At 41.3% G+C, this 72,089-nt stretch overlaps 4 protein-coding genes across 4 annotated transcripts in view; 1 reads left to right on the top strand and 3 right to left on the bottom strand.

Annotated features, from left to right (window-relative positions):
• LOC144526487 (potassium voltage-gated channel subfamily B member 2-like) overlaps nucleotides 1–9,306 on the bottom strand; it is a 22,188-nt gene extending 12,882 nt beyond the window's left edge. The window contains exon 1 of the mRNA XM_078263996.1: nucleotides 8,704–9,306. Coding sequence (XP_078120122.1) covers nucleotides 8,704–9,306 — 603 coding nt within the window. The remainder of the gene's footprint in view (nucleotides 1–8,703) is intronic.
• A 6,928-nt stretch (nucleotides 9,307–16,234) lies between these two features.
• LOC144527073 (dnaJ homolog subfamily B member 6-like) lies at nucleotides 16,235–28,875 on the bottom strand. The gene is made up of 8 exons (XM_078264938.1): nucleotides 28,704–28,875; nucleotides 26,646–26,752; nucleotides 24,926–25,035; nucleotides 24,134–24,199; nucleotides 22,571–22,681; nucleotides 22,237–22,383; nucleotides 21,869–22,085; nucleotides 16,235–17,052 (listed from the first exon to the last, which is right to left on the bottom strand). The coding sequence occupies exons 2-8, from the start codon at nucleotides 26,708–26,710 to the stop codon at nucleotides 16,947–16,949; spliced, it is 822 nt and encodes a 273-aa protein (XP_078121064.1). The 5' UTR covers nucleotides 26,711–26,752; nucleotides 28,704–28,875; the 3' UTR covers nucleotides 16,235–16,946.
• Nucleotides 28,876–30,550: 1,675 nt separating this feature from the next.
• exoc3 (exocyst complex component 3) lies at nucleotides 30,551–43,333 on the bottom strand. The gene is made up of 16 exons (XM_078264936.1): nucleotides 43,180–43,333; nucleotides 41,945–42,150; nucleotides 41,052–41,271; nucleotides 40,393–40,565; nucleotides 39,805–40,017; nucleotides 39,126–39,304; nucleotides 38,706–38,822; nucleotides 37,691–37,808; nucleotides 37,149–37,274; nucleotides 36,886–36,986; nucleotides 36,489–36,599; nucleotides 35,017–35,158; nucleotides 34,289–34,411; nucleotides 33,056–33,217; nucleotides 32,653–32,774; nucleotides 30,551–30,947 (listed from the first exon to the last, which is right to left on the bottom strand). Exons 2-16 carry the CDS (start codon nucleotides 42,086–42,088, stop codon nucleotides 30,752–30,754), a joined length of 2,247 nt encoding a protein of 748 aa, XP_078121062.1. The 5' UTR covers nucleotides 42,089–42,150; nucleotides 43,180–43,333; the 3' UTR covers nucleotides 30,551–30,751.
• A 3,434-nt stretch (nucleotides 43,334–46,767) lies between these two features.
• gad3 (glutamate decarboxylase 3) lies at nucleotides 46,768–70,142 on the top strand. The gene is made up of 16 exons (XM_078264937.1): nucleotides 46,768–46,988; nucleotides 47,838–47,945; nucleotides 49,870–49,976; nucleotides 52,947–53,082; nucleotides 54,831–54,921; nucleotides 56,364–56,476; nucleotides 57,153–57,268; nucleotides 58,069–58,148; nucleotides 58,504–58,558; nucleotides 59,301–59,417; nucleotides 61,300–61,364; nucleotides 62,964–63,042; nucleotides 65,645–65,794; nucleotides 66,155–66,262; nucleotides 66,966–67,055; nucleotides 67,225–70,142. Exons 1-16 carry the CDS (start codon nucleotides 46,967–46,969, stop codon nucleotides 67,396–67,398), a joined length of 1,611 nt encoding a protein of 536 aa, XP_078121063.1. The 5' UTR covers nucleotides 46,768–46,966; the 3' UTR covers nucleotides 67,399–70,142.
• The last annotated feature ends 1,947 nt before the right edge of the window (nucleotides 70,143–72,089 follow it).

The following is a 72,089-nucleotide window of genomic DNA, read 5'->3' as shown; positions in this document are numbered from 1 at the left end:
CAGTTGTCATTTCAGGAATAGAGTTCGACCCGCCTCCTCCCCTTCAACCACCGGTGTTCTCACCCATGATACCCTGGGTCTTCGTCCAGCTGACCGCCCCTTTGGCACTTTCGATTTGGTCTCTTGTGCGCCTTCATCAACATCACCAGTGGCTAGACTCCATCGGGGGCTATGTCTGGGTTCCTCTGCCCCTTTTAAACATATTCGATACGATGGAGTCTAATCTCCAAAGACTTTGTACATTTCATATTTTGCTTATGTAACTTACAAATAAATCTTTTCATATTTACAATGAAGTCTCTCCTGATTCAACTGCTTATGTGCAGACGGAAATATAAGCAAACACACCGGTTATCGCGCAGATGTGCATACAAAAATACTAGCACAAAATAATAGCATAAAGCCAAAGCAGGAAGTAGGCTTCTTTTGACAAGACAGTCTCAGTAATAACTTTAATATTCCCATTCATTTGAACATACACATACATTAAGTGGTTTAGATGAACATTGTTCAAATGGTCCCCAGCCTGACTGCTGACTAACCGATGCTCTGTTATAAAGCTGTGTTTAGTCGAGTCACTCTGTTCCCAGATCTCAGTAATGAAGCTTAATCAATATCAATAACAATCGATTGAAACAATGGCTGAAACTATGAAAATATGGCCCAGCTTGTTTCAAAAAATGATCTTGAAAAGTATTTGAAAAAAATACTGTCGCTCCAGTAAAACTTAATTTTCATCTCCCATGGCAAACCTGAATTTCAGAGTGCTCAGATGCTTTTAAAAAGTGATTGTACTGCAAAATGTGATCAGAATGTAGAATCCACATTCATCAACAGTATAACATCTACAGCTGTTAAGTGTTTCATCTATACGGTTAACCATCGACCCCCCTAACCAGCAAACGTCTTTTGCTCACTTGATGCTGAAGGTATGGAAAGCATGTGACATTACACCGAGACATATACAGTATACACTATACACACACCTACATGTTCACACAGTGACACAGTGACAGGCCCTATTATTTTATGATTGCTATAGGGCTGCAACTAACGATTATTCTCACCGTCGATTCATCTATCGATTATTTTCTCGATTAATGGATTCATTTTTTTTTATAAAATGTCAGAAGATGGTGAAAAAAATCAGTGTTTTCCAAAATCCAAGATGTTGTAAAGTCATTGTATCATATTATCTATGGTTCTACCTTCTCTTTTTTTTTTTTTTTGATAGACATAGATATTAAATGCAACATATAAAGAACTATGATTATAGCCAGGTACATCATTCATGAACTTAAACATCATGACTCAACAGCATTCTGCTCAGCAACAGGCTGGTTTACATTTAGATTTTACAACACAACTCCAAAATTATCATTTCCTCTTTACTAGTGAAGTGGTTCACTGAAATATACCAAACTGATACAGTAAACTGTATACCTCATACCTATTTGGCATCCTGATCATTATTCTAAATTCATCTGTAAACAATATTAATAAATACTAAAGAGTAAAGGGTGTCAGGTTTAGCCCACGTGGAGAACAGACATAATCATTTCTTTTTTTTTTTTGGAGTTTTATCAGATGGGAAATTCTACATGAGTTGCACATAAGTTCCTATACCTTTTTTTTTTTATGTCTGGAAACTTCACAATTTGAACCTAATTTTTGAATAAATGGGTTCAATTTCTCAGCTGATCAATGTAAGACTGTGCAGTCTGGGACAGTAAGTGCACAGTTTGCACCTTTTTTGAACTGGTAAAAAAAGTAATATTGTCATTAGATAAAAATCTTATTGGACTGTGTTCTCACTGTAATTGCCCCCCCCCCCTTCCTCCCTTCTGCAGGTCAGACAGTGGAAAGGACAGACTATCCAACCTGCCAACAGTTAGTCTATTTGCAGCAGCAGCAGTCCTGGTAAAAGCCCCAAAGGAGATTAAGCCATACTCCTAAGTCATACTGTGTGTGTGTGTGTGTGTGTGTGTGTGTGTGTGTGTGTGTGTGTGTGTGTGTGTGTGTGTGTGTGTGTGTGTGTGTGTGTGTGTGTGTGTGTGTGTGTGTCCATGAACAGGTGACCATGCTACAGATACAGACACAGTCATAACTCACTGTTGGTTCCATCCAAACTCACTCAGATTTTGAATATTAGGACAAACTGTGTGAATGATATATGATGAATATATGAATGATGAATGAATATATACGTGTTTTACCTTGTTGTAGTCTATATTATTGCTTTGAACAATTGCTGCACTGAATACATTTGACTGACTTTCAATCGAAATGAAACAATCCAGTTTCTGTGTGTGTGTGTGTGTGTGTGTGTGTGTGTGTGTGTGTGTGTGTGTGTGTGTGTGTGTGTGTGTGTGTGTGTGTGTGTGTGTGTGCGTGCGTGTGTGTGTGTGTGTGTGTGTGAGCCTCACTTCAAAAGATGCAAATAGAACATGTCAAAAAAATATATTCTGATGCAAAAATAAGAAGATTACACAGATTATGTAAAGTGTATGAAACTAATCTCTATTATTGGAACATGTAATACTCATGTTATCCAATCAAATTCAAAACTATCATGGATATTTGTCCATCTGGACTCTGAACTACTGTATATGTGTGAGACCGATGGAGAGTGTGTGTTTGCTCCAGAACAACTGCTGCACCATGTTTTCCAAATGACCAGGTAATGCTTCTGTTCTTATCAGCAGTAGCACTGAGCTGTACATGTCACCAGGAAGGGGCACTCCTATTGGTTAAGAGCTGAGCAGCATCCCTGCTGCTCCAGAGTGACACACGGCTGGTGTCAGTGCACAGCGGCCTAAGCAGCTTCCCTCCTGCTGACACCACGGTTCCAACATCGTCACATGGAGCTCACATGGCCAGCGTGTTGTATTTATAGAGTGATGAACCACCTGTAAACCGGACTCTTATCGTGAAAGACAAACTGCGTGCGCATGACGTATATCATAGTTCTGGATTTGGTGCTACTGTTGGCCATGCAGTGGTTTTCTATGATTCATGGTTCAGTGCGGGAAAAAAAAAGGCCACGCACTTCCTCTCCATTCACTGATATAACCTTTACTGAAATTCTGCACAAAAAGGAAATGGAAAATCAATTTAAAAACAAATGGCAAGCTTCACGAAATGGTTCCAATAAAATTAGTTTATATCGGCGGCTTTCATTTCCAGGATTGTTTAGTGGCTGCTGGAAATTCCACCGAACGCCCCTAATTTTTCAGCCGGATGTCTGTCACTTTCTTTGTGTTGGCGTTCTAACCTCCGGTGGATTTCTGAGGACTATGGTTAACTGCTCCTCAGATCTCTGCAGGGTAAATCCAGACAGCTAGCTAGACTATCTGTCCAATCTGAGTTTTCTGTTGCACAACTAAAACAACTTTTGAACGTACACATTCCACCAAAACAAGTTCCTTCACGAGGCTATTTTGCAGAGGCACCGTGGCTCCGTGCGAAGCTTAGCACCGTCCAAGACGATTGTGATTGGTTTAAAGAAATGACAATAAACCAGAGCACGTTTTTCTCCCAATCCCGGAATGCTGTGTGGACTAGCCAGACCCTCCTCCGCAGCGCTGTGGAGGAGGGTCTGGCAATGCAAGACTACAATAAAATCAACACTATTTGTAGTAGCTAAAAACCGCCAGCGCAGCCTCTTCCTAATGTGCAATATTTAAGCATCGCGGATGGAACTAAAACTAATGCCTTTTCTGACTGAAATGATTCAAATGTAGCCACAAAGATATAATATCTCTTATGTGTCACACAGATTTCAAACTTCCATGTTTTGTGTACTTGTGTTGAATCAGCCATTAAAGCTCATATCGCACTCCTCTCCTCTCTTCTCCTTATTTTGTTGACTCAGAAACTGGAAAAAAAAAAAGTCAAATGTATTCCAGTGAACACAGTGATACTTAATGTATTCCTTCCAGTAATACAGCTTTACCATAAGTATTGTTTTCAAATTATAATGACAAATTAGTTACGGCCTAATGCTGACTAATGCTTGGATAGTTTTTTAAGGAGCTGTCTGTCTGCTGCATGTCTGTCTGTCTGTCTGCCTGCTCTGCTGCAGACAATAAAACAAGCACAGTAAGCTCACTGTGTTAAACAAACTGTCAAATGTAAGCTTGCAGTGTGTACTACTGCACAAAGCTTAGAGGAAGCAATCATTTGACAGACACTATGCAGCTTGTAGTACACAAACACATAACGCTGATCTCACTGGAAATCCACAGGCTACCTATTTATACAGAAAACATGTCATTTTTTCATCAGATTAAAAAAGAAATATGGGACCATATGGACGGAAACCTGATTTAATCTGTCCCCAAAAAATGGAAACTTAACTAAATAGATGCAGCAATCCTGGAAAGGAAATGTGTTCGTTTTGCCTTGATACGCACTAACACACACACACACACACACACACACACACACACACACACACACACACACACACACACACACACACACACATACACACACACACACACACACACACACACACACATAAAAAACACACACACACACACACACACACACACACATAAAAACACACACACACACACACACACACACACACACACACACACACACACACACACACACACACACACACACACACACACACACACACACACACACACACACACACACACACACACACACACACACACACACACACACACACACACCCACACACACACACACACACACACACTCACACGCACACATACGCGCACACACACATAAAACCACACACACACACACACACACACACACACACACACACACACACACACACACACACACACACACACACACACACACACACACACACACACACACACACACACACACACACACACACACATAAAACCACACACACACACACACACACACACACACACACACACACACACACACACACACACACACCTATGTCCAAATAACTCAGTTAAAGCTGTGAGTGGGAACAGTGCAATGTATTGTGTCATCGACTGCATCTCCAAACAACCTTTTCCTCTTCCATCAAACTATTCTTTATGAATAAATTGTGGTGCAATAAAGATCAGATTCAGAGAGATCACCTGTGTAACAGATTGCTATTGATCCATCAGACTTTCTCCTACTATGGCTCCTTGATGAAGGCAAGGCTAGTCCTGACAGCTGTCGTGAGAAAGATATTTATATATGAGTGGCGACAAGATAGTAAAAGGTTTTATTCGGTGTTTTTCAACCTATTTTTCTAGGCGAAACAAGCTGCAATGTAACGTTAATGGGCAATTGTACACCTTTAATTAACGTCCACTAAAAGTGTTTGTTTTGCCACTGACGGGGGGGGGGGGGGGGGGGGGGGGGGGGCGAACACTCAATGTTGAGCTTCAAACACTTCATTTCCTGCATTCAGGTGAATTTGTATGCAACAATGTATGGTGCAAATGTCTTTATTTCAGTAAAGGGAATTATTATTCTCCTTCTCTTGTTCAAAACTTTCATCATATTCAAAACATCACATGTTTCGGGATGCTTTTAGGAATCTTGTACATCTCGTCAACAAATCTGTCAGAGAATGAGACCGTGTTACAGTAAAGCCAGAACCGGCAACGTTTAAATCTACATAACAGACATGAAATCACAAGCTTTTTCACGCTCCTGTTGTGTTCTTTAGTCACTCAATGTAGCACAAGGTAGACACAGTTCTTGTTTTCCCTACATGTTTCCAGCCCCCTGAATGGTTTTTTGCTTTATCTACCTATTATAAATATTAGGGGGGCATATCCCCTGCCCCACCCTCCCCAAATCTACACCTATGTTGTTAACCCAACCAGCTAAATTCCAGTCATCTCCATTGTATTAGGTTGCAGGCAGATATCTCAAACCCTGGACAAATAAAACCCAAACCATCTGCATTGATAAATATTGCTAGATGAAATTTGTTTGGTCTTTTGCAATCTGGGTGAATTGATCCTTCAAACATCAACCCCCACTACCCTTCCACTAGCGAGGACCATAGGACAGTCCTATACAGTGCTAACACGCCAGAACGCAGGAGAATACGCAACAGTACAGTAATCCATCATCCCCCATCCTCCTCAGTGTCTCTGTACTTTGCAGGTGAAGAGGGATTATAGTCTTGATAGCTCCCTAATGGCCTCTGATGCAGCTACGTGGATCTGCATGAGGCTGCTAATCATCGAGACAGGCAGAGCAGGAGGAAACGGTTCAACAGAGTTCATGGGGCGTCTCAGACTCATGTCCAGGAATGACTGAGACTGAACACTACTACCTCAGAGTTTTACATTGTGGCTTCGACACATAAAAACATACACAATCCTGCTTAGTGGTGTGAAATAATTGAGTCTGTGTTGTATTGGAACTTTGGCATGCAATTAGTTCAATCCCAGTTATAAGGGGCCCTTATAGAGCTCAAGAGTGACCGCCCACTTTTTTAATGGCTCTGGTTCCGGAAGTTTCGAAAATTGCTTGTATAAAGAGTTTTAAGTCTGGAACCGAGCCAACCAGCTACGAGATGAATCGTGAGCATTAAACATTTGATTCGGCGCAAAAAAAAAATGTTTTGAAAACGGCGAAGAGGGAAAGGTACAAGACCGTTTACAGAAGCTATCATCGACTTCAATGGCAGAAGCTCGCTCTAGCCGTTGGCGGTTTCGCTGGTACGGTAAACGTGTCTATGGCAACAGCGAATTGGACCAATCAGAGACGTTGCTGTTTCGCTTAGGATTGTGGGTACTGTAGTTTTTCTCCATAATATCGTGGATAAAACATGTTTTTCTTAAAACAAGGTTGATTTCATACAGACTTCTAGCTTCTCACGGAGCAGAAACTTCCGTTTCACAACCATGTAGCTCGTGGTCAGTCTACCTCGGATTAATTAGACATTATGGCTGATAATCTAAATCCTTGTGGATAAAATCAATGGGAATTTTTACTTCTGGAATTTCACCATTAAGCTATATTATTGCTGCTGTTGTTACAGTTATGTTACAGTTACTTTCCTTCACTGCCAAAATTGTAAATGGCTCAGTTTCCCAGACAAAATCAGCCACAAATCCTTTTTATCCAATATTTTAACAACTCATGGGCGATTTTAGACCCTTTCTGTGTAAAATCTGTACAGCAGAGGCAGAGATATCCTGACATTAAGATTATGGATCAAGCTTCAAAGACATCAATATACTGTATGTATCATCAATAATGCAACACAAAAGTATCTTCTCATTAGACCCTCCCTAACTGCTAAATACCTATGTCTTTTTACACGTTCCACCAAAACAAGTTCCTTCCAGAGGCTATTTTTCAGAGGCACCGTTGCCCTGTCCGGCGCTTAGCCCCACCCACGACGGTTTTGATTGGTTTAAAGCCTAACCAATAAACCAGAGCACGTTTTTTCTCTTATCCCGGAGTGCTGTGTGGGCTAGCCAGACCCTCCTCCGCAGCGCTGTGGAGGAAGGTCTAGCAATGCGAGAATCAGTAGGCTGTCACTGCACAAGGAGCTCCTCTCAATGAACAACAAACTGACTTTGACAATGTATCACTTTATCAGAGCACAGTGAAAGTTACCTTGCACTGCAGCTGGATTCTCGTGATATTACGAGAACCGCTGGATCACATATCACACAAAAATCCATCTTGTCAGGCTTTAAGTAAAAGTGTTTGTGTCCGAAACAGCAGCGAACCGAACCATACTGGCAGCTACGGGCGTGGTTTAGGTGCAGCGGTGGAAGAAGAATTCAGTTCCTTTACTTAAGTAAAAGTACTTATTCCACACTGTAAAAAATACTCTGTTACAAGTAAAAGTCCTTCACTGAAAATGTTATTTAAGTAAAAGTATGTAAGCATCATTAGGAAAATGTACGTAAAGTATTAAAAGTACAGTTCTGTGATTAATCGTCTAATCATTTCAGCTGGACTTGTAGGCCGTTATATGGTTGGGTAGTTGAATTTATAATAAAACATCGTATTTTAAAAGCTACATGTGTTTTGTGTGCAAAAATCTTAATCTGTAAAGGAACTCGTAACTAAAGATGTCAGATTAACGTAATTGCGTAAAAAAGTACAATATTTCTCTCTGAAATGTAGCGGAGTAGAAGTAGAAAGTGACATGAAAAGAAAAGACTCAAGTAAAGTACAAGTACCTCAAATTTGTACTCAAGTACAGTACTGGAGTAAATGCACTTAGTTACGTTCCACCACTGTTTAGATGTTTGTGTGTGACGGCCACGACAAAACAACGATGGCGGCACGTGATAGACAGATGGTTCATCCAATCACCTGCCAGTTATTTTTTGAAAGTGCCCGCCCTTTTCCAAACAGTTTCCAATGACGGCTTCTCAGATGGTTCTGTGTAACAATTCATCCGGTGCATCAGTTTACAGTGAGAGTACTATGAAGCAGAAAATCAACCTAGTGTGGACCATGGGCATTTTATTATCCTTTACCAAAGGATCATAGAACCGGACTCGATTTTAGAGTGTAATTTCCCTTTACCAGCATGTGTACAGACCTTTTCACAGATGTAAACATAAACATTCTAAATGGCCCCAAGTTGATTTCCTGTTGCAATGTATGTGAATGACATCAACTGACAGGAAGTAAACAAGAGGCCAGGCTGTTGCCTAGCAATGGAATTCCATTGGGAAAGAAAGGTGTGTGTGCAGCTGTTGTTACCTTTGCAGCCAAAGATGAGCTGGGTTTCTCCAGCAGATCCCAGAGCTTCTGTCTCTTGTCGGACCAGCAGCCCAGTTCCTCCTCCTCCCCCTCGTTCTCCCTCAGCGTATCCGCCTCCCTCCGCAGCTCCTCGTTCATCTGCTCCTTCTTCTGGTGGTACCGCGCCTGGCAGCACGACTCCAGGTAGATCTCGTCGATCCCCCAGTAGTCCAGCTCCTGGCCGAACGACAGGGCGCACATCTCCTCCATCATGTGCAGCTTCCCAGTTCTGTAGAAGTTGAGGATGGAGGAGAAGGCCACCGGGTGCCGGTCGAAGAAGTACTCGTTCTCTTTGAGGCTGTAGTCGTCGCAGATCTCCAGCAGCGACTCGTGGGTGTTGCAGTCTCTTAGCCGCCCCAGACGGGTTCTGGGAAGCCTGTCCAGTGTTCTCCACAGGACTTCATGTGTGAGACCTCCGACATTGAGCCTGACTCGCCGGGAGCGGGCCTTAATGCGGATGATGTCGATGGGCTCAGGGGGGAGCATAGGCCCTGCGAGCACAGGACCTGCAGCAGACCGCGGGTTGTTGACTTTGGGTGTGCTGAAGACCACTCTGTCTGTCATGTTTGCTCTGCGTGTGCTTCTGTCTTACTGTGGGAGTGGGTTACCTCAAACAGGTTGTCGTGGCGAGAGTGTGTGTGTGTGTGTGTGTGTGTGGGAGAGTGTCTGGAGCTCGATTTGCTCAATGAGATGATGATGATGTTGGTCCACCGAGCTCACCTGGCTGTGTTCAGACCGCTAAATTCCTTGTTACATCCATGTCTGGAAAACAAGACACCATACATTACACAAGTCTGAACAGAGTAGTGTAAATTATATTACTGTATATAATTCTCCTAAATGGCATCTAGAGCCTCCTCACTGACCACAAGATGTGCAACTATCAATATAGAAATAAACAGATGGTTTCATAACATTATCCTGACTGAACGTTGAGATGTACCAGCCTGTCATCATCCATCAACCTTCCTCTGGTCTTAACTATAGTGAAAATAATTCATAATTTCTGCTTATTTTACTCAGCAATTAGGTCTAAATTCATGTAAATAAGGTTTATTGAACATGAATTCCAAAAATAAAAGTGTTAAACTACTTGTAATAAGTTGTCTAAGAAGGTGTTACACAGACTTGGGTGATCATTTATACTTTGTGCTTTATAAACAGGCAAACCAGACCAGGTGATATTTGACCTGGGCAGTACAACAGGTGCATGGTGGACGGGAAGACAATACAAGGGTTAAAGATACCGAGTTATACGATCACAGTAAAAAAAGAAACATCCCTGTGTCATCATGGCCGGATTAGCTTGCTAAGGGGCCCCGAGGAACAAATCTTGCCTAAAGCGACATTATATTTCATCCGAAAAAAACTAAATCTGTGGTTGTATGTCTTGCTCAAGGACACTTGGACATGAGAAGCTGGAGGTCTTGCGATCAAAACCTACAATCAGTATCCACCCTCTCTATCCAAAGCAATGGATAAACCTCTACAGCAGAGGTCTTCAACAGGGGGTCCGCGACCCCTAGTTGGTCCTTAGAGTCATTGCCACCAAATCTGTGTTATGTTTTCCCCAAAAAATAAAATATGTCTAAAAAAATATACATTAACATGAATCCAGCATATTATTAGCAAAGATAATTAAAAAAAAATAAAATTAAAAAAAACTCAACATTGATGATAGGGTTACTGGCCTATCATTACTAGCTATCCGCAGATACAGGTAAGCTTATGATGACAGATTAACTGTGCCTTCCACATGTAGGTTTGACATTAAAACATGATGATATATGAATATGTAAATAATTATAATTTGAATACCTTAGTATTGTAGGGCACCATGAAAAAAGTGTGTTTATAGGCTTTAGGCCACCCTACACGTTATTGTAGGCCCAGTTTATTATGCAACTCAATTTTATACAATATATGTAGTAGGGGTCTGTGCTCGTCTCTCTTTCAGGTTAGGGGTCCTTGGCCTAAAAAACATTGAAGACCCCTGCTCTACTCTACACGATTGGGTGTCAAGATCAGATAATGCAGCAGGGCCCACCTTAAGGCCCTGATCATGTCAGTCACTATTCTGCTACTACAGTAGAAAATGTGGAGAGAGAGAGAGAGAGAGAGAGAGGGAGAGGGAGAGAGAGAGAGAGAGCGGGAGAGAGAGAGAGAGAGAGAGAGAGAGAGAGAGAGAGAGAGAGAGAGAGAGAGAGAGAGAGAGAGAGGGAGGGAGGGAGGGAGGGAGGGAGGGAAGGAAGGAGGGAGGGAGGGATGGAGGGCCTAGCAGCTAACCCTTGCAGGTTAATCTGTCCATGCCCACTGGATACAGGGGCAGAGGGTGTGGGTGGCACCAGACAGGTCGAATCCACTTATCTACTAAAATGTCATGATCCATGTCATGAGTTCACAGCTTGCATGTTCAGAGAGAGGACTTGCAGCTGTTATATGGATTATGGATGCCACGTTTTTGTATTCCACTTCAGAGTCATTATTCAGACGTCTGTCTGCAATAATTGTTTCAAACGTTTCATCTAAAGTGTAGGCTAGTTGGTTGGAACACAAAATACAGTTTGAGATCTTTATATATATATATATATATATATATATATATATATACACACTGTATATATATCATTGGTTCAGTGAGTAGCAGACACACAACACCAAATGAAAATGACAAATTTGAGCAAATGGAAAATATTGGAGATGTGATGCATTGTGGTATCTAGTAGCCCCGTCAAACCCTGGAGACTCATCAACATTCAGGAAACGTTGGCATTTTTAATTAAAAAGAATCCTCTAAATCATTGAATAATGAAACTATATATCTTTGAACAGGTTTTCTTATGTAATGAATACCAATTGGAATCCACTCTGAGAGAAGGAATAGAATCTAAACTGGATTTTTATTTCATTTTTTTTTTTTTTTTTTACCTGGAAGCTTTTCCCCAGTTTAACTATAAAGGCTTAAGTTGCCATTAGAAGTCCTCTGACTGTGGGATCTTTATCTGATTGTGTAATGGAGTTCCACAAATCCCAGTGGTGGCATTAGGCTTCGTCTCCCCTGGCTCAACTGTGCCTTAGTTAATTATAGATTGCCTATCTTATCCTGGGACACTCATAGGACACGCAGCTACGTCACAACCAAGCTGCTACATCACTACTATTATAATCTTATTTAGTTCTTCCCCCTCCGAAATACATGACAATTCATTTCTGTGACATCAACATTAAGCTTAATAACTGATTACAGTTTATATCTTGGGTTTATTAAACCACTATTCACTTAATTATCATAAATGCATAGATGACATAGCTGACTGTTTTTTATCCCACTCATTTCTTCATCAAACCGGACAAAATGCAGAGACAAGTTGAATCCTTTACATACAACACAGAATAAGAGTCCATAGTGTGAGCGTCCAATTCCTTGTCAAGGGATTAAGGAGACAGGCTTAACCCGTGATTATGCACCTGGGCCCACATCAAGTTTAAAAAGTACAAGGTAGCGAGAAAGTGGATAGAAAGTAGATCTGGACCAACACAAATGACGACTAGGTCTGTTCTATTACATTTCCTATAAATAACGTTGTCAATCAACCTGCCACTGTTATTCAAATACATGTGTTATAAATACATATGAAGGGTCTGTAAAGTAAAACAATCTCCATGTGTAGCCCACCTCTGTTCAAACTGCTGCTGATATTTGTGAAAAGCCGAACTCTTGCCCCTTCCAGGAGGTCGTACCATAGCACACAGTTAGTTATCCCAGCTGCTTCGTCTGCCCTCCGGCCGCTGATTCACGAAGCCTCCCGAGAGCACCAAGACCGCTGGAGATCCACATTATGGCGAGAGGAAACAAAAATCTATTAGTACAAGAGCGGAAATGTCCCGGGAAACGATCCGTCTGTCGAGCTGAGCGCCATGAGGAAACACACAGCGGATACAGAGAGAGAGAGAGAGAAGTGCGAACCGGCTGGCCCGAAGAGCTATCGGATCTTCCCTGAGGAAGAGAGTATAAGGGGATGAGAGAGAGAGAGAGAGAGAGAGAGAGAGAGAGAGAGAGAGAGAGAGAGAGAGAGAGAGGTAATTGGATTGAGGCGTTCAGCACCAAGGACAGCTCCACTAGTTTCAGCTGAACTCCTGCTCGCTGCGCAGCACTGTTTATTAAACAAACTTTTGTTGGCTCTCGGGAGAATGTGACTGACTGACACATCTTTACTTCTGATTTCTCTCAAAAACCACATAGATATTACCACTTAGATCAAGTTTTTTTTTTTTTTCAACTTTATATGACATATAGAACGGACATGTTGCGGGCATCAACGATACTACAAGTGAAATAAGATAACTTTGCTAAGCACCTAATGTCACAGCTACTACTAATACTGTGTGTTGTTCATTCATTCACCGGACCATCCGAACCCCCCGAGGGCCGGTGGTCTTCCCGGTAGAGTTTTGGTCCCACTCCGCCCCTGTATAGAAGGGTAGCAGAGCCAAGTCGCTCACCGGTAACCTTTATCAGAATACATTGTGTCAAGAGTTAGACCTCCTGCATTTGCCCTGATGGTCATGTTTCTGAGCCTATGATAGTCACAGCTCTATAGTGCTAAAGCGCCATAGCGCGGTTGCAACTTCCGCGTCCCAATGTAGCTCCACCCAGGCTCCGCCCCTCTCCCCATGAGCCGTCGATCCAAACTCCCGGCTCCAAAAAGCCTCAGAACACGGGCTGACAAGAGACTCAGGAAGATGTCAATCTATCAATCAATCAATCTATCAATCAATCAATCAATCAATCAATCGATCAATCAATCAATCTAAACACACCCACACAGTCCTGGGAAGAGGTCTAATCTGCCAGATTACCTTGAAACACCTGTGTGGGTGTTCAGGGCCTTTAAAAACTGAGGGGTGATTGAGCTGGTACACTCACCTCCTCTCCCCACACAGGAACTGACTCGGCAGTGTGTAATTTACAATTTTAACAAAATGTAAATCTGACTCCGAAGCAATGAGGCTTTTTTTTTTTTCTTCTTATATATATTTTTTTATTTCTTGCCTACTTTAAGAGCTTCAATTCAATTCAATACAATTTTATTCATAGTATCAAATCATAACAAGAGTTATCTCAGGACACTTTCCAGATAGAGTAGGTCTAGACCACAATCTATAATTTACAAAGACCCAATAATTCCAGTAAATTCCCCCCAAGAGCAAGCATTTAGTGCGACAGTGGCGAGGAAAAACTTCCTTTTTAGGCAGAAGCCTCGACTGGTGAGGAAAACTTCCTTTTAGGGAGAAACAGGGTCGTAGCACAACATTCTGGGCCCTGTAGAAGAAGCCCAGACATCATGTTCCCTCATCAAGTTCACCAGCTCCTCTCAGAGGATCTCACATTGTCCCCAGGTCAGACGGGACGTTTCCTTTCAGCATGGCGTGTCTGTCTCGGTGTCTCCGCTCAGTCCACATTACCTTCACAGGGAGGGGGCATCCCGATCACATGGTGATGAATGAAATCTTTATTTCGAACGATTAAAATAAAAAAATAAAAAATATACATATTGTTTCTTTTTCTTTTTCATATATATACAGTATATATATATATATAGTATAAACTAAACTAAATGTCAACATATCACTCGACCCATTCGAAAAGGGATAGGTAAGCCCTAGGCTTATCAGGTCCTAGCCCCAGTCCTTCCCACAACTAAATCACATTCAAGAAGTCACAAGTCAACAAGATAAATCAAACAGACCATTTTAAATAACCCAAAAATACTACTCCAATATATGTCCTTCTTTTTCTAGCTATTAAGATAAGGAACATTTTGATTAACATCAGTGGGATTTTTTTTTTTTTTACTCTCCTTCCTCTCTCTGTACTTTTCAAAAATACATCATATTTACACTTTATTTTATCGATTCGTTCAGGCTATTCCACAAAAGCACCCCACAAATCAAAATATACATATTTTTGAGCTTTTGTCCAACTGACGCCTTTCAACCTAATGTAGGAGTGGTGGTACAGACGATATGTATTCAGACATAATCACTTATTCTGGAACACCTTAAGGGTTGTGCGAGCTCACCTCTACTACCGCACTTTAGAACTATGATTGTAAAACTATATGATAATTTCACTATTATATTGAAGTTTTGAGAAACATACACTTTTGTCTTTGGCGCTTAAGATGATTTGAAATACATCATCAGCACTGTACAGATAGATGAGTAGAAGGAGAATACATATCTTATTAATCCAAAGGAAACAGAAGAATTGTAAGTCCAGAGTTTTAACCTCCTACTATAACACACAGATTGAACAACGTGCCACTTTAAACTTGACATCTGTTATTTTAGCCTCCTGGACTGTCATCCAGGTATGTAGTGAGCTCCAGGTATGTAGTGAGCGGTGTGCCCTTTTTTTATCTGCCTGTGTCAAGTGTGATCCCATGTGGGGTACCATATGTGTATATATTAGCTCTATGTTTTTGTTGTATTTTGTTGATGTCCTGTCATGAGCACACTGAAGCAAATTCCTAGCTAAAGATAAAAATCATAGACAGTATATAATGGACCAACAGATCCCGTTGCTCTGGACGGAGACCAGTGAAGGATATTAAGACAATTTTTCCGGTGAGCGCTGAGCATAACTGCGCAGCCTCAAACAGAGAGACGACGTAAATGTGACGTGAGCAACCTGTCTGAAAGTTGGAAGTCTTCTGGTAGCTGTGCCAAGACAAATCTCAATCATTCCCAATCTTGCAGAGACGGAGAGCGTAGGTATATGTAAGGAGATAACATGGACACAGGCTAATTATTGCTAACTAAAATGATAGTTAACATTAGTAATTAAACGTAAACAGCTAATGTAAGTCCAAACTGCCTGCGAGCTTCTCCTGTACTATACGGTAATTCCTCTACTATGAGACAGTAAGTCGCGTGGTTATGACACAATCGTTAGCCTATTTTTATAAAATCGTCTACTACAGAGCCATAACGTGAGGTACAAGGTAATGGAGCCTTTTACACGTTGTTGTGTTTCTTTAGAAATAAACAATGGACAAATAAAGTCTTTAAATGCTTCATATGTAAAGTTATTCGCTGTCAAAGTGTCGTCAAAATGAATGGCAGTCAATGGAATGCTAACGGGAGGTGATCGTTTGGTAGCATCAAAATGGCGCCATAGGAGGTTCGAGCTCTGAAGCCACTGCTGGTTGAAGAGCGTTGAGAACAATTGCGGGCGACACAACGCTTTCTATTTGGCATTTGTATTGCAAATGTCACTGCAATACAAACGTCAGTAATATTGTTTTGTTACTGTACTTTTTTTGAAACAGTGACGCAAGACACATTTCTAACAAACCTGATAAAAAAAAAAAGTGAAACCTAATTGTAAGCCTTGACGGTTATTACCCACGATGATGCTCGCGATACTTAACGGTTGGATCATAAATTGTTGAACTACCTGAACAGAGGAAACCAAGCAGAGACCAGCCACATTTCTGCATCCTGAAAACAGGACGACACTCAGATTTATTGGTTTACAAAGTACACAAAATTCCTTCTATATCCATATATCATTTATAGAATGCCTTCCATTAGTTGTGCATCATAATGCAGCTTTAACATTAAGACTCGACATCAACAGGAGTACATGCATAATTAAATAAACATATTGGTATTAGAACATATAAAATTGCATAACTCATCCTACCAGCAGTGTATGTTTTTTTTTTTTTTTTCAATAAAAAAGAATTATTACTAAGAAGAGATTAGACAAGCAGTATGGAGTGCATACAGAAAAGAGAAAGAAGGGAAGGCGGGGAGGGGGGGGGGTTGGTCATATACGTACATCAGAACAATACTGTGGTCCCAAACACTGAAACAATAACACCACCCTGAGCCAAAATATAAGGACAATTCTCCAATTCAGAAATACATTAACAAAATGCATAGAAAAGTCTGCATCCAAATATCATTGAATTTGAATCATTGGTTAACAAATGAGAGTCAGCAGGGAGAGGACACAAAGGGAAATAAACGCAACCTAAGTATTTACATCCAAACAACAGTAGAGCGCTATTATCACATTGTTTTGTTGCTTTGTTTTTTTTTCTCTCGCTCTCTCTCTTCTTCTGTATCAAGCTCAAGTTTGTTGGTATGTTTGTGCTGAGGTAACACTTCTCCAGCAGAGGAAGCTGCGGCCTTTACCGGTGTTCCAGCCGCAGCAGCTGCTCCTTACCGTTAACGGTTAATGACCGCAGCTGCCCATCCTCCTCCACCTCCACCCGCTCCTGCCCGTTCTCCACGATTCTGGAGGAGGAGGAGAGAACCACGAGGAAGAGAGAGGGTGAGGAAGAGGGGACGTACACTACGACTTTGCACTAGGGCTGCACGACATGAGGAAAATATCTAAATTGTGACAATTTTTGACTGATATTGCGAAATGATTCACGATATTGGAGGGAAGGCTGTTTTTTTTGTATCATTATTCTCATTTTCCATTCGAAAATATCAGAATTAAAGAAATGTAAATGATTAGAGTGCGATTTGTGCGAGGATCTGTACCAAACAAAGATTTTTGCTCTAGTCTGTAGGAATAGGATTTGTAGGCTGGGACGTCTCTGCAGCACCACACTACTTCATTCAGAATGGTTTGACACATTTAATACAAATATTGCTCTCTCCCCCCCCAATGCAGTGCAATTTGGATATTGCACTTGTCCTTAATCGGATTTTGTTAAAATTGCGATTAATTGTGCAGCCCTACTTTAAAGCAGACACTACTTAGCCTCGCATTACCAGTCCACACAGCATTCTGGGATGGGAGAAAAACATGCTCTGGTTTATTGGCATTTCTTTAAACCAATCACAATCGTCTTGGGCGGTGCTAAGCGGCTGACGGAGCAACGGTGCCTCTCCAAAATAGCCTCAGGAAGGAACTTGTTTTGGTGGAACATGTGTACGTTCAAAAGTTGTTTTAGTCGTGCAACAGAAAACTCAGATTGGACAGATAGTCTAGCTAGCTGTCTGGATTTACCCTGCAGAGATCTGAGGAGCAGTTAACCATAGTCCTCACAAATCCACCAGAGTTTAGAACGCCAACACAAAGAAAGAGGAAGGTAACGGACATCCGGCCGAAGTGAGGGACAGCCGGCGGTACTTCGGGCGGCACCTGAACAATCCCGGAAGTGGAACGTCATCGACATAGAGTAGACTTTACTTTACTGGCACAACCCAAAAAGAAAAATGAGTTCTTAGTAAAGACACGGCAACTGTGACATTACTGGCCTCATTCAGCCATTAAAGAGATGTTTATTTAGTTAATTCAGACAAAGACCTCTGTTGAGCAAATGTCCCGTAATGGCTTTTATTCAAACATGTCAAGACAGTTACAGAAAGAGCCACAATGCTTGTGTGATATTTGTGATCTGGTCCACAGAGGGAGTGCCGTCACAGCTGGAGAACAGCTGGGCACTTTGTGCTAGTCTAACGAACCCATCCCCAAATATATTTCAACGCGGTCACATTGATGAGGAAATGATGAAAAAAATGTCACTTCTGCTATCACTCATAAACACGGACGGTGTAACAGAGGGGCTGAAGTCGACCTATGCTCAATTACAGAAAATTAGCTACAGATGTTCGTTTTAGGGATTCCATGATACTGATATTAGACAATTAGACCGTATTCAGGCCCATTTAGACCGGAGAAAAAGCTTGGGCGCAGGGTTGTGCGGTGGTGGGAGTCTCACTTAAATGGTAGATAAATAGATAGAATGATTATATAGGGTATTTCACACTGTTCCTTAAGGTCTCCTAATAGGGTATGTAACATTGGTTGGGCTAAGAATATGGGCATACACTCTTGCAGCAACACAATCCCTTTTTTTCCTTTTGGGTCTGACCTTGTCAGTGCCACGTTTCCCTTTTCTTTTTTGGCTTTCAATCATTAGACTCACATACTGTCTGTTAATGTTAACGATAGACTTCCATGGATGGTGTTGCTAAAGAACTTGCAATGAGCAGCCACCGGCCACCGAGTTGACGTCAACTATTAGCTTCGTTTGGATTCTCCTGTTTTCAGCGGCAGTTTCAAATTGTGAGATTTGCAGAGGAAAGGGGTGTCAATGGGACTTTGAGGTTCTCTGTATGCCCATTTTACCCACCGAACTGTCGTCATTCAACTATGACAAGGTAAACTCGGTTTTGCATTCTATCACCCCTTTAACCCCCAATGTAGCACAAGTAGACTTTATATTTCACAATTATTGTTTTCCGTTTTCCCAGCTTTACTCCCGTGACAGACGCGCGTCACTTTGTAACACATTCGCCTAGCTGCTAGCGTGGCACGCCTTAAAACCAAGCTAGTTAGAGAGTTCAGATAGTTGTATCACCATGTCCAGGAGACTTCAAAATCAAACGTTACGTATGAAAGACTAATTTGTTAACATTTAAATAACTTACCACTCCGAAACGTCTTGCTCCAGTCTAGGTTGTACGGCTGAGCCAAAGCCATGGGTCACTGTCTGAAGCGGGTTTGTTTTGGATCACACTAGCTCGCTTGTCAGGGCCCGTGCTACTCTGCTTCTGACTGGCTAGTAGTCCTTACCTAGGTACTGCGCTTGTGTGACTCCCGACAAAGATGGAACAGAAGTGGGATGCCTCACTCTGCAGCTTAAAATGAGGGTGAAAAGAAGAGTTGCAACAATGTGCAGTACGACAAAAAACCCGTTTTTTGAAAATTAAACCATGTCAACCTATTCTGGTACAACCTCTAAATACAATTACGAACTTGAAAATGAGCATAATATGGGCACTTTAAGGCAGCTTCATTTTATGGAGAAAGAAAGACAAGAGACGGAGGGACTGTGCTTTGTTGTTGCAGGAAAAACAGTCAGCCGTAACACAAAGTCTTGGGCACTTCAGTTGCTTGTGTTTTCTGTTTTAAAACTTCCTTGTGGCAGCGATGGAGGCAGTGATGTTTCCCCGTTTCATGTACGGGACTCTCACACCGCCTCCATGTTGAATCCGTCTCAACATTTCGCCGCAGCGGTTTTTTTGCCCCCCCCCTCCCCACAAATCAAATGGAAGACATTGCATTTTCGCCGGACCGTCTGACGACTGACTGACAGCCTTTAATTCAGACACGAGCTGTGTTGGAAGGGTTACAGATCTGACCTAGTTCAACACTACTTCTACACGATCACCACCACTGTTATAAGTAAAAACCTTGACGAGTTATTTGTTAAAGCTCCTGCAAAATCTTTAGTCTAATGTTTGATTTTCATCCGAGCTTTGATGCAAAGGCATTCAGTTGTTTTGCAGTTTATCCAGCTCAGGAGATTCTTAAAATCCCACAACCTAATGCTCTGAATGAGTGTAGAGACCAGCTGTTCTCACTCCCGTTTTAATCTGTGAAAGGCTGACAAAAAGGAGGTTTCACTCAAACTGACTTGGATGTATCACAAAATGCTTAATCATATATAAATATATTATTTAAATGAAGGAACAGAAGATGTACTGAAACTTACTGATAAAAGCTGCTTTTTATTGATTTTTTTCATCTAATACATTTGTTTCCAGCTTGGTTAGTATTTCAGCAACAATGGATGGATTTGGGGTTTTCTAACGGTCAACAGAGGGCAACTGTAAATCTCTGTCTATTAGTGCAGGTCCTGTCATCTTTTCTAAACTTGGATTTTCAATTTGTGTGGGGAAGCATAGAATAAATAAAACCATCCCATGCATACCGCTGCAATGTGTAGAGAAAGTGCAAACGTCTAAAAGCCAAAATGCACTCCATTAGTGTTAGGGCCCTATTTTAATGATCTAAGCGCACGGCGGAAAAAAAGGGTCCGTGCGCCGAGAAACTGATCTCCTCGTGCGTGAAGTGAAAGCGCGCGAGCAGATCATATAATACTATTTCACAATTTTTTTGTTTTTTATCTTCTGCACGTTTGTGTGCTGCTGCGCGTCCCCTGTGTGTGTAACAAGCATAGCTGTGCATGAGCCTAGGCGCATTTTACTAATGCGCTGTTAAAATAACAACGAAATGCTGCGTTACTGACTTTAGACCAGGTTTTTGTTGGTCAATGGCGCGATAACTTTCCGCTGCCTCGAGATAGCAATATGCCAAGAATGCACCTGAACACACCTCCCTGTAAGACCAGCACGCCCATGGGTGCAAAGATAGGTGCAGGTGCATTTGCTATTTAAACGACGTGGGTGCTGGACGGGAAACTGACAACTGCGTCGGTCTTAAACTAGCAAAGACACTTGCGTTGGGCTTAGCGCTGCACCGGGTGCATGATTGGGCCCTTAGTGTCTAAAGGCAGATACCAGTCACTGAGATAATCCAAGTTAGTCAGGATGTAGTCTGGTGCAACGGAAGTACCTGGATGTTAGGCTTTGCCCCTCCCTTTCTGCCATCTGTGTTACCGTTCTTAAAATCCCTTTGCTACGGGAAACAACCACAACCTCCGAGCAGAAAGCTACACGCAAGTTTTGAAGAAAATTTGGATTGTACAACAAGGCAGGCCTGCTTGCTTCTTTCAGTGAATGATTGTAAAGATTTACAAAGAATATGTTTCCGGCATTAACTAACAGTGACGTGCCAGCATGTTTGCCCACCGATTCTGGAGCTGGGCAGGATAAAGACACAGATGAAACAATTACTGCTGGTCACTTCTCAATCCTTAGGGAACCAGAAACAGTCACTGGCAACGATAGATGGAGAGCCATCCTGCAAATGCCAACATTTCGGGACTCTCTAACTGGGACGTTTTAGGGCCGATTAGTGGGATTGCTGTGGATGAAGTACACACGGCGATACACTGGTAAGAGGAATTTACATTTAACCATGTATCCAGCTAATTTATATATAGCTCACGTTACTGTATTGTATGAACAGTTAGCTTCATTTGGTATTGTATGTGGCTTTTGCTTTTTTCAGTTCGCAAATGTTCCACCAAAACAAGTTCCTTCCCGAGACCATTTAGCAGAGCCACGGTCGCTGCATCCGGAGTTTAGCGCCGCCCAAGACGATTGTGATTGGCAACCCAGAGCGTTTTTTTTCTTCTATCCCAGAATGTATGTGTGGTGTAGCCGGTCAGCAGTTAACATGTACCTTTTAGTGGTGATCTTCCTGCCGTTGATGATCTTGGTGGAGGTGGACACAGAGCGGAAGTTGCCCATGCCTCCTCCACCACCACCTCCTCCCCCTCCACCAAAGGAGGTGGAGGAAAAAGAGGTGAAGCCTCCACCTCCCAGACTGCCCATGGTTGTCATGTGACCCATGTGACCCATATGACCCATGGGGCTCATAGAGCCAAAAGAACCAAAGCCTGCGATAAAAAGGAGAGAGAGAGAGAGAGAGAGAGAGAGAGAGAGAGAGAGAGAGAGAGAGAGAGAGAGAGAGACTCATTTAAACTGGTGACAGTGGTTTGCAACCACCGTGTGATGTTTTGTTTATTTATTCATTGCTGCATGTCTTACCTGGGTCAAAAGGTGAGAAGCCAGCGCCAAATGGAGGAAAACCGACAAAGCCCCCGAAAAACGGGCTGCCTGTCCGGCTGCGATTTGCTCGACTTTGGTGCCGCCGGCCACTGCCGAAAAATGGATCATCACTAAATGGATCTGCACCTGAGAGAACAGGACAGAAAACAAAAGGAATGGGAGTAGAAAAGTATATTAAAACTGGTGCAGGAGATGAGAAAGATTATGATTCAGGCTGAAATTTTTCAAATCTGCATTTGGGTCAAAACTCTACTAAAGCAGTGGCAGACATAATGACGTACCAACTTCTTCACACTGAAATAGTGCGACTTACCAAAAAAGTCTGCAAACGGGTCTCTGCCTCCGAAGAATTCCCTGAAGACGTCGTCTGGGTTGCGGAATGTGAATGGTTCATGGAAATGATTTCCGTTGTGGAAATGGCCTCCTGAAAGGTCAACGAAAACTGTTAGAAACAGTGTAAACACGGTCCAAAACCAAATGACAGCACGATTCCAGCCATCTCCATCTGTTCCATTCAATATCAAACTGTGCTTCTGTTGAATTACCCAGCAGCCAACTCTGCTGCGACTGACACACAGGGCCAGATGTACGAACGCTTTTGCGGCCACTTCAGGCGTATTTGTTTCGCGTAAAAGCATGGCGAGGTTTGTACAAACAGGCCGCACTGAGGTAAAAGCGCAGACTGCCTGTCGCGGGGACTGAAAATGGCAAATTGCGCTTTTCCGTGTCATGCATATTCATTCACGGGAGGGTCAAGGGGAAAGTGGGAGTTTCCCATAAAGAGGGAGGGGAAGCGTAAAGTGCACCTAATTATGTATTCCGCGGTATGTACAAAAACCGCCCGTGCGCCTCTATTTTGCGGTGAAAATTCTCCGCCTGGCATATGCCTCCTGGTGAAATGGCAGCAGTAATCCGAGCGAGACGAAGACATAGGCCAAGGAGACGAGCTGAAAAGATTTTTGCCACAAGGCAAACACTTTTTCAGTTGAGTGAACACAAAAATCATTAAGCGTTACAGATTAAGCAGCCACGCAGTATTACAGTTACTGGAAGAAATCAAAGATGACATTGAATCTCCGACTCAGCGTTCACATTCCATTCCGGCAGTTGTTAAACGCCTCGCTACATTACAAATATTGGCATCAGGATCATTTCAAACATCATCAGTCATAGCATCAGCAGTGGGAATATCGCAGTCTGCACTCAGCCATATCATAGCACCAGTACTTAACGCTTTGCTACAGCGCAATTTACGGTGTAGTGGGCGGAGAAAGGCGCCGATTCCCCGATGACCTGCAGGTTTGGTAAATACGACGTAAGCTGAAGTATCACAGCGTGCGCGTTCTGCGGGTTGGCCATGGCGCTGATAACGCTACGTTTGCAAACGTACGTACATCTGGCCCACACTGTCTCCACTGATGGGTCATTGGAACCACACCTGATGTCTTTAGCATGCATCTCAAGCTGTATTACTAGTCACTAGAATCGTATTTAAAGGCCCACAGCTTTAAATACAAACAAACAAAATCCCCACAAACTGAGTTAGTGCCTCACAAAAAGGAAAGTTAACCATTTTACAAACGGGTTATGTCTGAATTGAGAGCCGTATTTTTTGCGCGGCAACGATCAACAAACCCTGCTGACAACCTGACAAAAAGGCAAACGTGGCTAAGCTGTGGTTTGCTTAAAATATGGGAGGAACAAGCAACAACTAGAATTACATCATAACTGGATCTTCCCAGTAAAACACCCTGCAAACTTCTCTGCTGTAGTGAAATGGATAGGAGTCATCATTTAGTGTCATACTTGATAGACGTGTTCTCTTAAGCTCAAACTAAAACCAGCTGTTCTCACACACACAGCTTGTCTTTCTTACCCCTTCCTCCGTTGCTCCCTGTCAGTCCCTCTTTGCCATAGCGATCATATGTGCTCCTCTTGTTGGCTGGAAGAGGAAAGGTACAAATCTTAGAGTAGAATCACAACAGTACCAGGACCGAGGAGGAGGAGGAGGAACTCGTCTACACCCCTCAGACCCTGTCTTGTCGGTATTCCAAATCCAAATTTATTAACAAAGCACATTTAAAAAAACAACAACAGTTGACCAAAAGTGCTGTATAATCAGAGAGAACAAATGCATAGAAAGAACACAGTGAACACAAAAACAACAAACCGTATAACAGCAAAATGACAAGAATATAGAAAGGATAGAAAACTATTCTAGTGCGTTAAAAACCTGAGAATAAGCATACGTTTTAAGACGGGATTTGAAAACAGGTGGTGTAGGGGCCAGCCTAATAACAATAATAATAATAATCATCATAATAATAGTTTTTATTTATATAGCGCCTTTCAAGGACACTTTACAGAATGACTGTGGCTAAGCTAAGGGAGGTTGTAGGCTGTGGTGAACAGCTAGTGTTTTAGGAGTTTTTTTTAAATATGTCCAGGGATGTAGCATTTCAGATATCTGTAGGGAGGGTGTTCCAGGGGGACGGGGCTGCAACACTAAAGGCTCTGTCTCTCCGAGTCTGGCGTCTCATATGAAGGGGCAACTCATTCCAGAGTTTGGGGGCTACTGCTATATGCTTCACTCCATTAACTACCATGCAGTGCTTCACTGGTTTCTGGTGTTTGTGTGCAGACTTGTACAGAGAGTTGGGACACAAACCATCTGACAGGACTTCATACGCCTCGGACAGCTCCTTGAACTTCTTCTCAGCCTCCTCCTTGTTCTCCGGGTTTTTATCAGGGTGCCACCTCAAGGCCAGCTTTCTGTAGCTACACGAGGACAGAAGGAAGAGGACGGCTGCTCAGTAACTCGACTGGAAAACATTCAAATGCTGTGGTTATTACGGGCCGAACGACTAATCGTTTTCAAAATCGAGGTTTGAAAGCATGCGATTAGCTAATCGTGGAGACCGCGATTGATCAAATGTGAATTATTTAGTTGAATGTTTGGTTTGACCTTTTTTTTTATTCCTCTCTTCATTATCAGATTTACTGTTTTTTCACAAGATAAATCCTGGAATAATGTTGGAATAATGTTACATATCACAGATTGTTTCTAGAAACGTCCTATTTTCAGTGGATCTTTCATATTTGGGGACATCATTTGAAACTGGGAAACATTTGAAGTTGGAAAAAGGTGATATATTGCAATATATCCCAGAATACTGCAATATGTTTAGAATCGCAATAATATCGTATCGTGACATAAGTATCGTGATGCCATCGTATCGTGAGGCCTCACCCCTAGCGATAACTTTGTTGAATATCGCGATAACGATATTACTTGCGATAAATAAACAGATATTAAAGTGTGCTTTCAGTATTCTTCTCAAATACAACAACGGGACGAAAGGAAATCATTTCTAACGTTCTTTTTTTTGAACAAATAGAAAATTGAATTGCATATAAAAGGCACCACTAAGAAGTGTAGTTGTCTACTGATATTTTCTTTCAACTAACACAAAAGATCTCCGAGTGTCTTTCGGGATATGTCGCAGCCTTTCGCGATGTGTATATTGCGCCAGTTGATATTGCGATGGCGATAAAAAAACAAAAAAACAATATATTGTGCAGCCCTACACTTCGCATTCACACTTCTCTGGCGTTTCAGAGCTGCTGAGCCAGAGACATTTTATACACGTTTGACCGCCCTTTTGGTTTGGAATCTGCGTGGGGTTGTGTTGCAGTCCCAACGGCCGCAAACGGAGACCTTTGGCAACGCCGACGCCAATGTTTCGCCGCCTGATTGGATCATGACGTCTCGTTCTCTGAGACTAAGCTACTAACGTTACCGTGGCAACTACCAGCAACAGGCAGAGTATACATGCGGTCTCCTGTACACCCCGTCACACGCATGCCCATTATACGAGAACGTTGATTAGATATGCGGTTTGTGCGTGTTAGTTTAAAATAGAGATTAGTTCTTCTACTGGAGCTAGAAAAACATGTGTTCACGGCGATCACTTTCGGCTCAAAACTCCAGTTAAAAAGCCAAAATGTAGCAATGTAAATGTAGCCTGAAAAGCCCATTTTTGGGGGCAGATCGGCCAGACACTTTTTTGGATAAACAGCAGGGATGAAGCGCGCCGTAGCACTTGTCTGCCGGAGGAAAAATGCTATATGGACACATGTCCTAACTGTTTAAATCAATAACTCGTTCTGACTTTATAAATGTGTGACTTCCCTTCACACGCTACAAAAAAGAGCTGCGTGTTGTTGATGAAGCTCCATAGAAAGGTAAGCAGCCTATAGTGAGTCATTCATTAGCTGGAGAGCTGCCAGCCAGGGCAACAAGATGATAGCATCGCTGTGCAGATGTCTGCTCAAGTGTTTCAGAACATCGCAGCCTAAACGTAACATTTCGAACTTAATCAACTCACGCTTTCTTTATTTCATCTGCAGACGAATCTCTCCGTACTCCTAAAACCTGGTAGTAGTCCACCATGATGAGTGGATGAAGGGAGAAACTTCAGTTAACGGGATGAACCTGAAAGAAGAAAAGGAGCTGTCAGCAAAAACGCCAACTCGACACCGATGTGACTGTCTTCACTATGAGCCACTCTGGTTAGAGTCCTGGATTTAACAGCAGAACAACATCAAACTGTGTCAAATCAGATGGGACCATATGTCGTTCACAATTTCACAGTGTGTGTGGGACCAGGGTTCGAAATTAACTTTTTTCGCCACCAGCCAAATGGCTAGTTAATGTTCAAAATTCTCTCTTTAAAAAATGACTAAAGAAATCGTAGTCGACTAAGACCAAAACCACCGATTGGTCGACTAATCAACTAAGAGGGGGCCGCCCTTGTGTAATTCATCATAACATGGAAAAAATGTTTTGTTCATATTAATAAGTGATACTGGCTTCAAACATAAAGTGCAACCAGCCCTACAATGAAATTACAAAATTGAAAACGTATGATCAGTTTTCAAGCAACAGTTTTGGCTCTTGGCCTGTATTTTTTGTTTGTTTTTTTTATAGCTGAACAGTGTCTACTAGTGCTCCCTTATCACAGGTTGCCTATGACTGTGAACTTTGTGAACAGTTCAACCAAAGACATTCTCTTCTAAGATAGATTAGTTTGAATGTGCACGCGCATGGTTGTGTGTTTAACAAAGGGTCCTTTGTAGCTACTGGTATATCACAGAGCCTTTGGTACACTGAGTCAGTCTGAACTGGTCTATAGAAGCAGAGAGAAGGAAGGAGGTTACACTCCTACGAAAATAGACAATGAGGACAATCAAGAACCAAAATAGGCATTTTGATGACTTAGCTAGTCAAAGTCCTAACATCCTTTTTATATTCTTGATGAATTCTTTGTAGATACGTGCTATTTTTATTACTAACTATTACTTTATTATTATTATAAATAATAAGGTGCATTTAATCGTTGAAGTTTAAAGTATTTTAGAGCCAATACATCCAATACTGCACATGGATAGTGATTTCAATTAGCCTACTTCGGTCTGCAATCAATAATGGAGACAATGAGGCAAGAAACTACGTGTGGAAATTACTCTGCCACAGTTGAAAACAATACAACATAAATAGCTCTGCAGTCCTAAATCATAGGAAAATTGATTTTTTTACACGATAATGTTAATCATTTGAAACATTGGCAGCAGAGTGACGCCACAATGCTACGGCTTACACCAATCACATGCATTTTCTTCTGGAAATTCTCCTCCAATTAACCTCCATTCTCTGTATTATGGATGCTCCATATTGATATTATATTGATACTAAACATATGTGTTTCTGTATTTATTGTTTGCTTATTTAATATTAATGTTTGATATGTTAATCTATGCACCAACAACCATGGCAAATTCCTTGTAAGTGATACTTACTTTGCAATAAATCATTTTCTGGTTTGGATTATTTACTAACAACTGATATAGCCATGTAACCAATAACCATGTTAGGGCTGCTGAGCATGACCCTCAATACTGATGAATAAAAACTGAACTATGTGTGTGTCCTGATTCATCACTACACGATATATCTTTCAGGTCCAAGACAGCGTTAGCTAAGACACGTAGCGTCCAGACTTAAGTGAACGACTTTAACGCCCACCGTGTAAACCTCGCGACCGTAGCGTTAATTTACATCCCGGTATTTCGGTGCAACACCGGTTCAGCTTTATGAGCGACGCTAGCTTGTTTATCTCTCTTCGACCCTGAATGCCTCCTGCAACCTGGCAAACATTAATACAAAAGAACGAGCCAGGAACGGCAGCGTTAACGGGGAAGATATAGTACGTGAGAAATCCAAATGAAGAGTATTTTTTTTCACTGAAACAAATTGTTTTGTTTATGGCGGTAGCCGCTGTTAGCTGCTCGCCTAACGTAAGCTGGTTAGAGCATTACCTTAGCTCTGCTGAGCAGTGAACACCAGTAGCCACATTAACGTCAGTTGTGCTGTCAAATACTCTTACCCAATTCAAGTCCAGCTGTCCGTGGTCCCAGCAGATATGTGGGACAGATAGACACTCTGTTATTAAGGTCGTGTCAGAAGCTAAACAGGTTTATTCATGTTCAGCAGCCTGCAGGTTCTCAGATTAGACGCAACGTCCTGTTCAAAGAATTTTCCTGACTTCATCGTCTTCTTCTTTGACGTTGAACGGCAGCTTGCATCCTTTAGTGTTGCATTACTGCCACCTGCTGGACTTAAACTCCTACACTGCACGATTGCCGATTTTTCCTTTCCCTGCGATGTTGAAATAAACTCTATTTATTTATTTTAACGTACCCATATAAACAGGAACCCAAACGAATGTGACGTCACTCCCTTATTGTATTTGAAATACATTGCCACTATTTCAAATAGTAAATCTTGACGATCACTGGACTCACCTGACACAAGATTACAGAGCACTAACGTTACAGAGTCACTACAGACTAGAACTTTGTTTGGTTTATTTGTTCAATGCATTTTTAAGCCATCAATATGGTTACATCTCAACCGTCTTATACACATTTGAAGTTCGTTTGCAAATCTCAACCTAAACTGCAGAGCCTGTATTGGGAGTGGTGGCCTAGAGGTTAAAGAAGCGCGCTTGTGATCGGGAGATCGTCGGTTAAATCTCCAGACCGACAGGATCAAATCTGGGTGGGGAAAGTAAAAGAGCAGCACTTGTCCCTCCCTCATTACCACCCCTGAGGTGCCCTTGTGGAGCTGCTCAGTGGCCAGCAGGTCAGACTGTGGTTGTACTGGGCAGCTTCCAGTTATGAATGTGCAACTGTGTGAATGTGACAGGTCCGATTTGTTCTCAATCGACTTACCTGAATAAATAAAGAGAAAAAAGTCTCTGTAATTGTACCTTTTCATCAGTCAGTAAAACGTTTATTCCCTGAACCTCTCTCACTAAATCTGCACTTTAATTTCTTATTTCTTTCTAATTTTCTTGTTTATTGAAGGTACAGCATGCGCATTACCGCCTTTCATCATTATAGTACATCTTTTATGACATCTGCATAGATAGCACATTCTTCTCCTATCTGCACATTGTTGAAATGACCACAAACTGTTTTGATGACAATTAGTCGTGTCGATTTAATGAAAATAATACAATGATTAAAATCCAGTTAAATATGTACAATATTGTGCTGCTCTGATAAACTTGATGCGTTGTTTAGAACCTACTTGTTTTCATGTATACGATTTTGAGGACTAAATTAGAAGTACAGAATTAAGCGTGGCCAGGTTAGCTCAGTAGGCAGAGCAGGCGCACACATATTAAGGTTTCGACTCCGACCTGCGGCCCTTTGCTGCATGTCATTCCCCTTCTCTCTCCCCTTTCATGTCTTCATCTGTCCTTTGGAAATAAAGGCCTAAAATGCCCCAATAAAATAATCTATACAAATAAACTATCAAAATTCTGTAAATGATTTATCTGAGCTGAACAGGAGAGAATCTAGTGATATTTTTGAACCGTCATCTCAGGTAGGAATATTAGCTAAGTCAAGTTTTTAGTTCAATTTCATTAGCTAAAGACCTTCAATCCAACATGACATAGCATTGCTTCATTATGGGTTTCTTTATTCCTTATTCATTTCCTGTGTAGTAACATACTTCCTGTTGTACTCCATTTACTTCATGGTATTTTCTCATTTGAAATCAGGAATCTATAATATAAGGGCCTGTTTAATGTTGAAATGTTTCCTCCTGGCTTTCTTGTCCTTTTGTTCACTAACTTAGTGTGTGTAACTTGTGAAAGAAGTAAGAGGAGGAGGAAAAGAAAAAAGCATCCTGTAATTCTTCTAATTAGTAGTCATACCACACTTTCTAACAACTATGATTTTATTATTTTGTTGAAGCAGACGTGATCAGGGTGACAATTAAAACAGCAAAATAAGGGGAGGGACAGAGGACACGGCAAGCTCCATTAAACAATTCCAAATAACAGTGTCTGGAAAAAGAAGTTTGCTTATGTTCTCGTGTCTGAAGGTGCTGAAGGTGGAAACAGTGTTAGGGTTACTGGCTTTATTTCAGCAGCTTTGCAGTTGCCATGGAGGTCATGGTCGTCATGGTCATGGTGGGCACGGTGATGTCTTTGAAGATGGGCTGTGTGACACCAGAGTAGGACACTTTGTTCTCGCTGAGAGTCCCTATGATCATCTGGCGCATTTCCCTGCTGGCATCGCCACGCACGGCCAGTAACGCCTGGATGTGTTCCTCCCTACGGAGAGCAGGAGGGACCAAAAACCTTAGTGTTAATGTTTAAAGGGACACTTCACCCCAAAATTCTAAATACATATTTAACCTCTTACTTGTAGAACTATTTATCAATCTAGAGAGTAAGGCCCGACCGATATATCGGCCCTCCGATATATCGGTCGGGCCGATATCAGACATTTTCCAAACTATCGGTATCTGCATTTATAATGGCCGATAAATGAATGTTTAAAAAACTAAAATATAAACGGACGAAACCCCCTTCAACCATGTTGTGAGTGTTGGCGTTGCATAGTTTGTCCACCAGAGGGCGCTCTACAACGTCCCTGTTGGCAACACTCGTGTTTAACCCTTTAAGTTTCATATCTTAAGTTTATTTTGATACTGCATTATCATATTATTTTAGTGAGGACTCATAAATATCTACAAATAACTAATGTTAGGGAAATCTGTTTGTTTTGTTACGTGTTTCTGTATTTAAAAAAAAAAAAAAATATATATCTATCTATCTATCTATCTATCGATCGGCCGATATATTGGAATATCGGATTTTTAAATCCCCAAATATTTGTATCGATATCGGCCTTAAAAATCCTTTATCGGTCGGGCTCTACTAGATAGTGTTGGAGATATCAGCCGTGGAGATGTCTGCCTATAATGGAACTAGATGGCACTCAGCTTTTTTTTTTTGGTTCATTTGAAAAATTCAACAGCAATGTCTCTTTTCTAGAAATCATGACCCGGGTTACTCAAGATAATCCACAAACCTGGTTGTGAGTTGAAACGATTTGATTTCTACGGAACTACAACCACCAACCGCATCATCGTGCAGAAGTCAGCCACTTCCTAGTCAGCAGCTCATTCAGGTGATGCTGGTCAATGCAGTGTCAAAATCAAAGCGATGAAACGCATTGGAGCATTTTGTAAATCACTTGAACTTCCTTAATTTGTTTTTTTCTTCTTTTCTTTTTTCTGTCAATTAAAATGAAAAGCAAAGGGCACTTGATCTGTCGGAAGTCCATTTAAGACTCAGTTACCTAGCGATGTGATGTCATATTTTATTTATGTGTCATCCCACACCTAGTACTTATATGCTAACATACTATCTTTGAAAAAACAGCAGCAGTGCAGTGAGAAGCAGTGAAAAGTTGTCGTACTTTTAAGAAAAGGTGTTTTTGTTGCCACAAAACATTTGACAAATTCCACATTAATTGACACACTTGCAATTATTTTATACAAAATACCAATTACCGTACAGGTCCGAATTTAAGACGACCCTGATTATATGACGACCCCCCCCTCTTTTTCAAGACTCATTTTTGGAAAAATACTTATACTACTAAAAGCCAAATACCGTTTTCATAAAGAAAATAATTGTATTTGAAGATAATTCTAATAAAAACACATTGAGAGTGTGTGTGTGTGTGTGTGTGTGTGTGTGTGTGTGTGTGAGACTGTGTAGTCTGGGATAAAACCTGGCATCCGATCCCTCCCCTCCCGCTATCTCTGCTATCTATTTTGCAAGGCCATCGTCACTGCATCCGCATCGTCATTGCATCACTGCTGCCCAGGACGGTTGTGATTGGTTTGAAGAAATACAAATACAAACAAATACAAACAAGCCCCCCCCCCCCAATCCCAGAATAAATAAGCGGTGTAGCCAGACCATACTCCAGGTCTGGCAATGTGAGACTAGTGACTGTGTATACCTGATGTCAGGGTATTTGGACACCAGAGTGGTGACCTCCAGGAACAGCAGTGTGGGGTCAGTCAGCTTGAAGACTTCCGCGATGGCAGCGATGGCACCACAAAGCCGGTCTGTGTCTTCACCCTGCACCCAACAATCCACCAAAGTTAGGCGTGCCCCTCCAACCTTTGAGGACTTTCCTGTCATTACCACGCCAACTGTTGCATCATGTCTACACTGGCCGAGAAGGGTGCACACTGGATCTATCCAGCCACACTGTGTGGCAGAAAGTGTTTTGACAGCATTGCTATTGTTTGACGGATTTGTTAAACTCAATGCAGTGGTTAATTGTTGGTTACAACTGTAATGCTTGGCTGAAAGTGAATAACGTTGCAGTATCGTGAAACCATTATATGTGAACTCACGGCAGCCAGTTTCCTGAAGAGGAACTTGAACTGATCAGCCTCTTTGATCATCCTGTCAGCTCCCTCTCTCCTCTCATCAGCGTTTTTAAAGGTGATCCTCTTCTGCATCACTGCTTTAATGTACTCCACCACCACCCTACGCAGGGCTTCGCTCGTCATCTCCTGTACACACCACAGCCAACATATTGTAAAATCATATTAATAATCTCTATTCAAAATACACTTTTTGCAGTAGGCGATTTGTTAATTTTTTAACGGGGGGGGACAGACAGACCGGTTTGTTTCGTTCCCTCTCGACGAGAAAACTGCCCCACTCTTTTGGTTCTGTATTTTTAACAGTTATATAGTTTAGACACTATAAAAGATCCAATACAGAAGTGACAGAAGGGCAGGACTCAGAGAAAAAGTCTCAACTACAAATCTGTCTGCTATTTCAGCACCACGGACAGCGGCATGGATTTATCAACGCACAGCACAGTTAAGCCCCGATCAGACAGAGCTTTCAGTTTTGCAGTAGCGTCTTTTTCTTCTTCTTTTTTTCCACCTAGGGAATGACCAAATCACCATCCTTAGCTTAACTGTTATTTTGCTGCGAGATGCATAAAGCGGAAAAATGCAAGGCGCTCAGCAACGCAAAGGCAGCGAGCAAAATGCTTTAAAGGAACACGTCGACTTATTGGGACTTTAGCTTATTCACCGTATCCCCCAGAGTTAGATAAGTCCATACATATCCTTCTCATCTCCGTGCGTGTCGTAACTCTGTCTGGCGCACCCACCGCTAGCCTAGCTTAGCACAGATCCTGGAGGTGACCGGTGGGAGCAGTGCTTCGCCTTTCTGAGAATATAGTTCCCAGTATGTATACGGTTAGAAGATGGCTGTGTCTCATGTGACCTTGTTATTTGTACACGCTGTGACTATACAAATCACAACATGTAAATAGGAACATGTTGGCGTTATTTTGTCACTTATTGGGAGCAGTAGGCTAGATGGAGCCGGTTACCTCCAGCTGTGGGTTTGTCAGACAGAGTTACGACACGCACGGAGATGAGAAGGGTATGTATGGACTTATCTAACTCTGGGGGATACAGTGAATAAGCTAAAGTCCCAATAAGTCGGCGTGTTCCTTTAAAATTTGGGACAGCCCTAATATATGACACATTTCTATACATGAATTACTTGTGACATTTTTGAAGATACCCTGCTAAGAGTAAAGTGTTCTGCTCCCATCCTACCTGATTGAAGGGTTTCTTGATCTTGTTGAAGTCATTGAAGTAGTCCTCCACTGTCACACAGATGGTGTCCACAGCATGAGAGCCCGTCAGCCACTTCCTAGTCAGCAGCTCATTCAGGTGATGCTGGTCAATGCAATGTCAAAATCAAAGTGATGAAACGCATTGGAGCATTTTGTAAATCACTTGAACTTCCTTAATTAGTTTTTTCTTCTTTTCTTTTTTCTGTCCATGGATGGATTATTTCTATAGTTTATAGCTGATTTCTATTGGCTGTTGAAACAGGTGGCGTCCCTTACGTTGTGCGACTTGAACAGCTGAAATTCTAGTCCTGTTATAAGACGACCCCACTTTTTCATACTTTTTTCTAGGAAAAAAAACCTGTCTCATATTCGGACCAATACGGTACTTAGAATAAAAGAACAAATTCTTTGCTACAAATTAGGGATGCTAATGATTTTTTTTCCTAACATGTAGCACAACCTTTGTGAGTAAACTAGCAGTTAAGAAATAGTTTGTTTAGCCTATTTTTCTTCAAACTGTTTTAAATTATATTTATATATATATATATATATATTTTTTTTTTTTTCATAATGTTTTAACGGTTTAACTGATAAAACTTTTCAACTTGTCAGTTAAACGGTTAATTATTAAAATCCCTACTAAAAATACAACGAACACCCTTTAAACATCCAATAAATATGGATCAGTCCAATAAGAGCTCTTCTTACCTCGAGGTCTAGGAAGACTTCATCCAATAGGAACTGACATCCCTCCTTGGCCACCTCATTGAGCGTCCTCTCTATGGCGGCATCACTGTCAGTGGGCTCGGAGGACTGCGAGTACTTCCTCTTCAGACTGTTAATGGACTCTCTGAGGAACACATGGGATAACATTACAATGTGGAACCCCAAAGAGTTCAATATCAAATATATAAAGACATTATGAGATAATCACATTAATAAATTGTGCAATATATATATATATATATATATATATATGTACACATACATACATACATACATACATACATACACACACACACACATATATATATTAGGTGGTACGGTTCATAAAAGAACATCCGAACCGCTCGGTTCGGAGCGTGTGTGCGTCGCACGGTTCGTCAGTACACTGTTAATGTGCACTAACCACTTACTGCTGTAGTGCCCACTTTATACACCTATGTTAAAACACTTACTGGAAACGACGAGGGGGAAGCGCGTGACGAACGCAACACACGTGGTTCTTGCTGCTCCCGAATTTCAAAACAGACTCTAATGGCGTCTCGTTGTGAATACGATCTAGTATTTTACGAAAATAGTTCACCGAAACGTGTTTCTGACAACATTTTAAGCGAGAAATAGGCCATACAGTTGCTGAATCGGTCTGTTTTTTTGATTGACAAAAGTCAGTTTAAAAGATTTTCGTCAGATTTTGAGAGGCGCCGAGCCGACCGCTCCTCAAGTGGAGTGTGGAGTGCTGCTGCTGCAGGTCACGTCAGGTGCAGAAATGTCAAGTGGGAGAGATGAGGAAGGCTGCCCGGAGTTGGAGGATGCGCCAGCGTCGTATAAGTCTGGTGTGTGGGAACATTTTGGATTTCATGTTACCTATGATGACAGCAGAAATAAAACAATAGATAGAACTGCCACTGTGTGCATGTATTGTGCAACATGCATTCAATATGCTAATTTTAGCTATATAGTGTTAAAAATTAAAAGAAAAGATAACAAGAACCGTACAGAACCGAAAACCGTGACCCTAAAACCGTGATACGAACCGAACCGTGGGTTTTGTGAACCGTACCACCCCTAATATATATATATATATATACTTGTAAATTAATACTCAAAGTGCAACTCTGTCCTAAAAAAGTCCTAACTCTGTGGTTGACAGGCTATTCAAACTCTCCATTCCCATCTTTTCCATGTTTTCGAGCGTCCCCGTCGCTCACCAGCTACACTGACTGTACTTAACAGTCTGTTGTGCTAATGGATTCCTCCTGTTGCTCCAGTCACATGCAGTGGTAAGCTCTCATCTGGATTTCCTAGCTTAGCGTAAAGACAAGCAGCTAACTTGGAGCCTACAGTTGGACAGCCTACGTCCCCTGTCTGCCCAAACAACTTGACATTACCACTTCATGACCAAAGTTATATTTTACTTAAAGTGTCAACACTAGTTCATCTATAAAATGTAATCTTACTTGAATGTCTGGCAGTTGTTAATGATGGCTATCATGTACTGCACATAACACTGAGGCATCTGTCTGTCTCTCATGTGCTCCTCTTTGTAGGTCACTGCCTCCTCTCTGTACCTACACAAAGGAACACACACATCTGTTAGAATCACACAGTAATTGTTCCCATTATTGCAGCAGTCTGTTCCCCTGATCAGAGTGTGTATAGAGCCAATATTAAAAGGGTAACAGGAAACAGAACACATGAGTTCTGACGTCCAAAATTATAAGAGCACACAATCATGGAAAGTTAAAAATTACCCAGGTTTTAATTCTATGTTGTTTCAAACATTTTTCATTAGACCTTCAATTCAGACCTTTATCACATCAGAAAGAAAGTCAAACAGTATGAAAAAAGAATTACCTGATGAGGAACGTGTTCATCTGTTTCAGGCAGAGCTTCAGAACTTGCTCTTTGAAATTGTTGTCAATCTGCGCAGCAACTTGCAGATTCTGCTCAAACATCTGATGAAGGGTGAAGAAACATTCAAATCAGGACGAGAGAGAATGAGCGAGCTGAGATGTTTTCATTACAAGCACCAGGAATCAAATATACAGTGGCTTCCAGAGGTTTTCATAACCCTTCACTTTTTTCAATATATAATAAGTCACAATGGCGTGTGTTACCTGAAAGACTATGGCGGGCAGTGTGGTCTGGTAGTATCCGTCTTGGTCAGCCTCAGGCTCCGTTTCTTTCTGCCAGTCCTTCTTGTCCGTTTCCAGGGCCTTCCTCAGCCAGCCTGTTATATTAGACTGAAGATATGGACAGTCAAACAGAGAGTCTGGATCCACACTTAACAAAAGAGATGCCTTGTAAACATTGTTTTTGTGCCACTTTAAACTGGTTAACATGTTTTAATTATGACACAGTGGCATTTTTATGAAGGGAATGTGTATTTGACGCTTGCAAAGGTGACACACAGGGAGGTAGCACAAGAAGAAGAAAAGAACAAGACATACTTTATTTAAAAGGCAAGCTGTTTTTTTTTGTAATTAAGTTACTGTGATTAGATGTCCAAGGGGCAGGTCTATTTGCAGTGTAGCACTCACAATGTGATTGTGTGTGGATTCAAAGGCAGGCATAATGTGTATAAAGACTACTGTACAGACTAAAGACCTGAATGGGACACCCATTAGCATTCCCGTTTATGTGTGTGGTGCCTGCCTACTGTAAAAGTCTTGACATATTTGCTGAGCAGGTCGTCCACCACATCTTGAGGCAGCAGAGGCTCCAGCTGGTTGATGTCACACTCTGAAAACAGCTCTGGGTGGCCCATCATCTCCACACTGAAACATAGACAGGCACGCATACACTGATTCTATAACTAAAACGCAGTTACATCTGCAGGTGCCTCATGAATTCTTTGAGCCTGTGATAAACATTTCCTGCGGGTGGACATAATACATTTTTGTCTGTGGTTCTGTTTTGTGTATGAGGTGTTGTATGAGCTCTAGTTGGACAATGTATGGCTTGCACTGTTGTGTTGTGGCTGCTGTGGTGTGTTTTATTTGTTCTTTGTTTTGTGCAAAGTGGAGAATGTTGTGTGTGGACATTGGACCGGAAGCTGTTAAATTAATTACTGTTGTATTGGTGTCATTTGATTCCGGGTGGGATGGGCCACTTAGTGGCATGACACGTAAATAATAATCAAAAAATGTTGCATCTAAACAAACGTTTGCAAGCACATAAACAGCAGACTGTGGTTTAGACTGTAGATGCACCAGGTAATCAAACTAATAACAGCATCTCAATGGGCCTGAATTACTGTGGTGGAGTCAGATAGACTGGTAGTAATGATGTAAAAAAACAAAAAACAATGCTAGTCATCAGTTTAACCAAGTGTTGAACTACCCGTTTGTAATTTCCATTGGATTGTTTAAGCTGCTCTGAGATTTTGAAGTTAAGAATGCCACAGCTGCAATAAATGTTAGATACATGAATAAAAATAATCAGATTCATTCATCAACGGAAGAATTTGTCTTCAACGGCTGTACTATGTGCGACAGATAAAGCTCTGCTAGCTCCATAGCTAACCCCCTTCACTTTAACCAGCAGATAGCAAGCAGGACACGGCAAGACACCGACAGATAAACTGTACACACTCTGCACTGCTACGTTCAGACAGAGCTTGTGAAAGTGTGCATTTGTGTGTGTGTGTGTGTGTGTGTGTGTGTGTGTATTACCTCTTATATGTATTGAGGACCCAGGTTAGCAGGGATACGATCTCATTAGCCTCTAAATCCTCAGAGGCCAGTTCTTTGACACGAGAGGACACAGCATTGTGGTAGAGGCCAAAAAACCTAAAACACATAAGCAAACACTTATCTGAATGTGTTAAATAAATAGGGAAATAAAAGCACAACTGAATACTTTGACTTGAAGCTTTTCGTCAGTTGAGAGCGTAACAGTTCACTAAATTCATGGTTCAATTTATTACAGTGTTCTGGTGACACAATTGTGAGAATGGGGCTTTCAAGTGCTTGGAGGTGTACGGGCAGTTGGGCAGTTAGGCGGCCAGGCAAACCAAGGACTTCTATTCTGAATCTTGTGTTTAGGACCGGTTCTGTGTTGACAGACAAACAGATTCATTTTGCGTCCGTTACCTGTTGAACGTGTTGTAGTGCTGGGGGAAGCACTGCACCATGAGGTTCTTGACAACGATGAGGTCATCCAGAACATATTTCCTGGTTATTTCTAAAAGACGAACCAGCCACATTTTATCGGCCTCTTTTGTCACTGACTGGGTGCCCTCAATGCGGGTGCCGACTGTACCCTCCAACACCTGCAGAAACAGAAACGGATCAAAGTCATCGTTTAGGGACTGAGTCTGTACAGTTGGCCAGAAAACTACCTCTTCCTGAGGTAAAAAACTAAAGCTAATTTCACCGTGAATCCTATAATATACTTTCACAACATTTAGATACATTTCAGCATCTAAGTAAAACACAGTCCACAAAGAACAGTGAGACCAAGGCCTCTCATTCAGGACGGTAAGCATTACTTTGAATCAGCAACCTCCATATGGTCTCCGTGTTTGGGTATAGATCATTTTAGACTAGAGCTGACTGCTGTGTAAAATGGTTGATGTTTTACAAGGAGAAAGGGAAAGAAAAAAAAAAAAAAAAGAACAGAAAAACAAAATTACTTGCAAAAACAATCGGATAGCAGCCATTTGGGGCGGGAGGAGAAGCCTGTGTGGGATAGCGGGAATAATCGGAGATTCAGATAAAAGGTGAGATGAAGAACAAGAAGAGCTGAAATAACGTTCATCATTTCTCTTACCTGAAACATCCTGTCCTTCCACCGTTTGGGTCGTCCAGGCGGGATGAAGCCGGTCTGCTTCTTACGGTCGACCATACGCCGATCGATCTTCTCCTCCCGCTCAATGATGCGAACCGATGACACCAACATAGTAGGGTCACGGCGAACTGTCAACATGGACCTCTGCAGTATCATCCATAACTGCTTGGCCAGTTCATCTGACAACCCCTGAACCTGGAGGGGAAACACGAGGAGGTTGAAAACCGACTTAAAGCTTTGACTTAAGTGGTTACATAGTCACTAAAAATGTCTAAGATAGAATACAACTGTATTGTCCACCAGAAAGGTAAATCCTTAGCTCAAGACCAAATAAGCTCACAAACATATAACTAGGGATGTCACGAGAACCGGTACTTCGGTACCAAAATTCTGAAAACGTGCCGGTACTCATTTATCCACAGTACCGTACGTACCGGTGGATGCAATCCTTCCAGGCCTGAGGAGAGATTAGGGTCAGTTTGGTGCATCCCTAATGATGACGACATGTATGATGTTCGGACCTTTCACAGTTTTGCTGCACCACTCAAAAACTCTCTCACTTAAACTTACATCTTCAAAGTAAATGGAGATGAGGTTCATGTCGCTTGTGTTCTTGCTGTCCATGCGGTACTGCTCATACATGAGGTCATCCCGTGAACACTCCAGCTCCATCAGCTTCCTGTGGGCCTGCAGCAGCTCTCCCTGCTCTATCAGCTGCTGCGTGTCTGCCACAATCTCTGGTACTGTACACACAGCAAAGTGACAAGAGACACACAGAGTACTAAGAGCAAGATAAAACAGGAGAGAAGTTCTCTGTGAGTCGAGTCAACCTTTAAAGATAGCTTGTTCAGGGGTTTTTCCTGCATAGAGGAATTCTTGGCAAATAAGTTAACACAGTCTCATTGCCTTTACTGTACGTGGACCGATCATGCTTACAGCCTTGAGTAGTCCCATTCTGAGCCAGGAAAAACTAGGGGTGGGAAAAAATTATCCATTCTTAGATGCTTCGCGATTCTCTCTAGAACGATTTGATGCTCGATTCTGATAAGTTAATAATCAATTTAAAAAAAATATATATAAAAAAAAAGGAGGATGGGATAATGGACAACAACTTAGAGTTTAGGCAAGAGTGCAAAAAAAAAAAAAAACACACACACAAAAATAGTATATGGTCTGCAATGGGACACACAATCGTTGACATCTTTTAGGTCGGGCTGAACTATGCTTACCAGAGAAAATGTTTTTAAGGTTTTCCACAGCGGAGGCCAGCTGACTGTGTTGAACTACAGCATCCTTGACGTCCTTCAGGTTCTCTATGGTGTTGATGCTCTGCCTCCAGTCTTTACTCACATCAGCCAGTGAGCCCTGGATGTCTTTGACATCCAGCAGAGCACTGTGCAGCTGGGTCAGTCCGGTGCGAACGCCATCCAGCTGGGACTGGATGGCTGCCTGAGGACATCAGGCGCAATCAAGAGACAGATGTTACTGTTAGTTACAAAAGTAAGTACTATTATGCTCTGTGTCAATTAATAATAATGTGGTGAATTGTGCTTTCATACTGAGTATGTGTCACACCATGTACAGTACATCAGCATAGTGTATGCTTGGTTACCATTAAATACATTTCAGCATTATTACTTATACATACATACTTACTTAAAATAATGTATGTAGTATGCACAGAGGCTGATATGATTTTCGGAATCTAGTGGTTCCCATCTGCTAGGATAACTATTGTGTAAACTGTGACATAAAATCAGAAAGGGACCAGATTACAAAAAACTAAATTAGTTAAACATGTGCCTGTTGTTACAAATTGGAGCCAAATCAGAGGTTTACAAGGGAGGGAGCCCCAATATAAACATTATTTCAAAAGTTTTTTTTAGTAATTACTGATGATTTATCAAGACAAAAAATACCAACCTTCTCTATACTATTTTACTGATTATCTCTGCATTTTAGGCTGTTGACATTTTAAGCGAACTTGTGATTTTTCACTCTTTTTTGACACATTTCACCGACAAAAACGGTTGTTGCCGAAAAGAACAGTGAATGAATAGCTAAATGTGTAAAATGAAGGAGTGTATAATGAACTACACTGCATGGTCTGTTAACACAGCACCTTCAGCCTGGCTTCTACAGAGGCCTTTTTGCGAGCCTCTCTTCTTCTGTACTGCTCCACTTTGTCCAGCTGGTCCGATCGCTGCAGCATCCCTGCCACACGCTGCACCGCCGTGGCAACCGCCTCCCGACTCGTCTCCTCCATAGTGTTGCTCAGTAGTATATAGTACCAGTCGTATCCAAAGGCTTCATGTAAACACTCTTGAGCTGAAAGATACAGACAACATCAATCACATACTGCTAGTGTTTGGTGTAAGATATTACAGTATAACTCTTTAAGATTTCTTGTATTTTCTCGAATTCTGACTGTCTCCCCAATAGATAAAAAAATGTGATCTGGCAAAATGTTTCTTAAAGCAAATACAAAATATTCAGTAAGTGTTCCAGTGTTTCGCTATCACATTGCAACTGTATGCAATAAAAAGGTCAACGACTGGTTGTTAGCTACATGACAATGTGGCACAGCAATCCATATTGGGGTTCTTTAAAGACCAATTCTATAATAAAAAAAAGTACATTCAGGTCAATAGTTCATTATTAGATTCAGCATTTCAGTGGTTTAGAGTGTTGTGAGCCTAACAGTTTCGCTGTTGAGCAAATGGATGTATAAGGGCATTGTAAGAAAAGACACAGGTAAATAAATGAATATATAAATAGCAATATTTCTCAGGTGGAACACATCTCTAAAGTGTTTGAAAACTGTTGCTGAAGATAAAGAGGATTTCTAACATTACTTCCTGTCATAACAGATACACATGACACTCCTTTCTCCACGGTTAACATGGGACAAGAACTTGTGACCGAGACCATAAAAGGACAGCTGTGGCACCGCCTTTCTTAAAATTCCATAGAGCTATTTGGTTGTCAAACATTATTAAATGGCTAGCGTTGCACTACGTAAAGTTAGGTTAACGTTAGCATCGAGTAACGTTAGTATTTGGTGAAAATTGAATGACAGCTAGCTAAGCTAGCGGTTAACTTGCAAACGTTAGCGTAGTTTTACTTGGACAGCTTGTACACAGCAGCTAACGTTACACGAACTATTAACTAGCTAGGCCATATTATGTCAAATAAAAACATTAGCTAACCCTTCTAGTTAACATAATAAAAATGTTCAGCTCAATAAATGTAATAGCATAAGCTAAGCTAACGTGGGACGGGAAAAGGCTAGCTAGCTAACACTATCTCAGCGCCTGTGAAACAAGCTCGCTATATGAACCCAAGAACCAGTATTACCTCAGACACCTAGGGACTACACGTAGGGAGGATGAAATGCATTTCTACGATTATTACTTTGATATTCCTGACTAGCTAGCTAGCTAAGTTATGTTGTTGTGTTCCTCTTCCTCATTAGAGCTCCGCCCAGCACCAGCACCACCGGCTTCTGCGTTTTCTTCTATGAGGTTGTACGGCAGTTGGCCTACACGATGTTGCATTACTGCCACATTCAGGTTTTGGATGATCACTACTAGCTAGTGCATCAATGCATAAGAACATGTTTCATATTTTATCTGAATCTACTGTGACCACTTTACATAATGCTGGGTAGTTGTAAAAATGTATCGTATTTTATAAGCTGATCTTGTTTTGTGTTTACCATTTTTGTTTAGAAAGAATTAAACTGTCAAGTACTTACTGTAGTTACAGCACCTGAGTAGCCTTTAGTAGCCTCTTTTTTATTTTTTTGCGTGATTAGGGAAGGCTTGTGACATGTGGATGAAACAGTGGTGTTTTCATCACTTAGAATTCCTTATGGGGGCGACAAAAACTACGCAGTAGTTAAATTAAAATTATAGACCTATTTACATGCAGTTCCTTTTGTGAACGCTAGGTATAATCAAAGAATTTCTAATAAGGGAAGAAGTTCCACTCTCTCGTTACTTCCGGCTTCTGAACTGGTTGCAGTTCCACCAGAGTTCCATATAGGGGGCGCTCACAGGCCAGTGCAGAATGAATGGGACTCTATGGAGCTATACCCCTCAAAATCCACTTTTCTCAGGATATCATTTTTTGTGTAGTAATTTGAATGTTGCATTCGAAAGGGGAGGCTAAGAAAATACACACTGCTGGGTGTTAGATTTTTTTAAAGTGGCTTTTTTGTTCTAAAAAGCCTTTTAAAATGTCAATGACGTCATAAACATATACGGCCAGAGATACTGCTTTACGGCAAGCTCTGAGTCGCTTCCTTTGTTCTCTCGAGGCATCGACAACACAGCTGACAGGTTAGCCTCTCCCTGTTAATACACGTGCTAGAAAGAGGTTTGCTAATGTTTTAAAGACCACGCCGAAATATTCACTCTGACATTCTGGTTCTGCTTCGGATGCCGTCAAGCGGGATCTCCGATCGTAATCAGTCCTTCACTGACCAATCAGCATTCATTAGCAGAATGCTAGCGTGTTATGGGCAACAACGACTCAACCTGTAAGAAATCGAAAGGACACAAGTACTCGTTCATTCAACTTTTGACCTATAATCCATGTTGAACTTGCAAAAACTACAATCAAATCTGAGATTTCTCAACGACAATCAGGCGAAAGAGACAAATTTAGCCGTCTAGCTCCATAGACGCGATCACCCCCCAGTGGAACTCTGGTGGAACTGCAACCAAATTCGGTACAATGGGGCTGAATAGGGAGTGGAACGGCTTTCCGTAGACGGGCTTTGGTATAATTATCACCACATGTGTAGATTGCTTTCACACTTTTTACCGCCCTGTCTTACACACACTCTCTGGTCTCACAGTTATATGAGATGTTTATCTGCTTCAAATAGTGGAAAGATACCTATTTCTTGCTCACTGGTTCATTTGAAATGCATCTTCCTGTGGTATCTCGCCCATTGGTTCATTTAAAAACGCAATTTCCGGTCTCGGGACATTAATACGCATCTTCCGGTCTCCTCCCTGGTAATATCCGGTCTTAGGCACGCCCTTTTTCTGGAAAGTTCCGGAAGAATCGCGTCAGAAACATCTGGCAGACGTAAATCTCATTTTTGACAGCTCGTGACCTCTTGACCTGTCAGTCATCAATCAAACCGTATATTTGAGTGACAGAAAGTACCTCTTATAACTCTGGTAGAAATTGTGTGAAGTGTTTTTTGAAAGAAAAACCTCACAGCCTTGTTGAACTGAGCAAATTTGAGTGGTTGGCAGACCTCTTTAGTTGAGCTCACATTGAACAAAAGCTTGCAAGCTTGTGTCGCACATGCAGGCCTATGCACACATGACTTTTTTTTATTACGAGCTTCAACTTTTTGAGTGGCAAGTAGCGGCAATTATGGGGCTACTGCTAACTGTCCAACTGTGTGAAATGATCTTGTTTCCCAACTGCCCACATTTCTGTGAAAATGGGGAAATGGGTGACTGTGCTCACATCACTGATCACAGACTTTCAAGAGTTGGCTGCCATTTAGCCTAGAGCGGCGGGGGAAGGTGTGTAGCCACAGTCATGACGCACCCCCTCCCTATCTCTGCTTCTCTTCATAAAAAGCTTACGTATACTTGGGGAGTGAGGAGTTGCAGCGTTCGCCTAGAGCGGCGGGGGAAGATGTGTAGCCACAATCACGGAACACAGCCTCCCTATCTCTCCTTCTCTGCAGCTCTTAGTTATGCGGTTATAGTTCTAGACTACCGGAGTACCTCCTTGGACACAATGAGCTTCTCTCTCCTCTCTCTTTCCATCTGTGTGTATTCATGTCCCAGAAATGCTTCTTACTAACATAGCTCCGGGGAGCTTATTCCCCAGAGTCCTTATGTTCTTTTTCCGCCCAGCATCATCATCTTGGATCATGATGGCACCTACATCATGGTGGCAGCTGTCGCCGTGGTCCTACCCTACGCCCTGCTGTGCCCTATTACACCCTGCTACGCTCTGCAATGCCCGACTTTGACTAGCTATGTCCGGCCAGCGCCCTGCCACGCCCTGTTACGCCCTGCTGTGCTCTACGACACCATGAACTATTGCAACTATTACTTCTAGTCATTATCTTTATTGTGACTATAATTGCCATTGTTCATCATACCCCGAACCGGCACCGTCAGACACCGCCTACCAAGAGCCTGGGTCTGTCCAAGGTTTCTTCCTAAAAGGGAGTTTTTCCTTGCCACTGTCGCACTTACGCATTCATGCATGCTCTTGGGGGAATCACTGGAATTGTTGGGTCCTTGTAAATTATAGAGAGTGGTCTAGACCTACTCTATCTGTAAAGTGTCCTGAGATAATTCCTGTTATGATTTGACACTATAAATAAAATTGAATTGAATTGAATTAAGGCAGCTACACCGGGCCGATAATCGTCCGTTGGACAGTCTGGCGAGGTCAGTGACTCGAGTCTGTTCGGGGTGTTCCGTGCCGTCATTGGTTGGAGGAGCTGTCGGCCTTCATTTTGACAAGAACCTGTGCTGTCAAACCCTTTCTCTGTTGATGTGGAAGGAGTACAGGGGAGGATGTGCAGTTGGAGCTTATTAAAATACCATGTGATAATAGCCTACTCTCTGTAGTCTCCACCAGCAACTCCTGCTATCAGAGTTCTACAGAGAGGGATATCTCAAAGCCTAGCCAAATAAAACCAAATGATGTCGAAAGAAAAAATGAGAATGTTGTGTTTTTTTTTAACACTGTGATCAAATGAAGAAAAACTCATAGCCCTACATGGCACGATGTCACATAACAAAAACATCATGCAGGTGTTCCTTGCTTTCAGTATATATATCTATGGCTTTCAGCGAAAGCCAAACAGCAGCAGCTGGCTGCAGACCACACCTCCCTTCACCTGCTGCTCTTTAAATGCAGCAGGCAGCCACCACGCTGTCTTGTGTGCCTCAGGTTGGATGAATTGCTATCACAGACTTCTAAACAACTCTCAGGCGGACCGGTTTATCAAGTCAGAGTATTTCTAGCGAAAGAGGATTCAATGAAATATGATTTTGGGGATATCTTGACTGTTTTAAAAGAATAGTAACAGTGGGACTGAACTAAATTGCTCAGAAACATCTTTGAAGAACAGTTTGTAATTTGTATTGATATGGATTTCTTACAGCTGCCAGGTAAGAGTAGTTTGATGACTCTATATAATGCAAAGTAAAGCGTTAATGTGAATGAACTAGAACAATAAGGTAAAATAACGTGTACAATAACACAATAAAAGCAAATTCTTTACCTTAGTTTGAATGTGTGGAAAGTTACAGATTGCAGTTCCATATCTATTTGACTGACATCATGTCACCAGCTGTTTGTGGCACGCCTGATCAGACTCTCTTGTCTAAGATGTTTGTTATCTGGGTGGAGGGAGCCGTTAAAGAGTTTGGGAAAGTGAATAAGAGAGCTAGGTTTTTGGCCAGAAAAGCTTCTGCAAGACTGCAAGAACTCTAACCAACTTGTTCTAATAAATCTGTTTTTCCCAGATCGTAGGAACTTATTTTATCATTTAAATAAGAAGCTTTTCTGGCCAAAAACCTAGCTCTCTTATTCACTTTCCCAAACTCTTTAACGGCTCCCTCCACCCAGATAACAAACATCTTAGACAAGAGAGTCTGATCAGGCGTGCCACAAACAGCTGGTGACATGATGTCAGTCAAATAGATATAGAACTGCAATCTGTAACTTTCCACACATTCAAACTAAGGCAAAGAAGGAGCTTTTATTGTGTTATATGTCACGTTATTTGACCTTGTTGTTCTCGGCTTTCGAAAATGCACTGACAATGTCAACTAGAACATTTCTCGGTTTGGGACACTTTAAACTGAGGCTTCTGTCACCAAAGGCATAGGAGATAGCAACAGAGTGTCTAACTGTATTCAAGCGTTTTACTCAGAGCAGATATGAATGTTCCCACAGACTTAGCTAAGACATCAGCAGCACATCTACTGACAAATACGTATATTGTGTGCTTTCAGAAAGCATCATTAACAAATCAGGGGGGATGGACAAACAGCAGGAGAACTCAGCAGCAGTCAGAGACAGAGGACAGACACCTGCCGACTTCAGCAGCATCTACAGCAAAGGTGAGAGCTCCGGCTGTCCAGAGTCACACCAGGTTTGGTCGTTCCATCATTGATGCAGGCAACATGTTCTTTGTTTATGTTAGGGGTGACCAACATTAACATCAACTCACTTGTGCCTTTTGGACAATTTAGAAATCTGGTTTTAAACCTGCAAACTTCTACTTGTACTTGCTTTACACAATTTTTCTTTTGCATCCTTAATTTATTACAGAAGAGGATCAGTGTCACGTGAAAAGATATATATTGAGTTCTGAGTTTAAAGTCAGAATTCAAACTTTCTTTTTTTTTTTTTATTAAAAACATTGTTTTAGACAATTTTAGAAAAGTCAGAATTCTGACTTTATTCTCAGAACTCAAATACATTTTTCATATGCGGCTCTAGTCTTCTTCCGTAATTTATTCATCAAATCATTTTTCCAATTCAGAAAGTTTTATTGTCTTTCTATTTTTCGCATGATAGTGTAAATGAGGGTTGCCCCTCAATGATCTTTCGAGTATAAATAAAGGTTGAATGAATGAATCTTATCCAAAGCCAATCAAGTTGCAAATTGATCATATTAAGCGTGTCTTCAACTAGTTCTGTTATAGTGGGTCAAACCAGAGAATGACTGTAAACCAAACTAAATGCGCCTCCAGTGGGTTTTAATTTTCTAGTTTTGGGTTGATACCTAAAATAAGTTGAGTGTCACTAAACGGAAGCTGGAAAATGTTATTACATGTGGCATTATGTGTTTTTTTATAAAAGTAGTACCAAGTACAAAGTCCTTAAAAAAAACTACTTTTAATAAATCTTTCAATTGTAAAAGTTTTTTTTTTTCTGCTGATAATCTAATTATCTCATACAACAAAATGTGAAACTGTCTTAAGCTCAAGCTAACTGGACATTTAGATCACATGGCTGGACTGTCATAATCACACATTTATTTACTTGGCCTGTGAAGCACTTTGTGACTGTCTGTGATTAGTGCTGTACAAATAAACTTTACTTACTTACTTACTTGACAGGCGTGTGTGTGTGTGTGTGTACAGGTGTGTGTGTGTGTGTGTGTGTGTGTGTGTGTGTGTGTGTGTGCAGGTGTGTGTGTGTGTGTGTGTGTATACAGGTGTACAAGTGTGTGTGTGTGTGTGTGTGTGTGTGTGTGTGTGTGTGTGTGTGTGTGTGTGTGTGTGTGTACAGGTGTGTGTGTGTGTGTGTGTGGGAAACATTGACATTACAGTAAGTCGTCTTTAGCTCTGGTAATTCTCTAAAGTATTTCCACAACACCTGCATTACTGTCATTGTTGAAATCTGTTTATTATAGATTTTTAATTATACAGAACCAGAAAAACCAAAAAAGAAAAGCGTGCCTGACAAAAAGGGCATGATTCGATTAAATTAGACCAACTGGCTCAATAAAAAATTTGAATAAAGAAATTAGACAATATTCAATCAACCTGAAGCTTTCCCATAGTATTTATTTGAAGATGGTGTGATTGTCCACACAAGTTTAGTAAATTCCTTTTTACTTGCGTAATAAACTACATCCAACTAACATTTTGCAACTTACCAGATATATTTATTACTGTAACAATGTTCCCTCATTATATTGATATATAAACTGTAATCGGGGTGGTATTACATTGCTGAAAAATTGTTATTAGTATTACAGTATATGAACTTAATGTCTAGAAGACAGGGTGGCAACACCCCAGTGACTTTATTTAAAAACCTAATGGTGAAATGCTACTTTCTCTGTGCCAGCAGTATGTGTTTGCAAGATGTCTAATTTCCTGCCATAGTTGTATAGCTAAATTTTTTTATGCGAAGATGGGCCATATCTCCCAGGTTAGGCAACTTGAAAGTGATGTGTGTGTGTGTGTGTGTGTGTGTGTGTGTGTGTGTGTGTGTGTGTGTGTGTGTGTGTGTGTGTGTTTGTGTGTGTAGACCTGCTCCCAGCTTCAGGTGGTGAGGAGATTACCAGAAGATTTCTGCAGGAACTGCTTAACATCCTTTTGAGTCAAATCAGCAAATCAAGCCAGAGGAGCTCCAAGGTACTCATTTGTTACTTGTAGGACTGCTGTGTTGAAATCCTGTAAAAAATGTTGTCTAGACCTGCTCTATATGGGAATGTCATGACATTCCATCCCTTATTTGATTCTTCGTTCGTACAGTATCTCAACACTCTTCTCAATGATATTCAAATCTTTCGTTGAACTCGTGCAATAAAGAAAGTCCATTGTCCAGGCAAGATTCACGTTTAGGTTGATTTTAATTTTCAGTTTAAAAGCAAACATACATGTCATGGCTGCCTCTCTCTTGCTCTGGTAAAAAAACAAAAACATTACAAGTCTTACTTTTAGATTGATTTAAGCATGCGATGCACGTTGTTACGTTTAGGGAAACGGCGGACCCAGAAATGCAGAGACAGCAGGGCAGTGGTGAGCTTGAGGATTTAATAAAATAAAAAGTGATACAACAAAAATAGTCCTGAAGACAGCAGGCAAAAATACCTCCAAAACGTTGAGGAAGCCAAAAGACCAGGAATCACAAAAAAACGGAACAACGAGACAAAGGGGGTAGACTTAGGCTGAATCCCATTTCTCTATTACCCCGACCCCTTAGCCCTTGGCCCTAGCCCTTGGCCCTAGAAAAACGAGGGGTAAGGGGTTGGGGTGAAAACTATATACCCTATGAAATGGGACGCCACTTGGTTACATCATCATACATACTTAGGTCTGTTTGCAATACATATTTGTATACACACTGCATGGTGTGTTGTTTATCTGTTTCAGTTATCACTGTTTTGAATGTCATTGATGTTCAGAAACACTTTCTTTGTTAACAAAAAGCTGTCTTTATTGCCCAATAAAGTAAATACTACAGGCAAAAACATTATATAAAAATGTTATATTACAGAACCATTATCATCTTACATGTCACACACATATAAAGAAGGCACTCAAATGTATAAAACTCAAAAAAGACACACAAGACCACAAACAAACAAAACTACAGCTATTCTGAAATTCCAGACCCCAGTCTGATGCCTGTTGGCCAGTAACCTTTCCCCTCATACCCCATTTCTTTCATTAGTGTCCTGTATCATGACCAACAACAATGTACAGGTGCATGAACAGGAATGAATTACACATGTTTACAATAATACAGTACCAATACGGTAGTGTTATACACTGATATCAAACGAAATTCGCTGCTAATGGAGTTTAGTTAACACTGTAAACATGCATGGAGTCCATTCAAGGCAGAGAAATGCGTGACTGTTGTGCAAATAAGCACTGTAGCTAACGTTAACGTTAACTTTAGTGTTAGCGTTAGCATAGCAAGCTAGCGATTTAAAAAAACGTTTCAATTACAAATATGGTCGCAAATATATATGTACAGGACTGTGTAGAGCACAAAACAAGGCTGTCATAATTTTTAAATCAATTCTTTAAGCCGAAAATACTCTCTCTGGTCGACGGGGCAGCCATGTTCCTTGTTACGCAATGAATCTGGATAGCCCTTGCTGTTCAAGTAAGCTTGCGTCCTTACTTGGCGTCGAGGGGTATATAGCCCTTCCCCTTAGCCCTACCCCTCGACTAAAATGAGTATTGGGACAGCACTTACTCTCTTGGGAGCGCGCAAACCAAGGGCTAGGGGTAAGGGGTAGGTGTAAGATAGAGAAATGAGACACAGCCTTATACACACTCTCACACAATACAATGATCTGACAACAGACAAAGACAACACAGATACTAAATACACAAGGTAACGAGGGTGAAACAAGGTGACACAAGGACACAGGAACAGGTGAAACACATCATGGTGGGGCAGACAATCACAAAGGTGGGAAAACACAAGGCAGGAAGTAAAACAAGACATGACATGGGAGAAAACGGACTACAAAATAGGAATAAATAAGGAAACTGAAGCATAAAACATACACAACCATGACACGCTTTCGGTTGTAGAAAACTGACAAATGGTAAAGTACAGAATGGGTTGACGGCTATAAGTAAGCTTGACAGGTGATTAGAGACGTGGATGAGGCATGGCCCTGCTCCCATATCTAAGTTAACTAACTTCATTTATTTTTATTAGTAGTTTGGTTTATAACAATATCCTGTGGCTGGTTGGCTCCAAGGTGTTTCATCTCAAGTTGTTCTTCAAAAGGCAGACTTTTGTGTGCTGTAGAAGATAATTTACTAATTTTGGCATATTTACATGGTGTTTTTTATACAACAATGTTCATAAATATGCATGGTCCCTATCAAATGTACCAATAAAATAAAAATAAATTCATATATGTTTTTATTTATTTTTTGACAAGGACAATGCAAAGCTCCTTAGCAGTAACAGAGTTAGCTATAAGCTAATTTTCATCTGTAGTCCCTGGGCAGGAAACAGAGGATAACATCTCTGTCAGAGGGGAAATCTAACACTGGAGTATAAAAAATGCTAACACAACAGTAAAGAACAACAATCAAATTTCACTTTGGTCATTTGTAACCAGAGCTTTCTTTACAGAAAAAAAAATACTAACTACTTGGCTATTAGCCAACAGGCAATAAGCTTGACTATTTGGTATCACATTTTTGTCGTCTGCTTTCATTGCCAGAGGCTTTGGGCATTTCGGTGTTGTTTCCCCTCACTGGTGGAACTTAACATTGCGAGCATGGGGCTATCCCCACACAGTGGCCTCTCGAGCCAAGCACTTTTCTATCCAGCCATTGTAAATTAATGAAAAATAACAGCAGCAATTATTTAGGTCATGCATTCACCCAGAGTTATATTATTTTTTAAGTTAGTTAGTATCCCTAAAACCACACTTTCTACTGCTGCCAGCAGATAGGGCTTTAGCAGGCACTAGTGTAGTGAATTGTTTTTATTGGGATACAGCCAATATAGTTTTGGATGATTTTGAAGAGGCTTTATTGGAAAAATGTGTAATGAATGTTAATGCACATAATTAAATATGAGACACAGGGAATGGCATAATGAAAAATGCTGCTGTGTTTTAGATACTGGACTTCCACCATCCTCACCAGCTGAAGGAGGGACTGGAGGGCTTCAGTCTGGACCTGCCGGACCAACCGGAAACTCTGGAGCAGTTACTTGTGGACTGTAGAGACACACTCAAATATGGCGTCAGTACAGGTATGTGTGTGTGTGTGTGTGTGTGTGTGTGTGTGTGTGTATGTGTGTGTGTGTGACACAGAAGAGCCTCAACCCAGGATCAGACAGTTGATTCTGTAAAGTGAAATTAACAGTTTAATTGACAACTGCATAACAAATGTATTAAAGAAATAAAGGCTTCTGGGGCTCCAGCCCCAAATGGTTTTTCAAAAGCCCTGGATCGTTTAGGCCAACTTTACTGTCTGCTAGAGTGAAGATATTGGCGTCTTATTAAACTAGACACCCTAAGGAATCCAGTGGTACCAATCTAGCTTGTATCCCCTTTCTATAGGGAATGGGTCTAAATAACACTCCAAAGGTAGGCTAACATTGTATTCATTTGTGATGATGTTATTCCCCATATAGCCATTTCATTGTCATGTGAGATGTGACGTCAGTGTATAAAATGACCTGTATTAACCTCTTGGACAGAGATCTTCAACAGGGGGGTCCAGGACCCCTAGGGGGTCCTCAGAGTCACTGCAGGGGAGCCACCAAATTATTGTTTGAAAGTTTCCAATAAAATGAAAATGTGTTAACATGAATCCATCATATTACTGGTAAATATATATCAGCCTATACGTGAAAAAACCCATTGATGATAAGCGTACTGGCCTATAGGTGAGGTAGTCACTAAGATAGCCATCCATAAATATCAACATTTAACATGATTTATAAAATCATGTCAACAATTATTTAAATAGCTTAGTATTCTATGCAACAACGGTATGTATAAAGGCTTAAGGCCGCCCTACATGTTATTGTAGGCTGAGTTTAATGTGAAACTTCATTTTTATACAATTTAATATTTTTTTTGGCGATGTAGTAGGGGGTCCCTGCTCCATCTCTCTTTCAGTTAAGGGGTCCTTGGCTTAAAAAACGTTGAAGACCCCTGCTCTAGGATAATCACAGCCTCATGAAACTTTACAAACACAAAATACAGACCTAGGACATTGTATTGCAGTTAGATATTTCTGAGGCCAGGAAGTATTGTATAAACAAGCAACCGTTTTGACCGCGTGACATTTGTTTACAATGTTTGGTGCCTTTTGACAAAGTGCAGCGTGAACGCTAACCGAAGCAAATGAAAAATGCAACAACCAGTCCCTCCAGAAAAACGTGATTATGCGATTGCATAATTCAATGCCTAATCAGCCAAAGTCCGCATATTTTTGCGGGGGGGGCGCATTTTTTTCAAATACGCCGCACTTTCGCCGCATAAATTGCCGATTTCTGCGGGGCTTGCATGATTTCATAATCCCCGCATTTTCGTTGCAAAAAAGTCACATATATCTTAGCAGAAAGTTGAAAAATGTTGCGTTTACTTCACACAAGAGCAGCCATTTTCCCCTGTTGCCATGGGAACGTTATGAAGTGACGTAATTACGCGACGTGAACATCATCGAAAAGCTGCAAGTTTTTGCAAGTTCCCACAATTTCATCGCATAACATTGCATAAATATCCCGCATATTCCATCACATTTTTTAAGAAAACGTGCCGCATAATCGAGGATTTTTGCCCGCAACAATCACAAAAAAACTCATTTTTCTGGAAGGACTGAACAACGTTGCAACTCCACCACCGAATCGTACCGAGTCTACCGAACTACAGGTGTGAAAGCTCTCTAAGAGGCGTGAGGCCCTGTGCAGCCGCACCCCTCATACACCCCCACTATCTCGCTTAACTAATTACTTGCTTGGCCTATGACCTCTGACTTTTGTTTCTCCAGGCCATCCACGTTTCTTCAACCAGCTGTCTTCAGGTCTGGATGTGATTGGTATAGCAGGAGAGTGGTTAACCTCTACAGCCAACACTAACATGTAAGACCTCATCATCAGTGGTGTAAAGTATTGACGTAGTCTACTCAAGTACTGTACTTAAGGACAATTTAGAGGTACATATTCTTAACTTGAGTATTTCCATTTTATGTTTACTTCTACGCCACTACATTTCAGAGGCAATTCGTATCACACAAACAATGTATGTATATGATCACACAAACAGAATTTACCAGTCACTCCAGTAGTTTTGTATGACCTCTCATTTCTACCCCTGTCTCTGTACATGTCTGTGGTTGAGTCATTCAAGGCAAGGCAAGGCAAGGCAGCTTATTTGTATAGCACATTTCAGCAACAGGGCAATTCAAAGTGCTTTACATGAAAACAGATTAAAAAATTAAAAACAGATAAAATACGGGAAAAAGTTACAGTGCAGTATAAGAAATTAAACATTGAAGAGCAGTTAAAACAGTTAAATATATAAAAGCAGATACAATAACTTTCCTGGACTCAGTGATCCAGTTTTTGGAAAGCCAAAGCTTTTTGACCAATATGACAGATATCTCAAGCAGTCCGGTCCATATTTTCAAACCATCTCACCCACTATGGGTCCAGATGCGTCACACGGCTTTGAGGGTTCATTCCCCATAGTTACAGAAGCTTTTCCTTTAGTATACTCTTATCATAGTTGTAGCTTGTAGCTACAACTCTTATCATAGTTGTAGCTTGTAGCTTTTAGAAATCATGAAAATCTTTGCTCAAGTTCAAACATGTTTAAGTTGAGCAGTTGAGTCCTTTCCTTAGTTTGTGCTGCCTGAGATGCTGTAGAACTACATCATTTACCATCTTTCCACATGCCTTGCATGCCTTTGTGACAAGGTGGGATGGTGGGAACGCCTTTTGGCCAAAAATCCCCCCACCAAAAATAGCAAAAAAAGCGCAGGTTTAAACGTGCCACTGTATGCACCTCAGCAGTGGTGCACTCTTGAAACTACCTTACTAAATAGGGGATGCTCTTGAACGTATTTGCAATAGTCTGGCGTTGACTTGACTTTACAAAGTAATCCTCGGCTGTTTAACATTTTGAGAGAAGTGTTTAGAAATTAATTTCTTTAACCCTTGTGTTTTCCTCAAATGTACTACCCTCTGGACACCTTTGTGGCAAAAATGTACATGCACAAAAAGACTGCTATTAAATCATCATACATCAATATTGTTTTCTGCTTTTTTTTTCTCCACGTACATCTCTTAAACAACCAACAACAAACTTGTTCAAAACTACCAAAACATTCAATCATTTTCAGGATTTTAACCCTTTAAATGATAGGTAAAACTTTGAATTATTTCATTATATATTACACAAAAATGTACAAAAATGCCCGAGGGGGGCATAAGGGTTAAGTTCAGAAAGATAAACATGAGATGTTTGCTAGAAGCCAGTTATAATGTGAATCATTTGTCTTTACGATACATTTCTTTACCAGGTTTACATATGAAGTGTCTCCTGTTTTCATCCTCATGGAAGAGTTTCTGCTGAGGAAGATGCAAAGCATTGTGGGATGGTCTGATGATGAGGGAGACGGATTCTTCTGTCCAGGTAATACATGCAAGAAAGGTACGGCAGAAATGGGTGGATGGATGTTAATTGGATAAAAACTGTTAAAAGTGATACTGAACATCTCTATTTTATTTTTTTTATTTTGTCTAAAATATTCTCTAAAGAGCCTGCTGGGTTCTCACCCGCACCAGCATATCACCCACACCCTAGTCTGCCAGACCTTCCTCCACATTCCAGGATGGGAGAATAACATGCTCTGGTTTATTGGCATTTCTTTAAAGCTATAGTGCGTAGTTTCTGTTGCCCCATGAGGAATTCTAAGTAATGACAACAATACTGTCGGCGCGTCCATATGATACAAGCCTTACATGATCGCGCACCACCATGCCCCCTTTACAGTTGCTTGTAATCAAGGAGGACACAGAGGATTAAAAAACATGGGTGCACTCTCTAATTATCTGCAACTCAAAAATGAATTGTTACATTCATTCACACAATATTACATACATACATCTTCCAAAACTGTACATTATCAATATCAAAATCAGAAATACTTCATCAAGTATGTGAGCATAGCATACTTCATTAATATACGTATGCTTATATATTTAGGATATAGTATCTGAGACACAACAACAGACAAATGAATAGAGGCACAGCACAAATAAAGAGGGTGGCATACTTGTCAATAAACTCTGCATTCTGTTTTCCGAAGGAGGCACAATATCCAACCTGTACAGCATCCTGGTGGCCAGATATCACTTCTACCCAGAGGTGAAGACCAGAGGGATGGGACTTCTGCCTCAGCTGGCCCTCTTCACTTCGGAACATGTAATCATACCTCAGACACTATTGCACTATTTGGGTCTTAAGGAGCCGTGATCATATACAACCTCCCACTGATGTTCTGTGGAGTTTGAGCAATATTAACCCAGATTTATACTAAGTTTGAGTTAATGTTTCTTTTATTGTAAAGGATTTTAGCACTGCCATAAGCAGGCCTTTTAGAAATCATGAAAATCTGTTGATGGGACAAATTTTATGTTCAAATTTGTAAACAACAGTGACCCTTACCATAGGTTGATTATTAAAAATATTAAATTATTTTTGATTCATTCATGCTATTTCTTCTATGTAATGGGAGCACAAAGGAACTAAATGAATTCCATCACATATGTGAATTATTGTCTAGCGTCCATTACTTTTTTTCTGTTACATAGCCACAAAGGTATTTCATTCCATGATGTAAGGGTCAGCTGTTAATCTGATACACTGAAGGCTATAGGTAACCAACTGATGGAAACAATCTCCTACATTTCAGCAGCAAGCATGCTGAATGATTTCAGGACAGAGGTTACAACAAACATCTCATTGAGTTAGGCCTTCAGAGAGCTCATAGCACCAAGCTATTATCTCCAAATACGGTCATAGCAGGGCATCACCTTTTTGAACACACACAGCTCAATCTCTGGAGATATAAGCAGAGCTCTCATACTTATTTGTACCTGGGAACTTCTTCTTGGAACCAAACAATGCAGCCACTGCTGTCAGCTGGATGAAGGGTGTACCTGTTTGGATTTTCTTTGAATTGAGACAAATGGAGATGAATGGCTGTATTTCCACCCATTCAGAGTCACTATTCAGTGAAGAAATCTGCAGCTGTGCTGGGGATGGGCAGTGACAATGTGGTCATGGTGAAATGTGATGAAAGGTGGGTACACTCACAAAGTACACAAGTGTTTGTTAATAGCCAATGTTATTTACGACAAAAGAAATGTTTGCTCACCTGTGAATGTCTATGTTATGGGAAAATGTGAGCTAGTGGGCTAGTAAACATCCTGTATATTGGGCTGCATGTTTACTGCATAGTAAACTATTTTATCTTTAAAGTGCATTGTAATGTTTTTATGTTTAAATATAGAGAATTCTTCCTTTTAGAGTGCCTGTAGAGAGCAGGCTGGTGTCAAGGCTTGGTCAAGTCAATATGGCTTATGTACACTGCATGAATTTAAGGACCACAGTCAGTTGCTGTTTACTGAACCTTTGTCTACGTCTGGTCATTTAAGAGGGAAAATGATTCCAGCTGAACTGGAGGCTTGCATTGTTGCAGCTGAAGAAAAGGTATGACTGAAAGGAAAATAAATATTTCAGTATATGTACAGTTTATATGAGAAAATACTAAATTTGTTCAAAATGTCCCATATCTCACAGTATTAAGACATACTTTCAATATCTGGTTTGTCGGCAAAACCTCATCCCTAAATTAAATTGAGATTTGTTGTACATGATGTAGTCACAATTAGTCTATAACCCCGCCGTTCCACTTCCGGGACTGCTCCGGTGCCGCTGGAAATTCCGCCGGATGTCACTCTTTTTGGCCGGATGTCCGTTACCTTCCTCTTTCTTTGTGTTGTACATTCGTAATTCTTAACTCCGATGGATTTGTGAGGACTATGGTTAACTGCTCCTCAGATCTCTGCAGGGTAAATCCAGACAGCTAGCTAGACTATCTGTCCAATCTGAGTTTTCTGTTGCACGACTAAAACAACTTTTGAACGTACACACGTTCCACCAAAACAAGTTCCTTCACAAGGCTGTTTTGCAGAGGCACCGTGGCTCCGCGCGGAGCTTAGCACCGCCCAAGACGATTGTGATTGGTTTAAAGAAATGACAATAAACCAGAGCACGTTTTTCTCCCATCCCGGAATGCTATGTGGACCAGCCAGACCCTCTTCTGCAGCGCTGTGGAGGAGGGTCTAGCAATGCGAGACTAAGTATCAATTGATGGAGAGCTGACAGCTGGTACAGACAGTACAGCACATATTTATGATGAGGCCAACCTCAGTTCTTTCTTTCTCTCCAGGGTTTGGTTCCGTTCTATGTGAATGCGACAGCAGGCACCACCGTGTACGGAGCCTTCGATCCTCTCAATGCCATTGCTGACATCTGCCATAAACACACACTGTGGATGCATGTTGATGTAAGTTGACATGTCTCTCTCTCTCTCTCTCTCTCTCTCTTTCTCTCTCTCTCTCTCTCTCTCTCTCTCTCTCTCTCTCTCTCTCTCTCTCTCTCTCTCTCTCTCTCTCTCTCTCTCTCTCTATCTCTCTCTCTCTCTCTCTCTCTCTCTCTCTCTCTCTCTCTCTCTATCTATCTATCTATCTATCTATCTACACTTCATTTGCATGAACAAAAAAACATGTTGCCAAAGCAGTATTCATATAAATATCACATATTAAATACATAGGTGTCACATACTGTAGGTTCTATACTGTAGTGATGATTGCTACATAATACACTACACCACAAAACAATACACTATAATGTGCTATTTAAAGCGCCCATATTATGCTCATTTTCAGGTTCATAATTGTATTTTAAGGTTGTACCAGAATAGGTTTACATAGTTTAATTTTCAAAAAACACCATATATTTGTTGTACTGCACAGCTCTCTCTCACTGCTGCAGATCCTCTTTCCACCTGGTCTCTGTTTTAGCTACAGAGAGAGACTTTTTTTCTTCTACTTCTTCTGTACTATCTTTGATTGCACATGCTCAGTAGCTCAGATGTAGATCATGTCAGCTAACTAGCTCCATAGACAGTAAAAGAAAGGCTGTATCTCCAACTTCGGTCAGTTACAAGGCAGGATTAGCTGGGAGACTTCTAAATGAGGGCGCACATGTTAGTAGTTCTTTTGTAGATTATGGTGAACTTGTGTGTGTTGTAGCAGTGCTTTACTATTGAGAACGACGTAGCATGCTAGCGTTAGCATGCGCTAATACTATGAGCTAACGGTTGTGGTTAGCCAGCTCGTTTCGGCTTGTGACGTCACAAGCCGTGCCGATTTTGAACAGCTCACCCAGAGACTGAAGGCAGGACACATTCAGAAACCCGTATCTCACTCAGAACAGCATGGATGGATTTTTTTCAAAGTTTGTATGCGTATGGAAGCACCAGAGACACAAAAGAACACCCCAAATCCCAGAAAAAGTTTTTTTTTCATAACATGGGCACTTTAAGATAATTACTATACAATACTGTACAAATCCCTAACTTAACCCAAACCCAAACAAAGGCCTCAAAAACTAAATCATGTTTGTTTTAATCATCATCAAACTATGTCCACCTTAGTCTTCTTATTCCACAAACAACAATTTTATGGATTCCACACAACTTCTAGGCAAGTCCCGCCCTACGAAGCAGCCTGATTGGTTGGGGTTAGGTATTGACCTCAAGTAGAGAAAGCTATAGTGTGTAGTTTCTGTCACCCCCATGAAGAATTCTAAGTAATGACAACAAAACTGTCGGCGTGTCCACATTGAAACAAGCCTACCGTGACCGCGCACCGCAGTTGCTAGTAGCCAAGGAGGACACGGAGGATTAAAAAAACATGTTGGACTCTTTAGAAGAGGTAATTGTCTTCACCGGAGTTTCTGCGCAGGAGCGGACGCCACAATCTTCTGAACATAGCCATACTGAGAAACACAGAGAGAGTTGTGTGGAGCTGATAGTCTTAATTAGCTTTGTAGCTACTCATTTGGCAACGGCTTGAATGTAACGGACGTTCATTAATATCAAAAAGTTACGCAGTAAAGCTTTAAGGTTAGGATAGCCGACTGGTCAGGGGATAGGACCTGAACAAATCAGGTTCCGTTACCTTGCGTAAGCATGGATGCCTGGTCAATAGTAGCGTGTGAATGCTATTGAAGGGTGGGTCTTGCCAAGAAGTTGCGTGGGTTCCATAACAAACACCTGATTGGATCATGTAACCAGCGTCACACACATGCTCTGACACAGCCAGAATGTGTAGGACTTAAATGAATCGGTATGTTTTATGATAATTTGACTCCTTTCTCTCCAGGCAGCGTGGGGGGGAGGCCTCCTGATGTCAGACAGGCACAGGATGAAACTACAGGGCATTGAACGGTAAGTCCATGAACACGCAACCTAACCACTTCACCTGGCGTGTCTTTCTTTCTCTCGGGATTCCTGTGGGATTCCTGTGGGACACCACTACAAAGCATTTATCAGCCTAATTCTTTGTGAATTCAGCTTGAAAAAATAAAGTAAAGCATGATGACAACTGACACTATTTGCCTACATCAACTGGTTTGTCCAACTGAATAGAAATCCCTCTGTTATAGGGGAGACCGTGTACGGTTGTAACACTTTTTTCTTCAGCACCTAAAACTACCTTTTTTTTTTAGCTACACATCTGAAACTTTTAGGCAAAGTACCCACATTTGTCTGCTACAAATGGCAACAATTTAAATTTCTTTAACTATATCACAGACTTTGTGAGATGATGACAAATACAAGGTGGTCCTTTGTTACAACCTACCCCACTCCTGGAGTAAGTTGTAACAGGTAGACAAAATTAACAAAAACTAAGGGTACTCAAGTGATATGCCACAACAACAGTTTTATTTTAAATGAATGGCTGCAACAATAAAATATGTGTGAATATGGGGAGTGTTTGTGTGTGCATGTCTGTACCTACACATTGATATGGGTGTTTGTGGGTGTGTGTGTGTGTGTGTGTGTGTGTGTGTGTGTGTGTGTGTGTGTGTGTGTGTGTGTGAGTGTGTGTGTGTGTGTGTGTGTGAGCAAATTAACATAAACATATTTACCCCCATTCCACAGAACGAACAAATGAAATGCATTCTTAAGTCACAATGGTGACAAGAAAAAACAAATGAAATGCATTGTTAATCAGAGTCAAAATGGTGACAAATGAAATTGGTCAGGCCTGGAGTGCATGCCTGGTGGACCCAAAAGCTACATAAAACACACTTGATCCACACTTGATGGTTGTAACACGTTCATAACACGTGTTACATCCTACCCCGCCACTGTCAGCCATTGTTTAGCTAGCTGTATTAGCATTGTGCTTTGAAATTAGCAGGAGGTTGATACACCATTCTTTACTAGAGAAACTACAGTTTCACCTGATAGAACTCATACAACGTTATCTACAACGGTAGAAGTACTAAACAAAATATTATCTTGTTATTTTTTTTTTACTTTCTTACCTCAGAATTAGATTTTCTGCTGTAGCTTCAGGAGAGATAGCTACACAGACTGGAAAACCTCCATGTGGGATCATAAAGGAAGCCTGAGGAAACTGAAACTGTCACATGACTCCTATCTTATCCCTTACTCATGGAATTGGTAGTGTTACAACTGACCCTGTGTTACAACTGTACCCGGTCTCCCCTACAGTATAACACACACCAGCAACCTGACCTGGTTTCTTTTCTATAAGTCCTTGCCTTGTTATTTTCCACAACATCCATCGTATTGAAGCTCATCAAAAACTATGTGAGTTACTGTGTGTTTCATTTTGCATAGGCTACTTCTGGGTGCTGGTGTGTCATCTTTTATTATATGAGAGACAAACAAAAAACTCCCTTATTTAAGGCCCTGGCCAGATGCTGTTTTTGCATTGTTAGCACCATGGTCTAAGGTTGCCAATGTCTGTCAGTCAGTGTGGCATTGCTAAATCCACAAAGATTTTTTTTCCAGGGCCTGGTCTGTAACATGGAATCCTCACAAGATGATGGGCGTCCCTCTGCAGTGCTCTGTCATACTAGTCAAGAAGAGAGTAAGACATTATACTCCACTCTTTAATTTAAGTGTACATCACACAAAAAACTAAAACATGATTACCTTTACCATCACACAAACTTCTTACACTTTGGTTCAGTATGTATTTTCTAAGACATGGTATTCTGAACCTGTCTATGTCCATGATGAAGCTATAGCTTAAAGCAGTGGTTCTCAACCTTTTGGAGTGGCGACCCACCAGACTCATCAGGCAGGTTCACGCGACCATAGTATGTCACGCCATAATTACTTTATTAAATTGTGCTTAACTTTGACTGTTTAATGAGTGTTACTTTAAAGCTTTAGTGCATAACTTTTTAATATTAATGAACGTCCGTTACATTCAAGCCGTTGCCAAATGAGTTTCTACAAAGCTAATTAATACTATCAGCTCCACACAACTCTCTCTGTGTTTCTCAGTATGGCTATGTTCAGAAGATTGTGGCGTCCGGTGACTTTCCAGCGCAGAAGCTTGAGTGAAGATAATTACCTCTTCTGAAGAGTCCATCATGTTTTTTTAATCCTCCGTGTCCTCCTTGGCTACTAGTAACTGTGTGGAGGAGGGTAAATGCTAGATCAGATCTGCTAGACGTGTCAACGTAGTTAGGTTTAGGCATGAGGAGTGGGGATTGGTTAGGGTTAGGGTAAGAATAACAGGCTAAGCCAATCAGAGGCACGTGCGCGATCACGTAAGGCTTGTATCATGTGGGCGCGCCGACAGATTTCGTTGTCATTACTTCCTCATGGGGGCGACAGAAACTAGGCACAATAGCTTTAAGAGCAAGTGAGTGGTGAGGAACATGATATTCTGTGACAGAGAGCTGGTACACGGCCAGAACACCTGCAAATTAAATAGGCTACTTAATACAACACATGAAAGCTACGAAACTCACACAGGAAGAAGGAAAAGATTTAGAAGATTTTCTCACAAACAGAATAATTCAATTTCAGCTTATGTGCTTTTATATTTATTACAATACAGCACTTCCACAGTCAACATTCAACATACTTTAAGCCTTAAAGGATAACATAAGGAACATTTTGTTTTTGTTTTAACAACCTGGGTCTAACAGTCACATGGTCTTGTGTGAGTCCACTGAGTGAGCCTATACCCAGCTAAAAAGCAGTTGTTTTGAAGTTGTAACAATGGTAAACATTAAAGGTTTTTACCTAAAAAAAAATCATCCTGCCTGTCTTGGACTCTGCAGAGCCACCAGCTGGTTCAGCCAGCTGGTCATCCTGGAAACTAAAAGTGTGAACCTCAAAGGTGTAAATGAGCTGAAATGGTTAGCAGCAGCAGGTCAGACAGTGAAAGAGAGGGTTTCCAATTATAGAATCTGAAGCTCCCTGAATTTCTCACTGTTCTTCTATTCCGCAGCCCATCACTCCATAGCTATCCTGAAGCACAGTAGCTTCAGAAGGTTCTCCCCTGAAAACCAAAATAATTGTGACAGGATCAAAAGGGGATGAATTATGAGAACACCAAAGTCCACACAAGAAGATAGATTGGGGCTGGTGGATCGGTCAAACAAACAAGGGAGGAGACCTGAGTTTGTGTCTTGTGAGTTTTTTTTACAGAGCAAACGTGTCACTATGTCACGTTTTGCGTCACGTGCATAACCTGAAGTAAAGTAACATAACAAACGTACTGATTTAAACCCATACCACAATCTTTTTCTAAATTTAACAGTTTCTCTGCCTAAACGTAACCCAACTGTGACCATTTAACAACGCCATCAATGTGCTTAAAACCATGACTATTATCTTTAGATAACCAACACGCAAAACACTCCTGTGGGTCGTATTTCCTGCCACTGCCAAAGGCGCTACTTAATAAAACGCCCCTATGGGTCGTATGGTTTGGAGGACTTGTTGGGTTGTCTTTAACCCCTATTTTCCACCGGGTGCGTCTGCGCTGCATTCCGGAGCCACCGTGACCTGCGAGCAATCACAGCCATTCAAGTCAATGCTTGATATTTCACCATCCGCGCCACGGCGCGTCCCATATATGGAAAGCCAAACAGTTCAAATATACGTGATTTCTCACACGTAAACAACACGTTAACAACACCCAGAAGCGTGCGTGAAGTGGCTCTCCGCTCTGCTAAAGATACGCGACAGCTCTATTTTCACGCGAGGCGCGGGCAGTTTGGACAGCCGGGAAGGAAGTGAAACAGGTAGACTATCCAGTCAATTTACCAAAAGATACCCCCCAATATCGTATACGTCTCCTCTACAACACCACGGACAACGAGAGATTCATCCTGGAGGTTGAAAAACATAATACGACATCACAGATCTTTTTTTTATTAAGGACAACACCAGAAAAGAGAAGGCATGGAGTTTAACTGTAGGAGTGCTTGGAGTGGAGGGTGGATACTAGTTAAACAAACACAAGATTGTTCTGTAAAGTACTTGTAGAGACAAAATCTGTGAGTGGGGCAGCAAGACGCTCCGCTTCTGAGACGCTCCCAGTGTGGAGAGGATGGAACAAAACCGGAACGCGGCCGGAACGCAGCACAGACGAGTGGAGGATCGGAGTTAAGGTTATCCATGTAGTTGTATCTTGTATTAATGTTCCATGTCTCTCATCTCCACAGGGTCTCTTGCAGGAGTGTAATGAGTTGGGGGCTGACTACCTTTTCCAGAAAGACAAACCCTACGATGTGAGCTATGATACTGGAGATAAGAGCATCCAGTGTGGCCGGCATGTCGATGTCTTTAAACTTTGGCTCATGTGGAAGGCAAAGGTATTCATGTACTCAGGGGCGTCGGACTGGGGGGGAAAGGGGACTGAGTACCTAGGGCTCTCATGTGAGGAGGGCCCAAAAAGATGCTAGAATGAATAGCTGTGGATGCGGGGAGAAAATGCCTTTCTACAGGGCCCAGAATTTTGTGCTACGCCCCTGCATGCACTATAAAGTACAGTGAGCATTGATTGATACTGAGGAATGCAGTTTGGTGTGTATGTGTATATACTAGGTGACATTACTTTTTACTTTACTGGGTGCTGCTTTGTTTAATTCATTTTTCACTAATTATTCTCATTCTTACCTGTGTGAGAAGATGTCTGTATGCTTACTTACCCTCTGTGTCTCCGTCACTCCCAGGGCTCAGAGGGCTTTGGATCTCAGGTCAACAAATGCTTAGAGAATGCTGAGTATCTGTATGACCAACTGCAGAGGAGGACAGACTTTGAATTGGTCTTCAAAAGCAATGTAAGTCTTCACAGGGTCTTCACATGGTACAAAATACATATAATAATGTATCTGTTTGATCACAGTGTCCAAATAATTGTATTCCAATCGTGACATCTGATTTTAAACCAGGATAAATCTGATGTCTAGGTTACATACAGTAACTGTAGGTTACATTGTAACCGTTGTTCTCTGAGTGAAGAGACTATCTCTCCACCTTGAGGTCGCTGAAGAAAAACCAGAGTGATCATGCTCACCAGTTATTACATACCTGTGCGTGCCAGTACTATGGTGTGTCTTGAATAATTATTCACGTCATCTGTCAGGTTGGGACTTTCCCCGTACATATAGAATATGTGTCTGGGTGGAGTGATAGTCTCCACCCATTGTTTCAACAGCTTTTCAATGACAATGTCTAATTGTTGTAATTCTCTTAAAACAACAGTTATTTATATCCTAGACATATAAAGCTTTACCTTTTCAACCTACTTTAGCCTGATTGTAAACTACTGCAGATGTCAGACAACCAAAATAGATGCATTTGCACCTGCAAAGGTGCATTTAAACATCTTGCACTAACCATGTTCAAAATATTACCAAGCATGTTGTGTATATTTGTCCTATTTTGTAGTCTTAGTTCAGTTTATAGTGTTAGTGTTTCCTTATCCATCTAAATCCTCATTCACTTCTTACTGGGCATATTTGTCCTCCAACTGTCACACAGCCGGAGCACAGTAACGTGTGTTTCTGGTACATCCCTCCCAGTCTGAGAGGCCAGCAACCTGGACCTGACAGAGACACAAGACTCCATCAGGTCAGTACACAACATCAGTTTTCCTCTGGACTCCTTCAGTGATGAAATCCCACCGCTGCTGCATTTTATATTGAATGTTGACAATGGATGAAAAGAGTTGTAATGGAGCCTGACAGAGCAAAGAGGTCCATACTCTTGATGGCGATCTTCACTCTTTATGTCGTTGCAGGTGGCTCCTCGGATCAAAAGCAGGATGATGGAGAAGGGCTCTGTTTTGATTGGCTATCAGCCTTTGGGAGCCAAAGTCAATTTCTTCAGGTGTGTGTTCTCCAATCCTGCCACACAGCAAGAGGACATTGACTTCCTGCTGGACGAGATCACCCGGCTGGGTGATGACTTATGACATCTGATATGATTTGGTCTCAGCCCAGTTTGTGTCATTAGATTAGATTAGATTAGATTAGATTAGATTAGGTTCAACTTTATTGTCATTGTGCAATGTACAAGTACAAAGACAAAGTGAAATGCAGTTTGCGTCCAACCAGAAGTGGAAAAGTGCAATGCGATATTCAAGTATAAACAGGTGGTGCATAGGCAGTATTGCAGTGTTAAAGAGCAGAATAAATATGGCTATGTAATATGAACAATGTATGAACAGAATGTACAGATGTGCAATGTAGTAGCAGTGACATTATACTAGTAGTAAGAATAATGTAGATATATAGATATATGCATTGTATTAACAGAATATATAATATGAAAAACACTCATTAGTAGAAATGAGTACATCCGACTTTGGGACCATTGTTTTGCTGTGGCATAAGCCTTCATTGTATCCAGCCTGGGTACACAGTGAAACGTCGGTGCACAGGCTTTTGACAATTACTGTACTTCTAGCTATGCTCTACAGCAGGGGTGTCAAACTCAACTTCACTACGGGCCACACTGGAAAAGGAGAATCCCATCAAGGGCCAGACATATAGAGTTTATTGATATATATCAAATATCTTTGACTGTATTATTCCATGTCTCATATAGTCTTCTCACTTACAGTTTGGTCCACATAAAGCCCTAAATAAAGCAGCAAATAGGTCCTTAGAAATCAAGCAAAACAAAGATTCCGTTTTAAAAGTCGACTCACAGCAACCTGTTTCCCAGGTTTAACTTCGAAAACTCTCTGCTTCTGTGGGAATTTCTGGGAGTCTCAAAGTCGGCAAATCTACCAAATTCTGCTCTAAGTGTCGTGCAGTTGCCATTTGAAAAACCGTTTCCTGTCTTTTTGTTTTGGTGCACAACTAGGCGGGCCAACATTTATTGTGAACCTAAATTGATATGCGGACCTTGAGTTTGACACATGTGCTCTACAGCCTTTGCTGAACATTACCACTTTTAATAGTTTTACAGCGTACTGCATACTACAGCAACTTTACCTTAGAATAGAATAGAATAAATCTTTAATGTCCACCAAGGTGGACATTTTTCTTTGTCTCACCAGCCATACAAGATAGATAAACATACAGACAACATCTCAGACATAATAAGTGGAGTATAAAAAGATGAAAGAAAAGGAAAATATCAGGATAAAAAAGAATAAATATGCTTAAATGCATTAAAATAGCAGCTCAGTTTGATGTTGTCACTTGGTTTGGTTGAGGATACTGATGGCATTTGGAATAAAGGATTTTTTAAACACACTTTTTGCCAGAGGCACTCTGAAGCGCATTCCAGACTTCAGGAGCTCAAACTGGCTAGAAGGGGGTGTGTACTATCTGCAGTGATTTTCCTAGCTTTCTTCCTCATTCTGTCAGTGTATATTTGGGTCAGGTGTTTTGGGGGTTTCCCCACTGTTTTGCTAGCCATTGACACTATCCTGACCTTGAGTTTGCAGCTTAAATGGCCAAACCAAGCAGAGAGGTGAAAGGTTAAAACACTTTCAGTGTGTGTGGTGTATACTAGCAGCTCAGTAATCTGAGCACTGACGCCCAGACAGCTCAGTCTTCTGAGGAGACTAAGTCGTTGTGAGCATTTCTTATAAATATAGTCTGTGTTATCCAAAAAACTCAGATGGTTGTCAAGAACCGTACCTAGGTACTTAAAAGTTCCCACAGCTTCAACTGCTAGGCCATTAAGTAAAACTGGCTCTGTTGGTGTGTCTTGTTTTTTGCAAAAGAGTAACTCGTTTGTCTTTGCCACATTTATCTTGGTGCACCATCTGCTGATTTGGACAACTCTCGGCTTCCTGCAGGACTGAGTGTCAGTTAGCAACCTGAACACTAGATGGAGTCAAACTCCAGTCAGACAGTGATAAGGGTCTCAGCTGGCTATTCTGAAACCTGCAATGCTGTAGATTGAAATCTCCCATCATACATTGGTCCGCATTATATCTGCACAATGTTTAATGCCATCGTTCTTCCACCTGTTCCTAAAACTCTCCAGCCAAACACTAAGAACGGGCATAATTACTGTGGGGAATTAAACCAATTAATGCACACTGTTCTTGTTTCACAAACATTCACTTAATTTTGGAGGTGATAATGATATATGACTTGTCATTTACAGGATGTAACATGGATAATTTGAGTCGAGATTCTCATTTTTTAACATCCTTAATTTCGGATTAATAATGCCCCAAAAAGTTTGTTTTATTAATTATGTTGTCCAGACTAGAAAAACTTAGACTAGAGCTATCTTCACCTTGCCCTTCGTGGCAAATCTTTCTTTTATTTAAGGGGAGATTTACAGTACAGTCTAGTGAAGTCTTGTGATGTCTAGTATGTTTATGTTTGCTGTATTATCTAAGAGTCAGTGTTGGCAATGTAAACATTTTCAGATTGTACCTTCAGTTTGACCTTTGGTAATGTGCATCAGCCAAAACAAAAACCAAACCAACTAACTACACACCCTGCTAGAAACCTGTTAGTTTAACACAGCAGTATGACACATTCAGCATAATCGGACAATAATGTTGGAACATTTTTGGCATATACTGTCTAATAGACAGATTGCACGGTGACATTCAGGCCCAAATGTGATAAATCTATTGATTTTCATAATACCGTGACCTTTCTTTCAGCCACAGTCAGGACAACCTTCAGTCCATTTCAATGTGGGTGCATTAAAGGATTGTTTTGGTTTATTACAACCTTGGCCCATTGTTCTCACCATTGTACTTAATGAGATCTGGGAACACAGAGAAGGATGGTTTGCTAGTACATAAGGAGATCTGCTGTTTGTCCAGCTAATGAGGTTAGGACACATTTAGTCTATATCGACGACTATTCATTTAAGGGATTACTATGAAGATCTGCCGGATGTCCCTCATTTTCAGCCGGATGTCCGTCACCTTCCTCTTTCTTTGTGTTGGCGTTCTAAACTCCGGTGGATTTCTGAGGACTATGGTTAACTGCTCCTCAGATCTCTGCAGGGTAAATCCAGACAGCTAGCTAGACTATCTGTCCAAGCTGAGTTTTCTGTTGCACGACTAAAACAACTTTTTAACCAGCATGTTCCACCAAAACAAGTTCCTTCCCGAGGCTATTTTGCAGAGGCACCATTATTGCGTCCGGTGCTTAGACGATTGTCATTGGTTTAAAGTAGAGATGGTCCGATACTATCTTTTCTTTCCCAATACTGATTTCGATATCTGAACTTGCGCATCGGCCGATACCGAGTTCTGATCCGATACCAGTGTGTCATATATTTTGTGTTTTAACAGCTGTGTACTACTATCCCTGTATGGATGTGATATGATTTATATCTTTTTTATACGGTCTGGCTCAGGTTAAAGTTTTTGTGAAACATGAACAAACGCAAACAACAAACACTGTAGAACTTTCTTTTAGTAGTTTGAGTCAGTCATAACGGAGAAAGAACATAAATAAACTACTTTCAAGTAGATTTTCTTCGGCTAAATTACATGGTATCGGAGCAGTGCATAAACTCCAGTGCTCGCCGATACCGATATTAGCTTTTTAGGTGGTATTGGAGGCTTTTCCGATACTGCGCAGATTTGGGCAGTGGTGGCCTAAAAGTTAAAGAAGCGAGCTTGTGACCGGGAGGTCGTCGGTTCAATCCCCAGAAATCTGGGTGGGGAAAGTGAAAGAGCGGCGCTTGTCTTTCCCTCATTACCACCACTGTGGTGCCGTTGAGCAAGGCCCTTTACCCCAACCGCTCCAGTGGAGCTGCTCAGTGGCCAGCAGATCAGACTGTGGTTGTACCGAGCATCTTCCAGGTATGAATGTGTAACTGTGTGAATGTGATCAGGGCGTTCCTGCAAAAGAGAGGTTGCCTCTCAGTGAACCTTCCCTGAATAAATAACTAAAGGTTAAAAAAATAAAAAATAAAAATAAATAAATAAATTAAAACTGGTATCGGTATCGGAAAATCCTCTAGTTTAAAGAAATGCCAATAAACCAGAGCGCGTTTTTCTCCCATCCCGGAGTGCTGTGTGGACTAGCCAGACCCTCCTCTGCAGCGCTGTGAAGGAAGGTCTGGCAACTTTGGTGCATATCTGTGCTAACCCCAAAAATAAAATCTTATAGCACTGTGTTGCACTGATTAACACAAATAAATATGTCTAAGACTATGAACTCCGGCAGAATAATCAAGGTGTGGTCCCATGAGGACGAGCAGCCACAGTTCTGTTGACAGAAAAACACTCAACGCTCATTTCAGCCTGCAAATCATTCCAATGAAAAAACTGTTTCTACACCACCCCCCTTTTCTATATTTTATGATATGACCATGCAGTTGCCATGGTTACTGTTGTCACTCAGCCGTGAGTGGCATTGTATGTCACTGTGGGGCGGGGGGATGGGTGGTCGTAGTGCCAGAGAGAGGAAGTTGGTTAGGGAATCCTTTTATTACATAATATTTGGAGTTAACACAGAGGATTAGTCATGCATATCTCTATCAAAGCAGAGCAGAACATGAAGAGCAGCCACAGATTAACAAAAACCATGTTTACAATCACAAGCCAACCCTTATCTTTAAAAATTCCAAACCATCTTCAGCGAGAGCTCGGTTTCTCTCGCCTCTCTCAGTCTGTCATTGTCTCTCTCTGAAACAGTGGCCTAGTTTGTGAAGCAGAGATTC

Source organism: Sander vitreus, chromosome 12 (genome assembly GCF_031162955.1).
Source record: "Sander vitreus isolate 19-12246 chromosome 12, sanVit1, whole genome shotgun sequence".
Taxonomy (NCBI): Eukaryota; Metazoa; Chordata; class Actinopteri; order Perciformes; family Percidae; genus Sander; species Sander vitreus.
The sequence above is the reverse complement of the archived record's forward strand: the minus strand, read 5'-3'. Positions and strand labels throughout refer to the sequence as shown.

Bases quoted from the DNA above. Each gene is read 5' to 3' on its own strand.
- LOC144527073 (XM_078264938.1), bottom strand. From the start codon at position 26,710: ATGGTGGACTACTACCAGGTTTTAGGAGTACGGAGAGATTCGTCTGCA. The intron at 22,682-24,133 runs GTAAGAAAGACA...TTGACCTTTCAG, and splicing joins AGGGAGCAACGGAGGAAGGG to GAGGCCATTTCCACAACGGA. The intron at 17,053-21,868 runs GTACATGTTAAC...CTCCTCCTCCAG, and splicing joins AGGAAGATCACCACTAAAAG to AATCGTGGAGAACGGGCAGG.
- exoc3 (XM_078264936.1), bottom strand. From the start codon at position 42,088: ATGGAGGAGACGAGTCGGGAGGCGGTTGCCACGGCGGTGCAGCGTGTG. The intron at 41,272-41,944 runs GTGCTGTGTTAA...TGATGTCCTCAG, and splicing joins CTGTAGAAGCCAGGCTGAAG to GCAGCCATCCAGTCCCAGCT. The intron at 33,218-34,288 runs GTAGGATGGGAG...TGGTGTGTACAG, and splicing joins TCAAGAAACCCTTCAATCAG to GAGATGACGAGCGAAGCCCT.
- gad3 (XM_078264937.1), top strand. From the start codon at position 46,967: ATGGATTTCTTACAGCTGCCAG. The intron at 47,946-49,869 runs GTGAGAGCTCCG...TTGTGTGTGTAG, and splicing joins CAGCAGCATCTACAGCAAAG to ACCTGCTCCCAGCTTCAGGT. The intron at 56,477-57,152 runs GTAATACATGCA...TGTTTTCCGAAG, and splicing joins AGACGGATTCTTCTGTCCAG to GAGGCACAATATCCAACCTG.